At 45.5% G+C, this 71,738-nt stretch overlaps 1 protein-coding gene and 1 long non-coding RNA gene across 5 annotated transcripts; one reads left to right on the top strand and one right to left on the bottom strand.

Moving 5' to 3' along the window:
• Positions 1-16,764: 16,764 nt before the first annotated feature.
• On the bottom strand, positions 16,765-54,134 carry WT1 (WT1 transcription factor). 4 transcript variants are annotated; one of them, XM_075163252.1, is made up of 9 exons: positions 53,373-53,800; positions 48,887-49,009; positions 48,570-48,672; positions 41,959-42,036; positions 32,435-32,537; positions 30,909-31,059; positions 23,345-23,434; positions 21,552-21,644; positions 16,765-18,129 (listed from the first exon to the last, which is right to left on the bottom strand). In XM_075163252.1, exons 1-9 carry the CDS (start codon positions 53,761-53,763, stop codon positions 18,008-18,010), a joined length of 1,254 nt encoding a protein of 417 aa, XP_075019353.1. In that variant the 5' UTR covers positions 53,764-53,800; the 3' UTR covers positions 16,765-18,007. The 4 variants fall into 4 exon arrangements, with proteins under 4 accessions (XP_075019353.1, XP_075019354.1, XP_075019357.1 ...); XM_075163253.1 differs by having other exon boundaries at positions 21,561-21,644; XM_075163256.1 differs by lacking the exon at positions 41,959-42,036 and having other exon boundaries at positions 21,561-21,644; positions 53,373-54,134.
• Positions 54,135-54,384: 250 nt separating this feature from the next.
• LOC142088185 (uncharacterized) lies at positions 54,385-56,027 on the top strand. The gene is made up of 2 exons (XR_012675756.1): positions 54,385-54,466; positions 55,022-56,027. It is a non-coding gene; the product is annotated as an uncharacterized LOC142088185 (long non-coding RNA).
• Positions 56,028-71,738: the final 15,711 nt, after the last annotated feature.

Raw genomic sequence — 71,738 nt, 5'->3', positions numbered from 1 at the left:
ATTCTTATGCTGGCTGCCTCTTTTTCCATGTCCAAAAGTGCTCAGTTTGCAAATAGGATTCTCATCTTTTCTACTCAAACTCATTTGGATCTTAATATTTACAAGAGAGACTTTTCATGCTTTTCACATTATTGCAGACTAAAATTGTTCAGGTACATCTGTGAGAGCTCACCACCTTCATTTCAACCTCTCCAGTTCTAATTCAGGAATGCACTTCAGCAAATCCATCATTTCTAAGCAGTGTGTAGACTACACACATATTCAACAGTTTTCTGAATGGGAATGTTTTCTTATAGATCATACAGCTGGAACCTCCTAAATACTTGCTGTCATGCAGCACAAGAGAGAATTATATCCAATCTTCCCAGGGTTAACTGTTCTAGGAATAAAAAAAAATTAAAAAAACAAAAACAAAAACAAACCCAAAGGAAATACATAGTTTAGAAATAAAGTTGCTAGATACAACTGAAGGAACAGATTCCTTGAACAAGAAATTTTACATTGCCATTTTTGAAAATCAGACTGGACTTGAACAGTTGAGTAAAAAACAGTAGCTACCTGAATGTAGACATTACAAAACTGGGAGTTAAGAATGAATTTTAAAGAGACTGCCTCAAGGAGACAGTAAGATTTTGTTAAATTACATTTGGTGTTCTAACAGCCTGAGCAGTAGTGAGTGACACTGTTGTTAGGAAACGAGCACCGCTGGACACAGCGTACAGTCAAATTCCATCTGTGCTGTGTGTGAGGGAGAGATCTAGTGCCTGGCCCATAGAGAGGACAGTTATGATCAAGGAAGATACTGTTCACATTTCAGAAGCCTGCATATTTTTACAAAAATAACCATCATCATCATCATTTAATGCCAGCTCCACAGCATATGGAGTGATTCACCTCCAGCAAAGGTTTTTGGATCCATATTTCCATCCCTTGAAAGACTGCCAATACTCAAACTTCAGGAAAGTCAAATTATTGTGTGTCCAAGGAATATTGTACTGAGCACATTATTCACTTCTTAATTCAATAAAATCTCCTTTTTGTTGAAGCTACTCAACACTGCCACAGGATTTCCAGTCTACTAGTAGAGTTCAGAGCTGTTACCCCAGCAGTCTGTTCTGGCTTGCTACATGACGCAGAAAATATTTCTTGTAACTGATTAGCAATAGATTGTTTTTATAAGTGTGTTTCTGTACACATGCCCTCCTCCAATATCCTTTCCCTATTCCCAGGACAGAGACACCAACTCAGTAGTCACAGACTACTATATTACATCAGAGAGCCTCATTAAATCACTGTAGACACAATTATCTTTTGTATCCATCAAACCATGAAAGGTTACCTGAGTTACTAAAAAATTCCAGGCGTGTCTTCCTAATAAACAACAGTATAGTGATTAATTGCTAAAAGAATCTGGTGCTTTAGGAGTAGCTTTTATTTGGAAAGTTTAACATACTCATTCACCAGACAACTGAACTCTCCACTTCTCACTTTCTCAGGTCACCTGCAAGTACCAAAGATTTATGTGAGCAAGAAATATTGTTACTTTTTAACATGGCGATGTTTTTTTAAGCAACATATCTCAGATAGAGATTTAGCCCCATGATGCATACAAAGAAAGAGACTTTGCCTTGAGAGGATTTGGTATGAACTGGGTCACAAAGGCAATTAAAAGTCGTAAACCAGATGTATTATGTCTGTTCTATCCTTTTCGTTTGTGTCAACGGGTGAAATCGTAGCATGGTACGCCCTGGTTCATTTTGTCATTCTAAAGCTAGAAATGATGTAAACAAAAAAGCAGCTTTCTTATTTTTTTAGTACTGTGAAGAATAGTCATTTTATTCCACTTAAATCAATGATAAATTCGAAGCTGAAAATGCATGTGTATTTTTGAAGATTCTGATTCTATAAAGTGCGTTCCATAGTCTAGATTGGCTTTAATTGTGATTAATTTGTTTTCTTCTATATCCCATAGTATCTATACACAGGATGAAACATATGTAAATAAATCACACCATTAACACCATGTTTTCATTCACCTGTGGAATCCTTCATAAGAATTACTGCTTCATTTAAAGTACACACTTTAAATTTCACATGACTCTGCTGGGCTGAATATGCTTTCTGCTTCCATGGAAGATCAGTTTAAACCCAGTGAAATAAGTAAATCATGTATGTCATTGCTTAGTAAGGAGTTACTCAAGTTAATTATATTTCTGTTGTTTTTGGCAAATAACTAATACTACAATATTTACTTTAATAAGCTGAAGTAAGCTCTGAGCCTCTTTAAAATCACACCCTGTAGAGTGCAAAAACTGTAAACACTGCAGAATGAGGATTCCGCTTGAAAAGAGATTCATTACTTATTTGCTAAACTTCCTGCAAATGGGGGAGGATTTGCTATTCTCAGTAAGGTATCTTTACAGGTAACTGCTCGGAAAACTGTTGCAATAACTTGGTGGCACTGAGCAGCTGGTGCTGTGGCATCATTCCTAAATAAATGCTATCTTTGAGAGCCCACCCATTGGGGGAGAGCAAAAGTCTCTTTTGCCTCTTTGCTACCTAATAGGGTGGAGATCAGTACCTGACCTAACCTAGTAAGTTCATAAAACAAACTAGCTTACATGTCCCCTTCTCCACTCTAGTCCCAAAGAACCACTGTAGCTGCCCAGGAGATCTGGGCATAGAGGGGCTACCCCCATTCCTTCAGATTTCCTATATTCCCCGTGACACCAATCCCTGAGGCAAAACTAATCAAAACGGGTAGAGATTTCCATGACTGCACCTCAAAAAGTTCACCTTCATTAACCATCCAGTTCTTTCTTCAAATGCATTGTTTGGGTCATATTTGTACTCTCATCTTCACCTGTAGGACTTTCAGACTCATGCCTGATAGAGTTATCTGCATTTTGCGGGGGTGGGGGGGAAATGCCATATGTCGTCCCTAAATAACTTACTTTCCATAGCCAGACAGAAATGTGCCTGTAATTTGCTTTATACTGCCAATACTTTTTGTGAGAGGAAATTGTTGGGGCACTGGAAGTTATTTATTTTCCACTATATTTTATTAGGTTATTTCCTGTTTTTCTTCCTGTTCCTTTGCTCTGTCTAATTTGGCAGATTGATTTTCTTCTTGCCTTTTCCTTCCTCTTAGTTTGTTCTCCCAGTCCTACTCACCATCTACTTGTCCAAATCTTCTGGACATCAGTTGAATCTTAGAAAGAAGAGCTGGCCAAGGATTTCAACATTTAAAATGCAGATAAAGCTTTTCAGCTAATTTAAACCTTCAGGCTTGCCATAAGAGTTATGTCCAAATCTAGAAAACAATCATTTCCTATGTGATCTTTTTTTGCATATTTATTTTTCTTTTTATTTTATTTTCCCAAAACTTATGCTAGCCCCTGCTTTATCTTGTCCTGTTCCCCCTAAAGTCAGAGTTAAACTGGCCCAATACTTCTACTTTCTATTTTAGGTATTAGCATGTTCCCAAAGACCCAGGCACCTCAGTGGCAGAGGGAAAAATAACTGGGAAATAACACAACATTCCTGGTACTGCCTGATGAGCGTTGGGCAAAATGGGACATTTGTTTGGGGTTACGTGAGCTTACCTGGCCTAAGCCCCTTATGGCTGAACACATTTACCTTCCTTTTCAGTTAGTCTCAGTAAACTACAATTATGTTAAAAACATTTACTTACAGGTGAGTACAATATTCAACTTTGGCTTCCAGCTGTACTGCATATTTTATTGTTGTGTTAGGAAGTGAAAATTGCTCATTGCATGATGAAAATTAACCAGATTTCTCTGAAGGTGAATTTTCCAATCTACTAGCTCACAAATTTCTAGTGAAATGCACTATGCTTCAGGAAACGAGTCCCTCTAAAGTTATGTGCCCTGCTAGACTGAGATAAATTGAACAACATTAGATGCATCTATACCTTGGGAAAAGAGATCATTAAGTTCAACTCATAGAGAAATAGCCCCAAGGGACCTTGGGCTTAATCAGGCTAGCCAAAGGCCATAGCCAGCACAGCAAAAATTCCAAAATTTGACATATTTAAGCTATCAATTTGAATTGCCAAATAATCTTTAGACATATTGTTACAGAGCCCTGAAGTGGAATTGCTCAGCAATTAATTTTACTCATCAGCTGCATCAACACATGTTCAAGGAAGGCAGGAGTGTTGTGTTATTCCTGCAGAATTTTATGATTTCTCTCTTAAGAAAAAACAATTGGATTTGTATTTATTTTTAACAAAGGCATTACTTTTGTCATAACTCTCCAAAGTAAACAAAACTATGACAGCACACTATTGATTCAGTTCAATAGCACATAAAACAGTTGGAGAAAAGAGATTTACCAAAATGTTATCATTACAAAACCCAAATGAGGAAAACTCATTTATTTTAATTATATATTTAGTAGTAACTGTGCACAACCCATCAAAACTGGAGAGGGAAACTCCTAACATTGCTTTCCTAATCAGCTTCTAAAATGTTATCTAAGTTTCAGCATTTGTTAACTAAGCACAAATTTGATAGCATTGAGGGGAAGCAATAGACTCAAAAGAGATTACAGAGACAAGAATATGCTGATACTAAAGGCAGTGAAAAAATATTTTTTATGCCAAGAAAGAAAAAAACTTGGGGTATGACCTGGAAATTTGAACACTTGAAGAACAAGGGTTCAGCATTTTTTATTTTTCATTTTTGGCACACTCCGTTCACTCCAATTTACTGCTCATGTGTTTGGACACAGATTCAACTGTCTCCTGTATCCAAGGATAATGACCTACCACTCCAGTGATTTAGTAAACCTCAACTCTATGCAGCCACTCAATCAGTGATGGGCTAATCCCTTAATGGCCATTTGTGTCTTTCCAATGCATCCTAAAGAGTTCTGCAACACTCCGATTCTGCTGCACAGAATTATGTGCACTTCTTCCACCCTCGTTATCTTATCAGGTAGCTAATTCCCACAAATGATCATGCAGTTTCAAGTTTAAGATGAAATTGCAATTGAATCATAAATTTGTCACTCTCCAGACAGCTGCTAAGTCAGTAAAATCTTGATCAAGTGGGGATTAGTCACTGGATTGAACAATTAAGACCTGTGAGTGCATCTGGCCCCCTGTCAGAGACATGTTTATTGATTAAAAAAATAGTTTATGTAGAGGTTTAAAATGTTATTAATTCTTAAGTGGGGCATAATCCTTTATCTAGTATATTGTGACACGTAGCTAACTATCCTACTAACGTCTTGTTCTGCTCAATTGACTATTTAAACAGAATTAATCTTTTGAAATAATGATGACTGTGAGCCTTTATAAATTACCAGAGCAGAGTGCAGTGAGAGATGTCATTTACAAAAATTGTTTGCTTCTGCGGCTTTTTTTTAGTCTGTAAAGGGAAACAGCCTTTCAGATCATCACCTAGTTATGTTTTTATTAAAATGTTCATATACATGAAGCAATATATTTTCTACACAACAAAAATATATTTCCTGCAGAGAACTGACATATATGCACATCTCTGAGCCCTATTTTGAAAAAAATTAAGGCACAATGGGATTCTGGAATGCTATTTTGCACTGCTCGTTACATAATGGAAACAAATAAAGGAGATAAGCACTTCCCTCAAGTTAGTGACCCCTATCCAAAGTTTTCTTTAGTAGAGATTTTTCCCATTGTATCACGTATCCATGTTTTACCACGATCTATTTTTGTTAGTTTATTGTAGGAAATAGTAGATCTCTGAAATGTGAAATGTTACTATTCCACGGCTGTAAATTTTACACCTTTCGTATTTTGAACATTGAGATAGTTTCTTAACTACAGGTATAGATGGATTGAGATTCTGGCTACTTCTATAGTTCTTCAGTTATGGAGCTGTGTTGACAACCAGCTGTGAAGAACTCGGCACAGACTAAAAGCCTCATTTCAGGCATATTGGTAACAGCAGCAATTTTTGTTCATCTTTATTCTGACTGAGACTTCAACTAGTAAACTAAAACTAAGTGATTTAAGGTATAATTCACTAATCATACCATGAGCGTGTGTAGTCTTGTTACCCCACAGATTCAGTGCCCGCCAGGTCTGTAGCAGGTAACCATTGACCAAGCTTTTCCAGTGCCACCAGTATTATTTTTTCTGATTAATCTGGTGTAAGAAAAAAAAACAGCATTCCTATATCTGTAGATAAAAAATGTGATTTGCTTGCCTGATGTAAATCGCCATGTTGTACTTTCTTGTTATGAAAATGATTCACTGGAATTACACCAAAGGAGAAAATTGAACTTGCATTTTCTGCAGCCCAAATGCTCTCATTCCTTAGCGCTGAGTACAAGACTTCTTTTTTAAGCAGATCTGTACCCTTCAATCCCTTTGCTTTTCTCACAAGATACTGACACAAAACATTCCATTTGGGGTTTGAGAGAAATATTTTGTTCAACTTGACATAGCAGTTTTCAGCATTTTATTTCCACAAAAAAGACCCAAAAGATTAAATATAAATTCGGCCCAATGAAATCGAAATATGGGACAGATACCTAAGTTTGGCTGCTCATTTGAAAAATCAGTTCATATCCTTCATTAACTTAGCAATGTGCTTTATACTGCAATGTTTCAGAGTTCAAAGCCACATCAATATAACAACAATGCATTAGCTCCACACAAGAAACTAAGATAAATTAATCTTATGGAGGAAATTAGTACCTCCATATAGTACCGCAGTAACATAGCAGTGATATTTTTCCTTGTACAGTTACACTAAGCAGCACCAAATGCAGTATCCTATGCAATAAACAAGCATCATGTTCAGCTGTGTTAAGTGTTCACAGAGCTCAGCTGGAAATAAAGGTATATATAATTTCGACAGTGCATAATTACATTCTGTATCTTTAAAATACTCTTTATCCACAATTCGTTACCAACTCCGTGCCTGGTGCAGACTCCAACTAAAATGTAGAAATGAAATCAAGTATGGTTGAAAAAGTTCTCAAGAAACAGCTTAGTCAGGCAGGTACTTTTAGGAACTTTGGCTGGATTTAGCACTGGGATATGGTGGAAAACATCAAGTCTAAATCAGCCATCTTCTGTTTTTTGAGCAGAAAAGCTCAAGAGAGTCCCAGCCATTTCACAGACATAACATTTCTGCAGCCCACCTCGCACAAGGAGGCCTCAAACTCTGATTTCAATGGCTTGCTCATGCAAGCCAAAATTATGCCCTCAGAGATACCTTTTGCAGAATCCCTGAAGGGCTTAATTCACACCCCACTACAGGTTACAGCAGACAGGAGGGGAAGTTTTAGTCACTGTTTAGTCAAAGGTAACAACTGCCATGGGCAACAGTGTGCAAAGGTGGCCGAGTCCCTCGGGACTGTTCCTCCTTTGGGCTTTGCTTGGTGCAGCATCAGCGCTGATGGTTGGCTAGGTGGGTGTTTGGGGCTGGGCCATGTACACCTGCTGAAGCTGGAATGTTTTAATTTGTATTCACTATGGCAAATTCTCCCTCAGTATCACACCCTATGTTCTGTGTCAAATCACAGCTGAAGGGCCTCTTGCTCAAGGAACACAGCCCAAATTCTTCTGACAACCAGGTTGGATTAGGGTGATTCACTTCATGAATCAGACAGAACATGCCCTACACTAGCCGTTGCTTTTCCATGCTGCTCAGAAGCATAATTTTGTAAACACTCTAAAATCCTACTCTCACGGGTCACAGTCATTTCATTTTGCCCTTGCCTGTGGCTGATTAATGCAAATTAAATTTCATGCCAGTCAGCTCAAGCAATCTGCACAGTGTACAGAAATCCAGAGTTTCCACTAGAAGGCAAAATTGTTTTCACCAGTTACTAATGTTTTCAGAAAAGGTCAGAACTCTAAATGTGCTGATATCAAAGAGAGGAATTAAAAAATTCAATCACAATAATCTTTGATTAAAAAGTACAATTGAAAAATCCAGCTGGATTACTTACGATTTTTGTTTCTGAGTTTAGTATATGTATGAATAAAAACATTTAAAATGTAAAACAACAACCTTGCCTTTAAAGATGGATCTCTGCAAAAAAGAGCCAGGAATGTACTAAGCTATTTCCAGCAAATGGCCAAGTTAAACAACACACAATGACAAAATTTCCCCTGACTAAAAACAATGTTATACGTTTCATGACTATTCACTACATTGCTCCTAAAGTGAGTTCATGTTTTGGGCCAGTATTTCAGCTGGGTCTCAGGATTAGCTCACCCCTATCTTCTAACATTAAATACTCATTCCAGGCAGAGAGGGGAAGTTAAAAAACAATAACAACAACAACAAAACAAACAAACAAACAAAAACCCCTGTCCTAAATTTCTCTGTCACCTGAAATTTTATTCTACTTAAATCATATATGAATCTTATGGTGTTAAATGCAGAATCACGTATCAGAGGTACTGGAATCCAGCTGAACTACATGATATACAGAATATAATCCCAATACATAGACCTTCCTGTAGTCTTGATATCAATGTGACAGAACATCCTCTAACTGTATACTCATGTGGAATAACTGGGATACTAAATTTGGAATAATCAGTGGAGTTTGATCCTAATCCAGCAATTTTTGGTCCGGCAGGAGTCTTACTCGTATTAACTTCAGGAACATGGGGCTTTTCTAAGTAAGAGTCTAAGATTGCAGATTCAGAGGCTCATGCTATTAGAAGTGCATTACATTATATTACATTTATTAACAAGGGCGATTAATGTTTTAACTGGCTGGTCTCAAAATTCATAGTTGGGGAAATTGGGGAAATTCCCATTTCATTGGGAAATTCAGTCTTTAGTGTTTTTTGGTTCCCTATAGTACCCAGTTCCAATAAATACGCTGGTGCCATTAGAAATTACATTGTGTAAGTCTCTATTAAACAAAATGTTTCAAGATGTAAAGACTTAAAAAGAGCAGTCTATGTTTTGCTGAGGCTATCCCCCCAAAATTGGTTTGGGTCAATCCAATTTTTTTATGAGATTTTGGATATCTAGACTGTACAAATCTTTTTGTAATCTAATTACATGAGACCCCACCTGCAGTACTGCGTCCAGCTCTGGAGTCCTCAGCACAAGACAGACATGGACCGGTTGGAGCGGGTCCAGACGAGGGTCACGAAGATGATCAGGGGGATGGAACGGCTCTCCTATGAAGAAAGGCGAGAGAGTTGGGGTTGTTCAGCCTGGAGGAGAGAAGGCTCCAGGGACACCTTATTGTGGCCTTTCAGTACTTAAGGGGGGCTTATAAGAAAGATGGGGACAGACTTTTTAGCAGGGCCTGTAGTGATAGGACAAGGGGGAATGGTTTTAAACTAAAAGAGGGCAGATTTAGACTAGATATAAGGAAGAAATTTTTCACAATGAGGGTGGTGAAACACTGGCACAGGTTGCCCAGAGAGGTGGTAGATGTCCCATCCCTGGAAACATTCAAGGTCAGGTTGGACGGGGCTCTGAGCAACCTGATCTAGTTGAAGATGTCCCTGCTCACTGCAGGGGGGTTGGACTACATGACCTTCAAAGGTCCCTTCCAACTGAAACTATTCTATGGTTCTATGATTCTAAAATAACACATCAAAGGCAAAAAGGTGAACTCTAGAGGCTCTTCACAATAAAAAAATCACTTTCTTTTTTTCTTTGGTATTCTTTAATGAAGAATTTTATTTCTCTCTGAAATGCTCAAGAAAATATTTGTTCTCTAGGCAAATGTCACCTATCTATCTATGAGGTTTTAAATGTTGTGGCTCTAAAGTAAGTATCACTGAATAGCTAAATAACATTACTAAGGTATCAGCTGCTTCATGTTTGTCATTGTGGATATGGAACATTCTCCTGTTAGCTGACTGTCTCTAATTTAGCCCAAGCTCATAATAAAATGTTTGGCTGGATGATCAGTGACTGATGTGAAGAAAGCCTGGAGACTTCAGTCCAGCTTCTAGTGGCTGCATTCTCCACATGCACAGCCACAAAGCATGAAAGCCAAACACTGGGAGGGCAGGAAGAGCAACTGTTACCTCCCCACAGGGTGCAAGATCTGAAGTGCAGTGGTAAAGGCCTGAAGTGAAAAATACACAGCTACTGCCTAGTCTCTCTGTGTTGTGTAGCTAAAAGCAAGGCTCTATCACTTGGGGCAGGAATATTTCCCCATCAGTGCACTCATTCATTTTTTGCCTTTAATAGTTAATGATTTGTTAAGGAGACAATGAAAATGTCTTCAGTGTTTGATCCAGCTTTAGAAAATTTCTAAATTGGGAGATTCCGAAAGACTTAACTATTAGACCTGTGTGTGGTAGATGAGAACTAAAGAGTTAAAAAAACTAATCGTGGGCAGTCATCAAGCAGCAGAGAGTAGCAAACATACTGGACACAAACAGGTGATAAAAGCCGATAAGAGAGATGACAAAATTAAGAAAATAAAGAACACTGTTATAAAGATTTATAGATCAGCTAAAGCAGAGCAAAATAAATGATAACAAACACTGATAAAAAAGAAATGGGGCATCAGCCATATAAACACGCAGGAAACTTCAATGCTTCTGTATAGTACTATGACACTGCTTTGTTTACACCAGCATTGACCTTTTGCTCCCAAAGAAGTTTATTAACCATCTTGGTCTTTCTTTGTGTTGCTTTACTCATCAAGAGAAAGTTGTACAGGGTTGATTCTGATGAATGGCTTTTTCAGAAAGTCAAGTTATCCTTGACTAGATGCAGATGGCCTAGTAAAAAATGAATGCTGCCAGCAGACATTGTCTTTATCAGTAGTAAAAGTTCAGCAGGGACTAGACTTCCTCATCTCTGGCCAGAGAAACCCAGCCTTCTGTTTCAGCACCATATCACATATTGTCCTAATGAATTCTTGTAACACACTGCAGCCCAGATAAATATGCTTATATTAATGTTTTTTGGCAGTCTGGGGCATGGTACAGAATTGACACAAGTGTTTGGATTCTGCCTGCACCAGACACTAGGAATTTATACAGCTTAGAAATATTAGACTGTTGTTAGGCTTTGTCCTGTGTGATGACCTTCAGCATTGCAAACTGCAGCTCGTCCTCCCCAGACAGGCTTCACAAAGGGGAAGCCTTTAGCAAGCCACGCTGAAGTCCTGCAGCTCGGAGCGGGGTGAGGAAGCAGCTCAGTCGCTACAGGGTTTCATTCATTCCACAACAGTGCAAAAACTAATTTGAGATTTATATTTTAGACCGTGGACTTTCACCAGGGCAATATCCATTGCAGGCAATTCAAATCCTGCTGCCATATGACCTTTCCTTTCTTTGATCCTCTATTAATCCTTCCTTCTAATAGCAGAAACATGCATCGCCACAATTCTGAGGTAATGAGCAGCGAGTGATTGACAGCACACCTCTCTTCAGAGCATGAAGCACCATCCTAGGCAGCCTCAAGGATAGCAGGAGCTTGGCCTTTGAAGAAGGGCCCAGGCAACCAGATTTTTAAGTCTGTAATTCTTAATAGCTTCCCAGATCCACTTGGATAAATGCTGTAATTACAATAAAGCACAATACCTTACTCAGGCTACTGGAACTACATTTTGAGCTGTATGACATGATAGTCTTCAGCTCTGACTGCTGCTTTGTAAGTCCTGTAACTTTCTGTTGCAAGTTAGGAAATTCCTCCAGCTGCAGCGGGCGGCTCGGCAGCATTGCGTTCCCAGAAACGCAGCTGTCCTAAAAGCAAGCAAACCCTCTAGGCTGAGCCGTCTAGTGGCTGAGAGTGAAAAAGCTCTCCTGCTGTAAATACAGGTCTTTGTTGGGCTGGAGTGCTTGCCGTACAGTAGATAAAAACCTCTTTATTTGCCTTTACAATGTACCTTTACTGTGCAGCTAGACTGATAACTTAACCTAAAAACCTCAGCGATATGGTTAAAAATGTCAGAGACCTTCCTGAGAGGAAACATTAAGCAGAAGTGATTATTGTACGAGTAGAGCACGTGCACAAGGACGCGCCACTTCCCAAGAAACTCTGGGGCAGGATTTTTTCCGGGCAGTGAGGTTACTTTTTTTTTTGTAGTTATGTTTTTCAACATTTCATTCAAATGAATGGGAGTTCTGGGGCATGACTCAGATGAGAATAAGCCATAAAAAGAAACAGCCTGAGAGTAAATACAGTCGTATTTCTCTCCTGCACGTCCATGCTAAAGTGTCTCAGTGCCCTGTGTGTTTTTATAATCCCCTCGCACAAAAAGGGCTTTTCTGATGATGCTGGGGAAGGGCAACTAGTTTTATATTAGATTTATCTAGTCATTCAAGCCAAGATGATCAGCCAGGTCTTTCCATTACTGCTCAGCCTATTTTTGCAGATTAAGATTTTGGCTCTGCAAGAGTTCATCAGAACATAACTAGCCTGTTTCACATAAAAAACAGTGATGCTATTAAATTATATTTATACCTATGGGACAAGCATTTAATCATCAGGAATAGAAAAGCCCTGCCTGGGACTATACTTTCTCATTCAAGATTTTCAGTGCCTTTAAACACCTGTCTTTTAAAGCCTTATCTGTGGCTTGCAACCTCTTCAGGGCAGTCTTCCTGCTACTCAGTGTTCCTACAGGACCTAGCACAAGATCTGTCCATGTTTTATGTGTCTTCTAGAAGAATATCATCTTTCAGACCATCCTCACTGCTCAGAGCCCTTTGAGGTCTCAAAGATAACTCTTCTAGCAGCAGAAGCTGGCATTTGTGTTTAGATTGCAATCTATAAAGAAAACTGCACTGCACTTATTTGATGCTCTGGCTTACTTCCAGCGGCCATGCTGGTCTTGGTTCCTCATCACCACCATTTAAGAACCTTACTGTGCTGGTGGAACCACATCTGCTCATCAGCGCAGAGACGGCCAAACCGAGCACTTAAAACTAGGCTTCATCATGCTGTTATTTGAAGACACAGAAGTTCTGCCAGCTTTTTTTATGGGAATCGACACAGGCTGTGCTGACAACGTGAAAGTATGCAAAGCTTTGTACAAGCAGAGAAGAACATAACCTTTGTATATTTTGTCTTTGCCTCATTTGAATCATATTCTAGCCAACCCTGTTCTTTCCTATATTACAAGTAGTCTTGCATGAAAAATGAAAAAATAAGTTTTTTCTTTCTGTTTTTCTTTTGGTGTCTCTTTCTGTGCTTTGCATTGGTAACTTGCAAGAAGACAAGCTGCTTGGGTAGAAGTTCCTCAAAAACCTGCTTTTTAGCAAGTCTGCCAGGGCTTCTCACTAGTGAAACCAAGGGCAGCGCTTACGACCAGTGCATCTGAGAGCACACCCATTTCTGCCTGCCAGGCTCATCTTCCCTTCAAACTGTTCTGGCAGTTTCCCCTCATCCCTCACAGGACGCTGCCGACAACCTTGGTAAGTCTCCCCCGAACGCCAAGGGCCGCTCTGCTCCTCTGCTGAGCAACTGGGGCTCAGAGCACTCTCCGAGGCTATTGGCCCACCGTGCCTGTCCTCTGGGTTTATCTCAGCTCTACCCCCGGTTTTGTCACTGTATCCTTCAATCCCCTCTCTCCCCATAAAAGTGTCTAGCTGTCTCTTAAACTCACTTTACCATTTGCTTCTTTGACCTCACTTGGCAACTTATCCTTGTGTTTATTATTTGAGGTGGAATAGTTCTGGCTACATTCCTGGTTTTACTCTTAATTGTCTAATTTTTAGAATGGTGTCAGTGGGGTTGGGATTTGGGGTTGGGTTTTTTTTAACTCATCGCTTTTGTGACCAGGTCTTCTGTTTCATTAAGTCCCCTCGTGTCATCAGGACTTCCAATAACTAAAAGAATCCTAATGAATCTTTTATTGGATCTTCCCAAATATTGCAGCTGGGCTTTCTTGTCCATTAGTGCCATTCTGAACTGCATACACTGCCTTTAATCACTTTTTTGTTAATTGGAGGGGAGGGAGGGGGGAGGACGATTGTCCCCGAGCAAGGAAGCGCTCCCCAGCTGAACAGCTGAGTGCTTCTCCCCGCCCGTACTTGCCCCGGGGGGAAGGTACACAGGGCTCGAGCAGGACTGAGCAGCAGAACTTTCGCACGTCCTCCGGCAGCATGCCTCTGCTGCTGGCTGCCTCCGTGTACCCACCTCACGCTAGGGCCCGCCAGCTCTGAGGTGCGGGGCTGCAGGCACCTTCTCGGAGCCCCTCGATCCGCTCCAGAGCCTTGTCGGGCTTTTGGACAAGGTGCTGGGGGCAGCTTGCTTACCGTATTGGATTTGCTGTCGGGTCACAGTGATGAAGGGAAAAGACTGCACATGACAGGGTTTTCTCAGTGCCTGCCTGGGGAAAGGGAAGGAGGAAGAAACACTGGTTTAAGGCAGCTACCTGCATCTTCAGGAACTGTTCCCAGTTGCTGTGAGGTTGGTTGGTGGAGCAGTGAAACGAATCCTACTGACATCCTGAAACAGATAGGCCTCGTTGGAGTGGCTTCTAAAATGAACAACTCACCCAGCCCACCACGGAAAGAGGAGCAAAGAGCTACTTCTTTGCAAGCCCCCTTCCCTTACAGGAATCAGCACCTGTCTGAAGGATGGACTGCCTTCAGGGTGGTTGCCTAATGGCAGCAAGATAACGTCTTTGTACCTCCTCTTCGGTCAGTACAGTCCGTACCCTTAAAGAATACGACACGCACGAAAAATATGATCATGTGGTTACAATTTAGGCATGTTAGCTCTCGCGATTTCCTAAAGTAGAAGGGACACTTTGCTGGATTCACCTACCTTCAAAAAATTGGTGCAAGTGAACCCTTGAATCTCAGCTGACATGATCAGAGAGAGAAGAGATCACATTCCCTTTCCTACCCAATGCATCTTGTACATCATGAAGTGACAAGAAAAAGTAGAAGTGTTACCTATATAATTAACATTCTCCATTCTGGGGGGCTGTGGAAGCCACGGGACAGGAATAGTATGCCAATCACAGTAAGACATTAACCATCAGCCAAAATAACATCAGTCACTATTTTCAGTTTAAGAACAGAGGGCAGAGGCATAAAAGATCTGCTCGGTTAATCATGGCATTGAAAATTTTCCAGAGAGCTAAGGATACTTGTAAGATATAATAGAGTGCAGCCCCCTCATCTTTCATATGGAGGTCAAGCTCACAGAAACTCGGCCTGCTGAGCAGTTTCTGCTTGCCACAAAATGAGGAATTGCATGCTGCAAGAACCAGCGTCCGGGGGCGGCTTCTGAGAAATTCATGTAGTAAAGCACTTCAATAAAGGTGGCTTACCTTGCTGATGGAATCCTGAAAACAGGGAAATGAAAGGGAGAGACATAAAATGCCTCTCATGACAAAGACTGTAAAATAACTAGGAATAAAATTTTTTAAAATCTTGTAAACATTTACCATTGTCTTCACCGTACTCAGCGGGTTGGGGGACGTAGTGATCATCGAACACCAGAGTAGCAACAAGTACTTTCATTGAAAACGTGGCGACAGCAAAAACAAAAGGAGATGCTCTGTCGCTCATCAACCCACGCTTCATTTTTTGTAGCCATCTACCATTATTATCTGGCATGCAATTCACTAAGCAGCAAAACCACGGCTGTAGTTATTTACAGGTCACTGGAAGTCTGGCCTGTGCTGCAGTGGAGTTTTGGTTGTGTTTCACAAAAGATAGTTTTATTTATGTTTGACTAATGCAGGCACAACTGGAGGCTGATTTTTCTTTTTTTGGCTTTTAGTATAAACACTCGTGGCAGCTCTCTATTTTGGGTGCAGACTGAAAAACAGATTGTTTTGTAGTTGCAGAAGACTGCTGGGTAAATCAGAGGACATTGTTATTGCGACTGAACTTTTCTCTCAAGAAAGCAGGAGGAGCTGCTTTATTTTTTAATTCTGTGCAGTTTTATGTACACCATTCACTCCAAATATTTGATGTTTGCCACACTTGTTAGGATTTTCTCCAGAGAGATGCTGTCTTTTGGCAGCAAAAGATAAAGTTGACTGATACAAATGAGTCACAGTACCCCAACAGTAATTAACAGTGATGCAATACCCATGCGAAAAAGAGGACTTGAAGAATTAACTGTTGAGTTTTCTTGACGATGCAGCTGCACTTTAAGAGAGAAAGCTCAACCCATCATAGAACTCCATTGTGTACATTAGAGAAAAAAGCTTGGCAAGATACATTAAAGATTTTTGCTAAAGAGATACAAATATTTTGCAAGGTCAAAGGGCGCTGAGGCAGGCTGTACTTACTTCCAAAGAAAAGTAGGCAGTATGACAAAGAAACAGTAATATTTTTTTATCTTCATTTTCACACTTCATCATCTAAGAAAGACTGTCTTTTTCAACCTGCTGGACTGATTTAAGCCACCCCAACTCTAAGTTAACTTTTACTTAGAAGTCAGTCTATGACATCCTAATCTAAGAAGTTATCTGTGCTTATGGTTTCAGTGCAGTTCTACAGAAGGCCAGTACTGCTATTTATAAACTGGGTTTTACTGTTCTATAAAGTTCTCATACAAATCTTACAGGTCGAAAGAAAAGGAATAGTTTGGTAAGAAGACGAACGATTGAAGCAACTGTTTTATAGCACAATATGAAACTTGACACTGTTTTCTGCTGCCAGTATGATTCCCAAGTGAGATGGATAAATTGTGGTCAAGACCTGGACAGGTTAACTAGTGGTCATCAGTGCTGGTGGTACCTTTATATACAAAAAAAAAAAAAAAAAGGATACTATTGGACAGGGCATTTGAAATTTAATACCAGACATGAAACAAGACATCTGTTGGACTCTCATTTGTTTCTCTTTGAATGGGCTTTAATTGAAAGCTCAGTGAAAAATGCAGGTTACATTCTTAGTGTTATCAATAGTTTGTAACAGCAACAACATCAGAACAGTGATGCATCTAATATTTATACACTTTCTAATTTTAGATGTCTAAGAGCAATACATTATCAGATATATATATATACACACAATTTCAAGCAATTAAAAGTAAATAATAAATCCCTCCTCCCAAAACCCTGAAACAATATATTTCCTTACACTAATAATGTCTTTTTCACATATACTTGACAAAGAGTCTTTTTAAGTTACTTATCTTAAGAGTAATCTGTTAATGGAGATCCTGGACCAGCCCCATTAAAAGTTCAGTTTTAAGTTTATACAGCTTGCTAGCCACATAACCAGTGCGGCTTTACATTGTAAACAAATCCCAAATGTCTACAATGATTGGAATTAGTTTTGTGTAAAGGAGATCTATGCATCTCATGATAGAATAAATTTAAACCAATACATTAAAAAGAGAGAGAGAAAGGGAGAGAGTTATTTGACAAACAAAACAGTTTTGGGGGATCAATTATGTGATTATTTAAAAAACAAGTTAACTTAATGGTAAGATTCTTGTTTTCTGTACAGAGAGGCTCTGGTTCATCTAGCTTTAGCTGCTCTAGAAATACGTCCTTTAAAGAAAGGTTTGATTTGTGAAATTCAAAAGCAGAGCTTCCAACTTTAAAAGCTTGCCCTTTGGCAGTACAAGTAGTGGTTTACCAAAAGTATCTCAGGTGATTGTTCCATCTCATTTTGTGAGGATAGCTGTACTAGCATTTGGAAACCTCAGCGTATGCACAGAGGCAGTAAGCGTAAAGCTTACCTTCAACAGGGAGGAATCACCCAGCCCACTGCAGGACTTAAAAAGGTACAACAACTATGTACCTAGAAAAGTTTTAGCGAAAATAAAATCAGAAAACTGGAGACAGACGTGGAAGGTAAGCATAGTTTATGGTAATCTTGAAACTGTGGCAATTTTGCTTACTTTTTAACAAAATTACAAATAAAAACCTCTTGAGCTTATTGAATAGGAACTTGTGTAAGTCCAAATGGAAGACAAGGCTGAGCAGAATCCTACGGTTTAGTTAACTTGTGTCAAATGGGATACGAAGACAGCTGCAGTTTTCTGACAGAGGTGATCGAAGATGGCTGATAAAGTTTGCAGTAGCTCATAATGTCCCATCTGGTTTATTCACTTGTTTGAACTGTCTAAAGGGCCAACTGCAGTTTAGTCATGTTCCTCTGGTGCATGTTGTGGTGACGAACTAATTCATCAGACCTGGCAAATTTTTTTTGACAGCTGGGCCACCGGCAACTGAAAGGCTTTTCACCTGTTAACAAAACACCCTGTTATTAACTGGGTATACAGCTCGCCTGAGACACTGCTATTTGTTTTCTTTCTGCAGGGTTGTGAGGAGGTAGGCAGAGCCCCCGTCAGGAGGAAAGGCATCCCGGGCTGTCCTGAGAGGGTGTGGGAGTGCCCTCGATTCCTGCTCACATCAGCGTTCAGTGCTTTCTTACATCTCCCTCAGCTGATGTTTAACAACAGCATTTTCAGATGACGCAGAAGGTTTTGCAGTGGTTCATTCCTGAAGACAGGCCCTTACTGAACACCGTGTTGCCACGTCTATCCTACTCTCAGCTCTCGAACAAACTAGTTTAAAAGTCACTCTGGCATTCGCACAAGCTTCAGTCACACCGTGGACTGTGGTGCAGACATACTCTTAGTCACTGTGAAAATGGTCAGTGACTATTCAGAGCTTGACCTCAAGTCACGGAGAGTTTTTCCAGCCAGTTCAATGAGTTTTGGCTGAAGTTCTTTGAAACTGGTGCGTGTATGTGAATATGGTAGAAGCAACAGAGTTCAGCATGAAGTCTGCTGAGCAGACTGAAAGTTTCCCACTACTGTCTAAATAAAGTAGATTCACATCTATGGGAGATGTTAAAGGCTCAAGATATTCAGTATTTTTCTAACATTCCCATGAGCATAATATTCACTAAAAATGACCCCAGGCAAAGCACATTCAATTTTAACAAGAAATGCCATCACCTTTTTACAGTTTAATCTGGTCTCTTGATTTTCTACAATGTTTAAGTGGAATTTCAGGCTGTGTTTCTGATGCTGCAGGAATGCTGATGGAATGCTTTCATTAGCTCAGAGCAGTGCCCGGTGAGTCATGTTTCTTTTAGAATTGCATTTTCTTTTTTTTCCCCAAAAATGTGTTAAAGTAGTTTCAGCTCTGGGGCTGGGCTCTTCAGTGCTGTCTACACACCTTGTACTCTCCAACTCAAGACACAGTGGGGTGGTGCGAGCTCACCTAGACATCTTCTCCTCTTCTTTGCCTCACACTTTGTGCATTTCATAAACATCCAAATTCAGGCAAAAGGGGATCTGGGATTGGCATAAATGTGTATTTTTGTTTGTAAAATCCCGTGGGGAGGGGGGGTGTTTAAAATCTACTTTATCCACCTAACATACATGCTGGCAAAAGCATCAACTACATCACATGAGTGCATAAAACAGCATGGGACAAAATTGATCTGGTCAGAGCTACTGATAAAAATCACAGATTGTATAAAGTGGTCCTCTTTCATCTCAGCAGCATTAGCAAAAACATCCTGTGAATGGATGCGAGTTATCTATTACTGGCCAGTTTTTCACTGAATTACCACAGTAAAAGCAGCACAGTTTTGCTGTTTCACAAGCGATTCTGGTTGTCCTCTCGCAACAGGGGGCAGCAATCTCTATTAGTTCTGTGCTGGACACAGATTACTTTGTACAGCCTCATTGTACAGGTATCAGAAATCACATTTCCGTTGCTGAAATGTATATAGATGTGTGGAGTTTTCTTTTGATTCATTTTTTGGCTTTCTACAGCAAAGATTGCTGTCACAGTAAAATTGCTTGTGGAGACAAGAAACCTGAATTTATAGCTAAACAAACAGTTTGGCAGTTGACTTAAAATTAGGATGGATTTAGATGGAAGTTACCTGTGCTTTGCTTCATCAAGATTTCACATGGAGCAAGTTAACTTGAGCTAGGTGTTTTTTTTCAAAATTTAGGGGGTGCAAGAAAGAAAGAGGAATGAAGCTACAGGGCAAGATGGAGATGAAAAATCCCCACCTACCACTTGTGCTCATTCCCCTCAGGATATGTGTATTTTACAGTCAGAGGAGTATGACATATCCAAAACCGCCGACAGGAGCATCATCACAGCAGCATGCAGCTGGGCTGCAGAGCTCGCACAGAACCTGAGCCAGTGGCAGGCAACAAGCCCACGCAGAGGTCTGTGCTAGGAGGTTATCAGTGCTCAAGTGAGGCTGCTTTCAGCAATGAGTGCAGTGTGGGCTTGGATCACATGGAGCAAGGAAGAACTAGAACGGGGAGATGAGTTTCACTAGAAAAAAGAGAGCAAGTTCTTCACTGATTTAGCTGACCTGGGATAAAAAATTACTGGAGTCATGAAAGTCATGAATTAGCAGATCAGTTAGCAATGAAATGTGACGGGGAATATCGTTTATCCTGACTTGCTAGCATGTGACAACCACTTGCCATTTTGTCTCTACCAGAATGTTACCTCTTGCTGGTTAATATCTTTCTTCACGCAGATGCACACAGACCCAGGCCCTGCAGCTCAGCATGAGACTATGGGGAGAACCCAGGAACACAGCCGTGCCCTTCACCATTTGCAGATTGCAAGTGCAGATACGGCCGTTACTTGAAGCATTTATTTGGCCAGTGCCACAGAAAATGCCATTGTTCTCAGGTGAATCATTTCCTTTATTAAAATTTCTCTTTTATTTTTGAAAGTCTTAAATATGTGTTTTTATGGTCCAGAAGAGAAAAAAGAATCCTTAGCAGAGAGAAAAAGATTTTCAGGCTCCTTGTCCATCTGTACAGAGACTGAATTTAAAAGGTTAACACCAGTACAGAAAACACTGTGACATTTAATAACATGCCATAGTGCTCAGTAAACAATTACTTGGTAAAAATACTGCATACATAGGAAGGGAACAGAAAATGCCAGTTCACAGGAATAATTCTAAAACTTAAAACTAAAATATAGAGGTTGCTGCAGTTGCTCCTTAATGGTGTTTACATTTATGTGAGGGCAGAGTAGACCAAAATGGCCTCCTATTTTTTCCCCTGTATTTATATGAAATATTACGGTTTCTACAAAAAGGTCCTTGAATATTTGAGTAAGCTTTTACTTTAGTGTCTGTCAGTGTGAGTTTGCAAAAGGCACTCTTTTTATCTTCTGGAGAGATTACAGTACAAGCAGCAACAGCAAGAGCTTTGCCGTGCTATCCTGCATTAGGCTCAACTGACACTTAGGAGAAGCATGAGTAGGCATGAATACTTTAGATTACAGACCTTCGGCTGAGGCTAGAATTAAAATTTCTATCTTGTAGGGTTTTTTCAGTAAAGGCAGTAGATCAACTTGACATTTGTGGGCTGAGACCATGATGTTCATTTCACAATAGCTGACAAAATGTATTTTGCCAAGCTGAAATTTCTTTAAACATGAAGGAAGAAAGCGTAGTTTCCAAAATCACCTAAATCCCTTTTTGAAAAGTGACTATGACACTTGGGGAATGTAGTCACACTGAAAAATCAGCACACTCTGAAATTCTTTCTGTTGTTTTGAAATTTAACTCCTGGTTAAGAGACTTTCTGATCATGTAATTTACAACAACATTGATTTAAACTTAAAAAATAATGAAATATAAATGTGAAGAAAAGTTTACGCACTTGTTTTACCTGTATGAGTCCTGGTATGAGTCTTCAGATGATCAGATCTGGAGAACTTTCTCTGACAGGTTTTACACTGGAAGGGCTTCACACCTGAAAAGACAAAAAAAAAATCTATTCTTATATCCCAACACCTTTTGGAAGGGTGAATGAAACCAGCTATTTCTGAATTTTCAAAAGCCTGGATTTTTTTGTACTAGTTACTGTAACTGCTCCTCCCAGCTTCATGCCTACACATTACAGAAAGTCATTAATAAGGCTGCCGTCCCTTTGTAATCTCCTCTTCCGATGTCTGGGACTGAAGCATCCAAACAGCACCACCATAAAGAAACACCCACTTATACTGTTGGACTAAGGAGGATCTGCAAACGTTGTTAATTCTGATCCTGTGGCTTGGCACTATTGGTATCATGTATGAGCAAATATGACATAAGAAGAATAAAGGTGCAGAGGCATATTTCTATACGCTCCTAATAGGCTTAACTTACTTCACACTTCTACTACTTACTTTGCACACTACACATAAGTCTCGGGGACTGCTTAACACAGATATGTTCTAGCATGCAATTGCTAAAAATGCATCATCCCAATAGAGTACTTTCACCACCAGCTTCCAGAGATACTTCCTACATCTCTCAATAACACCGTTTAAGTGGGATAGAACATCTTTAGCAAGAAATGTAGTAGGCAGAAATCCACCACAGAACAGGGAGTAAAGCAATTGTCAGGACACTCCCCGAGATATAGGAGACCCAAATGCAATTTCTTGCTGTGACTCAGTCGGAGGAATACTCTGAAGCCCTTTCTCATGTTCCATGCAGAGCGCCCTCATGGTTCCACTCCCAGCTAGGAGGCTGGAGTCATCACCATCTCCTCTTCTGTGACTTTGAGAAGGGCAGCTGTCTCCCCTGTCTGTCTGATCTAGACCTCCAAGCACTCCTGAAATGCTGAAATGGGCTGTCTTGACGCTTCTAGAAAATGGTCTATGCGCAAAAACTTGCTGAATTTGGACTGAACTCACAAGTAGTTTTGGCTGTCTCGGAACATTTCACGCAGTAAATGATTCACTGAGAAAGACACACAAGCCTAGCTAGGACCCAGACCCATTCATGACTGCTGCTGCCCTCTCTGCTGTATGTGAACTGCTATACACCTTCCGGGCTATTTGTGCAATCCAACCAGCCAGATCGTCGACGTTTCTCTCCTTGCTGCTCCTAGAATCCTTCTTTAGTTGGCAGAATTCAAGAAAGGCTCAAATCTAAGCTTAAGTGGTTTGCTGAATTAGGGTCTTAAGCATTATACCTGGTGTGGCTTTTGCTTCTCCATTTCTGCTTTCCACATATAAATGCACAATAATTCCACCAGCCTTTCAGGTTATGCACAGGCAGCATTCACCTATAAGCGTTGCCACACAAACATCAGAATACCAACCGTAGCGTTTATCAGGTTACTCATTAGCAACTTTTTCTTGCAGAACCGTTTGTTTTTTAAAAATAATATATTCCCTATATTGGGGATGCAGTATAGAGCAAACAGTTTCATTAAGAAAGCTGTTTCAAAAGGATAGTGGCAGGATTAAAGGGTCACCTGTACAACCATAGTAGCGCTGAAATGCTAACAAAAAAACTCAGGTGCAGTCCTCTCCTAAAGCTAACCTCAAGAATTTGGCACTACAGGTATCGTGTATGAGCAAACACAACATCAGAAAAATAGAGGTTTAGAAGTATACTTTTTGGATCGCAATTCACATATAAAGATGAACTCTAATGAGTAGCAATGTGTTGCCAACAAACCTGTGTGTCGTCTTTGGTGCCGTTTGAGTTGGTCTGAACGAGAAAATCTTCGTTCACAGTCCTTAAAATCACACTGATAAGGTTTTTCACCTGCAAAGGACAAACAGTTTATCAGAAAACATGGCTAAATAAGGGAACATGTCAACTAGAATCAGAAGATGAAAGGTGTTACACTAAAAGACTTCTCTCCTGTCTAAAGCAGTCCAGTGGTACACCAGGACTCATTTGCTATAAAACCATACAACTGTGTTGGAATCAGTGGGGAACGACTGGCATAATTCTACTGCATTGACACTGATATTGAATCTGCTCATTCTAAAAAAATAGCCCATTAGGTTAAAGCTACAAAAAATTTCAGGTTGCATGAGGTTTTTTTCATTGTTTTCTGCTGGAAAAGAACAGAAATCTCTTGATTTACATTTCTCTGAAAAGCGTATTAAGCCCTTTCTACCTGTTTCAGTAATACATAATTTGTACAAGGGAACAACTTGCAGTTTGCTCTAAATTGGATTTAAAGCAAAAACTAAACAAATGACATCCATGTAGGTGGCAATTTTAACCACACTAAATAAATTAAAAGAAACTGAGCAAAATTCAACCAAAATTCAAGAAAAATACATATTTTTCCCCAAAACATAAATGATGTTTCTTCCATAAAGCACCATTAAACAGAATTTCTCGTGTAGCTGCACACCTCCCGCAGGCAAACCTATGAATTATTGCAAAGCCTCAGGTAAATACAAACTCTTCCTCCACCTCCCATACAGCTCAGCAGAGATCCTCAGGATGGGTTTTCTCTGGGATGAAAAGTGAGATTCTGACTTTTTTAAAAAATGAAATCCCTACAAGCTAGTGTCTCAAATGAACATGGTTTTCAATGCAAAAGACTTCACCGGCCACATAAACATGCAAAAAGAAATGCAGCAATCGAGGAGCTTGAGGAAAGAGGGAAACACTGCTGGCATGTAGCATACCACAGAGTTGGTGAAATTTGGCCAGCACAAAAAAAAAAAATCCGTATGCTGTTACAGGAGGAGCTGTATGATCTTTCAGATCTGATTCGCATCTGTTCTAAGGCCCCTTTGCACAACACTGGAATCCTGCAAAAGCCTCAGATATAATTACATTTATACCTACATAAGGTCTGGTTACAGTGCCTGCACAGCCCTGCACAGAGGCCTCAGCACAAGAAGTAATGAAACATCTCTCACTGCAAAGCTGGGAGGATCCTGGGTTTTATCTGGAAGATACACACGAGACCAGCTGGGACCTGCTTTGTCTACGGTGGAAAGCTGGGATGTGAAACAAAGGTCCGGTAGGAAGGACCTAAAGAAAAACACCAGCCGAAGTGGGCAGTGGGTTTAATTTCTCTGAGTATATTTTTAAACACATATCACTTTCATAAATCTTCATTGCAAATGTCTGCATTTCTGATTTTATTATGATGAGGAGATGTATTCTGGTTGCACTGCTGTTCTGAGATACCAATGCAAACTAGTTTAGTTTAAAGCAGAAGCCTTCCGATCTAGTGACACAGTATAAGCAGCATATTAAGGAGAGCATTCCAGATTCATACTGGCGTAGCTAAAGATCAAAATTTTACAAAAGCAACTAAATCTGCAAGAACAAGCTAACTTCCTGCGACAGTCACCCAAAGGAGTTTACTGATTCTCAAACCTAGGTGTGGACAATTTCCACGTCTGCTGTGCTTAATTTATTAGCATAAGGGATTAAAGTTGCCACAGGTGTTTGAAATAGTTCCATACACTTTGACCGCAAGGACTCCCTAGGGGGTGCCTGCTTTTCAGAAACCACTTACTTGCAAGGAATTCAGCCCTTTGGCAGATTTAAGAGGGGGAATGTCAGCAGAGCAGAATGCAGTGACAGGATGATTGTCTGCTAATTGCAATATAAACGCAGAAGATGATGGTTAAGGAGTTATTTGAATAAAACAGTATAGCAGGTCTGATGGGCATGCACATGAAACTATTTCTTTAAATACTTTGAAATATAATCTTGATTAAATTAAGGACAAATTTAACCAATGCATGTATTAAAGTAATCAATCCAAGACGCTTACACAGAGATACGATGACACTGCGTGGAAAAAAAAAGCAAACAAACAAACAAGGGCACAATATTTAGACAGAAATCCTTATTTCCCTTTCCTTCTACATCTTCCACGTCACCTAGTGCCAAGCAAAATGCCTGCCAAAGCCAACTGTCACATACCTGTCAACTCCCGTGAGTTTCATCAGCACAGGACGGCAGAAATGTCCCAGATTAGAAAAAGTCTGTTAGTACCTCATTAAATCACTATACCGAGAGGGGTTAGAGCAGTGTCTAGTTTCCCCAGGCCTATTAAAGCCTCTCCAGTAAAAGGCTAAAATCTCTTAATGTATGAAAAATATCCCATAATGCTGTCGCCTCCCTATGTGACCACATACAATTTCAAAACAAAAGAGGAGATGAAGATGAAGCTTCACCAGTCCTTCACCAGACTTCCATGATTATTTACATTTCATTACTGAAAGAGGGCACACAAAAGAAAGGCTAAACTTAGTGCATAATGAAATAGTCAAGATGAGAGGATAGAGGGAATAGCAGTTCTTTAATATTTAGGAAAATATTTAGAAAAAATAAAGCTCAACAATTGCAGAACAAGTATGAATCAGCCTTTGCACGTATTGCAGTAAATGCTTCTAATAAAATAAACCTATTTGCTCAAAAATAGTTAACTTAAACTAGAGAAAGCATGCACATTTTCTCTGGAGCAAATTCACTTGCCCAGACGCTTGGGAAAACAGAAATTTCTACTGCTGTAGCAGTTGCACAAAATATTCATAATCATTGCATTTAATTAAGGAGTGCTCCAAGAGCAAAAGCCCACCACTTACATGAAAACATGAGGAGAAGAGGCTAATTTTGAAACCAGAGACTGCAAGTCTGAATGAGAATCTGAAGGCTTGTCTATACTCCCTTCACCAATTTAAACCCATTTTCTTGTATACCCACTTAATCAAACGAGCACAACCCCATAATCACAACTTTACCTCGCTAATATAACATTTTTCTATTCAATATAATTTGCTTTAGCAAACTTAGATAAAAGGTATGTTTCTTTAATTAGTAGGGAGCCTTTATAGGTGACATTCTCTGTTATCTTCACACCGTAGTTCAGGTGTGAGATGTCATTACTGTTTTGAAACTAATCTTATATTTTAAATACGTAAGTATTCTTATTTTATGCCATAGAAATGAAAGCCTAAAAGCAGTCCATGCTGGGTGAGGCCAAAGGTCCACCCAGCCCAGCAGTCTCCCACCATGGCTCACCAAAGATGCCTGCAGGAGAGCAGAAAATAGCAAGGATGCAGCAATACTTTCCCTGGACACTCTCCTAGTATCCCGCGGTTCATGAGTTAGCAACTTTCTAAGCCAAAGGTGGCTTTCTATTTAACACTCGTTAATGGAGTTTCTTTCCATTAATTTGCCCAGTTGTTTCTTGAATCCACGTAAGCTTTCAGCTTCCACAGTATTCTGCAGAATGGTATTCCATGGCTTAACTATGAAGGTCAGTATTTCAAAGCAACATTAATGAAAGAGTGCCACCCTACAAGTTACCATACCCCACTCCTAAGAGGAGAGCCTGTGCGGTTCCCAGCTCAGCCACAATTACGCCCATTTATCACTTTATCATCTCTGTATATAGAGGACACAGCTCTGTCTTTCAAAGGTGTTGTAATGATGAACTGCACTAACGACTGTAAAGCATTTAGCAGCACAGTGGCACATGCCATAGTAAAAGGATATTTGCTTCTGTCGAAGCAAAGAAATCATTGGTAGACGATTAGCATAAAAATAATTATTAGACTGCATTACTTACACCCCCCCAGAGCCTCAGAAATTCACCACTGAGACCTGAGTCCCCCTACCACATAAAGGACAACCTTCCTGATTTACAGATTCTCATACTTCATTGTAGAAGCTCATACCTGCAGTTGAGCATATTTAGGCTGAAGAATATCCCTGGCAAAGAGGCAGAGGATATTTTCTCTGCAAAGATGCTCAGCTTTCCGTTAGGATAGTTTTTCCAATGTGTGGCACTGAACCCAAAGGGTCTCTGGCAAGAATGCTGATGTTTCCACCATAACTGAAATTTATGGAGGTCTAGACATCAATTTGTTTCTGCAGAGAAGTCTCTGAATTCTGCCACAGGATGACAACTCACATTATTTGCTGTACTGTTGACAAGTTATATGTATTTTTGCATTTTCTTTCAGAGGCCTATCTACTGCAGCAAAATACACCAAGATAAGAAAAAAGCTTTTTTGGCTGTACATGTTTCAATAAAGGCATTGTTAACAATGGATAAGCAGTCTTAGAGGGTACAAAATGTCAACATATTTTCAGCTAGGGCTATGTTGAAACATTGGTAAAAACTGATTACAGAATCCAGGGCCCTGCCTGATTTTGCAATACTGCAACCAGTGAAGAATGGAAGATCTGATGAGCCAGTCCTCTGTAAGTATCTATTATAGAAAGAAAAAAGATAATCAAGAGCCAACATTATTCTGCAAAGATACTATCTGCTGGTTTAATATATGTTAACAGCTTGTTCTCAAATCATGTGTTCATAATTTTAAAAATTGACCCACCACTACACTAAGGAAGGTGGAAGAGCTTCAAATCCATGAGTGAATCCAGAATCACCTTACAGGAGGACTAGTAAAATTTTATGTTGGCTGTAGAGAGGTATACCAAAGACAACCAAATTATCCTCCACTTCAGCTGACATCTGACAGCTCTCCTGACTTTAGACTGGCTCATCAGGATTCCTCCCCATCAAAACATTGAAGCCAAAGAAGAGACACATCCCTTTGTTTAGTAAGAAGATTAGGTGTTATGTTTGCCAACTACTTTCTGTCCAATATGCTAATTCCACCAAGTCCAATTTCTGTACCTAATAGAGAACTCTAGAATAGGGTTTTGGAGTTCATTGGGTTACAAACAAAAAGATGATCAGAGAGCCTAAGAGATAGCCGCATAATTATCAACATAAACCAACAGCCTCACTCAAGCCATACTGGCCCCTTAAGACATCCCCTAACATACAAAAACAAGCAGGTGGAGAAAAGAAAGAAGGTGCAGAGAAGTGTGCGCTGTAGCTACCACAACTGTTCTCAACAAGACACACACATTCTTCATAGTGATGATTGATCTGCCCTTGGAGAAAACTGGTTTCCAAATTTTGCTTTTGACAATCAGCTTTTCCACATGCAGGAGACACAAATCAGGGTTAGACAGACAAAGACATGAAGTTACAAAGGAGACTGGAAATGGCTTTGCATCACAACAGTCAGTTCAACTGCCCAGGACTCCTGAAGAGCATGGGACTGAAAAAAAACATTATGGACACCAAGTCCAGACCCTCCACCACACCAAGCAGCCAAGAAAATATGTTAACTCAGAAGTCTTCGTAGACTATCCACTCCAGATGCTCCCATATAGTATAGTTCCCCAAGCACTCCCAAAAACTAGGACTAACAGACCACAGGAGGAAACAAGAAATTAAAAACATCATATTCTAAGCCTCTACAGCAGCTGGGAATTTGGTAAGTAAAATTTCCAGACGATAATCATAGGAAATGGCTAGTACCCATACACCAGGCCGAGGACAAAACCCTGCCAGCCTGATAAAGAGGAGAACTCCCTTCTGATCCTAAATCTGAATGCATCAGCCAGGCAAGTTACCCAAGCAATTCTCACACCAGCAGTGCACTATCCCTTGCTTCCTCTCTTTAGCTGCAACCAACCTCAAAAGCTTACACGGTGTTATCAATGGCAATGCTTGTATCAGCAAATACAAGCTTTGGGAATCAAGTTGGCCTCTTATGGAAAGCAACTTGCAAAGGTTTGAGAAATAAGTAAGTTTTGTTGTCAACACACCAAAATATAGTGGCAGAAAGATCTGGGCCCACCTGTACAGAAGAGATGTTTGAAGGGAAAAAAACGTTTTTCCTCTACCCTGTTCCACTATAGAGTAAACCAAAGGAGGTGCATGTATGACCTCAAAGACAATGGGAAAAGTCTCTCTCGGGATGTTAGACGGCCATAGTCCTATCCCCTATGTCTTTTGGGGCTTTTGTGACCCTACATGCTTAGATTATATGTGGTGTAATTCTGAAAATCTTCTCCAGTTAAGGAAAAAAAAAAAGATGTAAGCTGAAGTCCTTGTCATGCATCCAGAAATAATATTGCGAAAGCCAAGCAACTAAATAGAATAAAATACAGGACCAGAACAAACAAATTATGACTGTTAAAATACAGAGTAAATCAATTTAGGAATGAAAGAAACAGTGATTATGAGAAAAAATCAGAGCTGTTTAGGCATACTTGAGAAAAATACTGCAGTTAATGGACCCCAAAAGATCTCTAAATTTTCTTGTTTCCAATTTATTTACAGAAAATAGAATAGCATTTCTGTAGACCTTCATCTCTAAAGACTAAATTCCAGTTACAATCTAAATTACCTTGAATGTGTAATCTGAGCAACACTAAAGACGTCTATCTGAATATTTTGCGACATGCCCATTCAGAAATTAAAAACGCTTTGTGACGTTCATTTCCCACCTATAAGTATTTCACGCAATTAACTAATATCATCACACGGTCTCCAAAAGGAAAAGTTTGCAACTATTTTTTATGAAATGTTAGACAATCTGCTAGGTCAGTATGGACTGCCTTCCTGTTGCCTGTTTCATCCCGTTGACCTGCTGTCATATTAATGGCTGACTGAACATCCATATTTACAGATTTTATCCACAGATTAGCACAGAAAGAACTGTCTAAATAAAAATATGATGGGCAATAAAAAAAAATTCATAAGGAGCATATCTAAAGGTATATCATAATTTTACATTTCCAACGGTATAAATCTCCCAATAGGGGGAATAATTCTGTTTACTCTTTAGCAAGCTGCAGCAGGGCATTTGATTTCCACATTTTGAGATGTAACTTAGATTGCCTGAACTCAGAGAGAATCCAGATCTTAGCCTACAGATGACTGGCTTCAGGCTCAATTCTTCATGGAAAGATCCCACAGCAAGGAAGCTCATTTGCCAACCCCTGCCTCCACCCCCAACCAGAAAAGGCTTACACAGGAGGACAAGAGGATGCTATATGTCCAGGTTCCTCTTGCAGAGGAAACTTCTTAACAGTTAACAACAGTTAAGATTTGGAACAAGCTTTGATGCTCCCAAATGAAGGAAAAAAAAAAAGACGATTCACAGCGCTGAATGATGCCCTATAACAGCAAGAGAGGGAGGGAGGTGATCTAGTTGCTGTCAGCGCTGCTCTGTGTTTTTCTTCACTAGATTCAGAGTCTTCTGCATCCAAAAGAAGGATTGCCCAGATGACAGAGCACATACATCCCTCATCTGACAGATTCTCGCTGCCCCTGACCTGGCAGATCATTTTTTGCACCTTATGCTATTTTAAAATCACCCTACCCACTTTGCTGTCCAGTGCTGTAACGTGATTTATACCAATCCATGCTGACACTTACCAGTGTGCTTTCTGCTGTGCATCTGTAAATGGGACAACTTAAAGTATCGCTTGTTACAGCCAGGGTACGCACACATGAAGGGACGCTTTTCATTCGTCTCACTTGCTGATCGGACAATGGTTGGAGCTACTCCTGGCACCCGTCGGACATCCTGCAATGACAGAGACTTGCTAATGCAACATGTATGTTCTCAATGTTCTCAAGCTTTTACTTAACATATTCAAAGACAAACAATTAGAGGCACTTCTCCAGGACAAAGAGATACTTAAATATATCATACCGCAAATAGGCAATTTTATTTTATTCTACATTAACCAAGTACAACCTTAGTATACCTTAATCTGTTCTTTGCAGAGTATTAAAATTATTTGAAGGTGAAATACAGTGAACTCTACTTATTAAATTCTCTCACCAATATTTATATGCAAGATTAAATGGGCCACATTCTGACCTCATGTATAATCACACAATCCTGGAAAAACACTCATTGGCATATGAAATAGTTTTAGGCTTATACCAGTGCAAGAGATAAGAGCACGAGCCAGAGTAGCGTTCTCCTCTTTATTTTAAATACTTATATGAAGTTCAAGGACAGGGAAATTAATGTATTGGGTTAATACAAATTGGTAAAAAAACAAAACAAGAAAGACTGTCTAGGTGGAGCTGGTGAATAGTTCAGCCTTAATGCATTTTGGCCACTGTCACAATGTTCCATCAAAGATGATGATCTCCTTCTGGGATAAGGAACTTCCTTAAATAATGTCAACTGCTTACTTTTATTCCCTCAACAAAAGCTGGCTCACGAGCCTATTTCTGAGAGCTTGCCACTGAATAATGACTTGTTAAACTATACAGAAAAGGAAAAGGAGAAAAGATGCTGCCTAAAAACATTGATGTATGTTGACAACACAGAGCAACACAGAAGAGACAAATATTATGTAATGACTCTGCCACCAGTTTTAAGAAGGTATATCTTTTACAGTGGTATTTATTGATGATATGACTGTTTCAGAAAGGGAAGAAATTAACTCCCATGAATGGTAAGTACCTCCAAATATTCACTGATTACTTAGTCATTAGGAAACAATTTTATCTTAAGGAAATATGTTTGAATTAGCAAGGTTTCAGAAATCTGTAAAAGCAAAATATCATCTAACACTTTCTTATATATAGTTATCAGGCGTAGTTCATTGTAACCATGGAAGCTTCACACGGCCAAAGTGACTGGAGCTAGAAGTTGGAAACTGGATCGTATATTTTGGACCATCCTGAGAAGCTGGTAAGGAATATTGTCTCGCAGATATATTTTAGAAGAAGAAATAAACAATTTTAAATGACTGTGTCAGAAAGAAATCTTATACTTCAACGGCTTCAGCGAAGTCAGGACACTTAGGTAAAGCACTTCTTGATAACACAGGGAAACCGCAAATCAAGGATGGATTTATAAATACCAGTGAAGTAGTAAATGAACATTATAAACAGGCAGCAGTTTTACTTCCCTATGAAGAATGCCCTACTATACTCACTTGTATGCCTCTAAAAACTCCATGGGTGTGTATTCTGTATTGGGCCCCACAGCTGTATAACATGGGAGCGCTGTGGTTCTCATTTTCATATCCTGCTGTATGGCTGTAAATAAAGAGGGGAATAATGGAAAAATGAAATATTTTTCAGTACTCAGCTCCATGTGAGAGGTTTCATTTCTTAAGTTGGTGACAACATATGCAGAGTTCGCTTTTATAGCGAGGATATCCAAGTTCAAATGAAATCCACCAAAGGAAGCCTTGCTCCGCCTTCGTATGGATCTGCTCCTGCTGGCACAATGCATTGACTCCATACATACATCTATTAGTATCCATTAAGACAGTCCAGGAAAAAAAAAATTGTCATGATTTGAACTCTGATGTATTTCCACAAAGATTTTAGGTAAGAGGAAAAAATCCACATAGCGGCATAACTGTGTCATGTGCACATGTACACGTTATTTATCAGTTAAATGTGGGGCTGGCTATTGCTAATATCTTTTGGAATGAGCAAAATGCCTCAAGTTTCACATTAAGTGCAGTGGATTTTTGTCAGCACCTCATGACTCAGAAATTACCAGATACTACCAAGAAAGTGATGACATTTATAAGAATAGCAGTCATGTACTCATAAACAGAGATTACAAATCAGTGTCCAAACTATTTATCCCACATATCAGCTTGCAGGATGCGTTACAAATTAACCCTTTATAAAAATAAAATAAAAAAAACAAAACCAGCCTATCCCTACTAGGCATAAATTTTCAAGATTCCTTGAAATCATCACAATAATTTTAAAAATTCGTAACCTTTGTTGTGTTTTAGGGGTGTCACAACCATATGTTTATCTAATTATATTCTTCAAAATCCTATGTTCTCCTGTCCAGAATGTCAGGAACAGTGCTCTGTTTCCTATTTGCAACCTTCTTAATATCAACATTATGCAAATAAATTTTAGTTTTTATTTTTAAATGAGTATGTTACATTAGTGTGTACCTTGCCACATGTATTAATATACATTGGCAACAGTAAGTGTTCATGTTTTACACTGCACTAGAAATTAGAAAGCCCAGAACAAAGCCCAAGGGCACACGGCTAGGGACAAAGATGGATACATAGGATGTTATCCCAGTCTTTGCCAAATGCTTGCAATAGCAATTTGAAGGCGTCCCTGAGGCCCAGACTCTCATTTCACTGGTCCTTCCTTTCTCTTCACTCAAAGTTCATGTGCAGAGTAGAATTACAAGGAAGTTTTAAACCTCTTAAGTGATTTGCAGAACAGCCAGTGGAACTGGAATGCGGGAGATGTCTAAACGGTTTGTAAACCTCGCTAAACAGGAGGGGAGCAGTGTTTGTGAACAGCTCTCACTGCAGAGTGTGGGTCGCATTCCTCATTATTCGTCCCCATAGCAGCTTGCAGGCTGCCACCTGGCAGATGTGTTCCTTTAGATCAAGTCCTTCGCTGCTTAAAATACTAGTTTCAAATCCTGGCTCCACCTGGCTATTCAAGTCAAAAGCTGCACCTTTTGGGAAGGTATGCTCTGTTTATTTCAATTTTAAGTGGCAAACAGATGACCATAATGAAGTAAGTTATAGGGTGATGGCAAGAAAGTGTCTCTGATCTGTAGTATTATCTGTAATAAAGGAAGATACCAATATCTGATTTAAATGGATTACACTCTTCTCTAGATATGTACCATGTTCAGCTAAGTAGGGTCTCCTCTCTGCTCAGGGCCCAGATGTGGCCTTTTGTTCCCTAACACAAGTAACAAATGACCATTTGCTCAATTCAGGTTCCCCAGCAGCATCGAATTTTCCTCTCTATTGAAAGGCAGCAAGTCCATAGATGTTAAAAAAAAAAAAAGTTGAAAAGCACCCAACCCATGGTGATACCCATGTTAATCACAAATTAAACAGTGCATTTTAAGACAGAAATTAAATGAGAACTACCATTTATAAGGAGGAAGTTCTGCAGTAGAAGTTATTCCTGATCTGTTATGTAGCAGCAAATCAAGACATTAGTCACCCTGAGTAACCGTGTAACTCTCATTCACGCCTGTGCTAGCAACCTTACACATTACAATAAACAAGAGACACAAGTTAGATAAGAAGAATTCCCAGGACAGAAACTTTAGAAGGAGGAACAGGAATACGCAGCAAAAGCTTATACCATAAAATACAGCTTAACTTTCCCTCCAAATTCACATGGTTTTCATCTTTCAGTGATAACCATTTTTGTAAAGACCAGTCAGTTCTGAAATAATTCCTCCCAGGAATAAGCAGCAGAACAAAGACCCTGTCTGTGCCCTAAGGAATGGCTCTGTGAATGGGAGGCATCCTCCAAACGATCTCCATCTCAATTTTTATTGCACATTTGGGAAGCCTTCCTCAACATTCAGCCTTTTTCATATTTCTTCCCATTATTTCTGGTTATACTTCACTAAAACTGTACATACAACTGCAAAGCCTTGAAGATTAAAACCTGTTTTCCGAGCCTCTTGACCTATAATATACTAAGTCATGAACAGCCATCTACTTAACCAGACCCCTAGGAGAGACGCTTTAATAATCAGGAACCCTAGTTCCCATTTTAGATTGGGCACATTTCCAACAACATTGGCTGGTACTCGGCGTGGTCATATGGATGATGACAGCAAATGGATTATGTGAGATTTCTTGGTTAAAATACTATTTATTCACTATGAAGCACGATGGAATTATCTGACCTTCAGGGAGACAGAAATTAACAGGTGAATGTTCTTTCCAGTCAGCGGAGAAACTGGAACACTGAAGGAGGAGTTTTCACAAACCGTCCCTACACCACTGCTCTCTTGAACTTCAGCCTTCACTCTGCATCGATGGTAACCTCATTGTGAAACACAGTTTGTTTTTCTTCCAGCCCCTTTACTCAATGCATCCATGATATATGCCACAAAATGTATACCACAGTTTGCACACTATATACTAAAATAAAAGCACTGATAGAAGAACCGATATAAATCTCCTAAACATATTACTGCAACTCAAACACCTGCTTTACTGCGTACAAGAGGTAATGATCTGATGCAATCCCACATACATGAGCAATACAAGTAACTCATGAATTTACACCTGCAGTACATTAAGTAAATGGAAATCTTAAGAGAATAGGAGATTCCTTAACCTTCATCTTTTCTAGTCAGGCACTCTATGTTTAACCAGGCAAAGAGACAATGCCTCATAGGGTTCGGCCACCAAATCTGTAAGAATAATAATAAAAAATTGTCCCACTAGATTCTCAGGACTAGATAACAGCCTAGATTTCCACCAAAGCACTGCAATGCATACACTGTACACCCACATCCACTAACAATATATGCATTATAAATTAAAAAGAAGACGCATTAGAGATTATACTGCGCTGTTCAGATGAACAGTGATAGTGATAGGGCAGGTAAACACTGATACTTCAGGAGAGACGGGCTTCTGGGACCAGGGCCCGCACGTTCACTCCCAGCAGGATGGGCTGCTCAGGCAACACCACAGCAGCCTGGAGAACTGCCAGCGGAGCCGCTCGCTGCCCAGCTGCAAGTGCACTCAGAGCACGGCCGAAAGCACGGCCAAAGCTCCTACGCTGTGTCTTTCCCTGCTCCAAGGGCTGAGCAGCCCCCAGGAGCAATTCAGCTAAGGCCAGGGGGATAATCAGGGGGCCAACAGTTGAATTAACCAAAGAAGGGAAAAAATAAAAATCCCTGGTAAGGCCCAGAGTTATAGGAGAGACACCAGACCGATCCCTCCACAAGTCCTAAAGGAGTCAAAACTACGCAAGGCCAGATGCAGCCAAACTGGCCTGCCAGGATCCAACAGAAATTTTTGTTCGAGCAAGGACTGAAGGATTTGGCCTCCCAGTCTAGTTCTGCCTTTACTGGTAAATATACAACTCCCTTTAACTTCAATGGGAACAGCACAGAGGCAGAACTGGACTATAAATATTTAGAATTTGAGTTAGTTGGTGAAAAAAGGAGCCAGTGTATTTTGTTCTCTGGTTCTAGGCAGCCAGAAACAGACCTCGAAACACAGCCATAAAATGTAACTCTAGATAACTGGGAAACAAAGACTGATACTTATGCAACATAAAACGCTAAGCAAGCGCTATGTGTTGTAGAGTATTTAGAAGCGCTTGCATTTACCATTAGCCCAGCAAATCCTTAACACTCGGAGAGTAGCTCTTTTAAAATGATTAATCTCAAAGTTGTACAGATTGTACAAAGATTAATAAAAATGAAGGGTTTACAGATGAGAATGTGTGATGAAAAACAGAGCAGCTTTAGAGAGTTGTATCAATCTAAGTGGTTATAAAAAAACTCATAAAAGATGACATTCTAATCTGAATATTTTAAAAAATAATCAAGCTGCAATTTCTCTCTCACACCATTTTTACTTTGTTAAACTGAAATTGTCTGTCTAATGTATAAAGCAGTTACAACTTAATCTGAAGAGTTAAGCTTTTTATTATTATTTCATAAACCAAAAAAGGCAAGCTTTAGGGCATACTGAGGAGAGTTAGAAAATTTCAGATGAAACGTGAATACACATTGATTCATGAGATTCAGACTTGGAAGAATAAAAAAAGCCAGAAAGCAAGATTACATAAAACAGGCACCACATTAAGCCTCAATTTAATTGTGTTTCAATGCAGGAACAGGAATTTTAGGGTTTAGAAACAGAGCCAAAAATGAGGCAAAGTGAGGGTGTGGGCTAGTCACGTTGATAACAGAACATAAAGGAAGAGAAGTAGAGTTAATTCCCTCTGCTAAAATATTTACCATCCTAGCACCCTGGGAAAAATATGTATGGAGACAGCAAAAAGATTCTGATTAGTTATATAGAAGATCATGTTTCTGCCTGTTTTTTGTCTAATACTATTATGGAGGGTGGAATATAAAGCTGCATTTTTAGCTGCACTTTCCAAGGCAAAGGAATATTAAAAAATGTGATTTCACAGATTACAGCCCTTCTGCCATCTTCAGTGAGAAAACCAGCTGGTTGATGAAAGGAAGGCACTGGATTTTCAGGGGACCCTAGTCTCTCTGACCTCAATAGTCTTCGTTTGGTTTGGGTTTTTTTACGATTGACCTGAGTGGAATCAGGGCTTCACCCAACACTTCCCTTCAAAATGAGACCCTCAGCTATCAGTGGGAAAGGGGAAATTCAGTATCAGAGACAAGAGGTCATTGTCCATTTCCAACTCATGTTGACGGCAGAACTGAACCCAAGAAAGAAGTTTTGCACCTCCAAATTTTACTAATAATACCATCATAGCTAAACAGAAAAACTTTTACAATTCACTCCTAGACAAAATAAGTTTTCAATGTCTTGTTTTAGATGCAATTTTAGTAGTGTTCTATAGAGATCATACCTAATTTTCCTTCCAGTGAGCCTGAGCAAACAGCAATATATACAAATGTCCATGAAACATGCTGACTATTTAACACCTGAGCAAAACCAAAAAGAAAAGAAAAAAAAAAACAAACAAATTTTGTCTGGTTATATACTCAATTTCAGATGACTGTTGGAAATACGAATCAAAACTTTTTACTCAAGCAGCTGAAGAGACAACTATGCAATATTTCTGTTAAGTCTTGCTGTTGGGTGTGTAGCTACACTTCTTGCCTACCATGCCATATCATTTCCTGCTTGGTATAAATCATTTCCATGTCACTTTTATACAGAACTCATCAAAATATCAAGGAGGTTTTTATAGTCATGAGGTCTACCTCTACAACATCACTATGAAGGGAAGCAGTATTTTCCACATTGGACAAATGAGAAAGCAACACAAAAATATTAAGGACAGAAACTGAAAGGAAAGGTGTCCACTAATGTGGGACATCCATTTTGAGATCTCTGGCACCTGAGTTCTCAGGGTAATAAGCAAAGGACCCACTGACCTTCCTGCAACAGTATCAATCTGATCTCCGCTGCTCCAAACAAAATACCGCAAAACAGGAACAAACCATCAGCAGTCTGAAGAGATAAAATCCAGTCCCACAGTGATGTTCACTGCCTTAACCATGAAGTTTTCCTTTCAGATCCTTGAAGCTGCCAGTTGGTGTGACAACTCTCTCAGACAACAAGCCAGCCCTCCTTCTTGTCTACCCAAAGTTCAGAAGGTGACAGAGAAGTCCCTGGACAAACAGGCAACACATAATCAATGCTCACAAGGTGCCAAGTGTGGACTGTTCTTCCCTCAAATGAGTTCCAAGCACAACTTGAACTCAACCTTTGGCATTCAGAACCTAAGTGAAAATCTACAGATTCAAGTCACTTGGACTATATGATAGCAGTAGGGGGTTGTCGTCTTCTTCCAGAGACAACTCCTTGCAGAGAGAAGCTCATTTGGGGCCATCAGACCTCCTTTTGGTTTGCCAGCAAGTAAGTAGAAATGTCTAGAAGTCAACTTTTGGGACCTACTCCATGTCCTGGAGTAGTCTGGCTGCAGCCTTTTCTATCTGCTTCCCCATTTACACCTCTCTCCCCTTCCCCTGCCAGTCTATCACGTTGTTGTACTCTGCCAGAAGACAACATCTCTGTTCACCTTATGTGTCTCTCTCCACCACTTAGCAATGGCTGGCCAGGCACTCTATTCCATACCTTTTACTGCCCACCTCTGCTTGACGCTCAGGCCGTAGCTTCTGCAGTTCCCTAATGCTTACACCTACTGAAAGCTAAAGACTAAAACCCACCACGACGAAGAAACTTCTTGCCCTCCATTCCAATATCTGACATTAAAATATCCAGGGAGGAAAACGCATTCAGGAAAAAAAGTCTTCTAAAGCCTTAAAGCCATAGCCTGAAGCAGGCTCTGAGCAGATAAAATCATTCGATAGTTTAGATGCCAGGCCCTTGCTTCTGATCACACACGAACAGGACTGTTCATAAGCTTGCAACTCAACGGGAATGATTTTCACAATGACTGAAAAGAACACAGCTTTGGTCACCTGACAGTATTCCTTGCCAAATTTCAAACTCTTAATCTGAAGCAAGGAGATTCTAGAGCTGATCAGTCAAATATTGACAAGAATATAAACAGCTAAAACCAGAATGCGCTCAGATAAACCGCTAGACAACTTAAGCATAGAAGCTGCTAACTAACTCTACCTGAAATGCACGGCAATAGCTTCATTTCAGTATATTAAACTTATGCTGAACATGAACCCAGAAAGCAAGCTACTGAACTGGTCTACTGTCAAGTATAAAGTGTATGGCCCCTAAGTTTTATATAACTGTAGAGTCCCCTAACTATTTGCAGAACTTACTGGAAATGTTTTCTTCCTTCTTATAATGTGCAAAAACCTTATCGAAGCCAGGAAGTGCTGGGGAGAACTTAAGGCAAGGAGCTAAACTGTCATCAGTGGACAGAATCTAGAAGCTCCATATTTCAACAGAAAGATTGATTCCAAAATTCTTAAATTACAAGATTGAGAAAAGCATCTGAAATACTAAACGCCTGGGAATCACTTATGAACAGTTCATATATTTTAAAGATGTAAATCTTGGGAAGAATACCTTATGTTCATGGCAACTGAGATTGGAGGTACTGTGTATTGTAACTCTCAGCCAGAAAAGACAGATAACTATTTTGGCTCATATTACCAGTGATGAGGCTATGTCTAGCACTGATTTTCCACAGATTCTACAATCTTGGCCTATACCAAAACTTTCAGCTTTGTTTTACCATAGATCATTCATCTTGATTTCTTTCCCCCGCCCCTTTCATGCATCCTAGGTCACATACTTTACACTGCTAACAGTCTGACTCCTGGACAAGTAAGAAGCCATTTATTTTGTTCAGTACTCCTTTAATACTTCTATTGTGTCTTTTTTTTTTCACTGAGTTCCCCAAAGAATAACCTCTTCCTTGCTTTAATAACTTGGACCTCAGTCAAGGTTGATGTGTTTCTCCATTTTGCAGGATATTTTCTTCAGAAGAGACAAAACAGTGTCTAATATTGCAATGACTGATCTTTAAAGGGTACAGTTTAAAAGAGGAAATCAAGAACACTTATGGAAAAAAAAAGTAGGAAATAACCTTTAAAAAGAGAGGATTGGCAGCGAAGACACTGAACTGTACACAACTGTAGGATTTGGGGATCTTCTCTAACCACAAAAGAGCTCCTTGACAGACCTCTTCAGGCTCAATTCACTCGTTCATTCCAATGCAGATAGTTTACTATGCTATTATCTTGTCCCTCTAACCTTCAAACACCATTTGTGAATGAGCTAGAAGCAGACCCATAATATTTTTTTCCTTTATCAGGCTATAGCACTGAACACAAAGTCCATATTGAACCAGGTTTTCACATTTATGGACAACTACATGAAAGCATAGATCTATGTGGGCTTTTCCAGATTTCTCCTGTTGTTCACTTGAGACTGTTCGCACACGCTTAGACACTGAGAACATCTCAAAGCACGTCGGTGATACCTACCTTCGGTAGGGGAGTTTTCACAGCCAACCACCTACTCGGAGCAGAGCAGGCACTCTTTGGCTTTATCTCGGCTAAGATCAAAAGGTGGCTCTTTTGCTCAGGGTAGTGATTGCAGACGAAACAAGGTGAAGTTACGGTAGCGCACCGACCCAGCGGGTCTCGGTCCTCCCTCACGCTCCCCGGGCGCGTCAGAGGACCGCCAGCCCGGAGCAGGACTACCGGAGGCAGCGGGCACAGGCCACCGAGCAGCCCGGCCCCGGCCCCGAGAGCTTCGCGCCGCCTTGCTGCTTCTCCCTGTGCTCCCCCGCACCCCGCCCTCGCCCCAGGGCCCGGCCCCGGAGAGCGGGAGGCCGGGTGCCGGCTGGGGAGGCCCGGCGGGGGAGATGCCCGCCCAGGCGGGGTCCGGGAGCGCTGCCCCCCCCAGCGGCCGCCACCCCGGCGGGGCCCCGCGGCGCCTCGGGGCCTTCCTGCCCGCCCCGCGGCAGGAAGCCCCGCGGGGGAGGCGGGCCGGAGCCTCTTCCCGGCAGGTGGGAGGGCGACAATGGCCGGGAGGAAGGAAGCCGGGAGGCGGCAGGGCCGGGACACAGGACGCAGGGCCTGGCGAAGGGAGGGAAAGGGAAGAGGGACGGTAGGAAGGGGCGACAGCTCGAGGAGGAGAGCGCGGAGGGGCCGCAGCTGCCCCGGGGGACCGGCCCCGGGGGCCGCACCGCGCCCAGCCCTGCCCGGGGACCCCCCGGCCGGCCCCTCCGCGGCTCTGGCGCGGAGCCCCGCGGGGCAGAGCAGGCGGCTGCAGCCTGCTGCCGGAGAGCTTCGCCTTGTAAATACCTGTGCTTAACTTCATGGGCGTGAACCAGCCAGCACCCTAACACTTGGCTTAATTATCACAAGTATTTCTAGAAGCACGGTACGCTACAGCCAGGTGATGAGCCGCTCGCGGAACTGGTCAGTAATTTTTCGTGCTAGTGACTGGATTCAAGTCGTAAAATAGAAGATAAAGTTAGCTCAGTAATACAACTACACTAGGGCAAAAGATTAGAAAAGAATAAAGCACCTTACCCCTTCAGTGTGGATCCCAAGTTCATTTGATTCCATGTCATGCATTCAAGCTGTGAGGTCATTTGGTATAAATTGTCGCTGTTGTGAAAATATGTAGAATTAGAACTAAAATTACTGTGATCAAATTAAAACCGATACGTCAAGATAGCAACATTTTCTTTGTTACTGTTTTTAAATATGTAACAGCAGAAAGTGAATTTCCTGTATTTAATCCCTTTTATCGATGTATTACGAATTTTAAAAAAAGAAAAGGAAATAATGGAAAAGAATGGCTGTGGATTAAAAGTCTCTTTGAATCTGCAAGCCTGTCAATGTATAAATAGCTGAAAGTGGAGACATTCAACTTTTTCCTTACAGAAAAGTTATATCCGATATTGACCCATTGAAATGGATGAAACGAAATGTAGGCAGCCTGGCGGGCTAACGAAGCAGATTATTTGTTTTAAAAAGGCAAATCTGTTAACCGTTTTAACCAGGAGAGTGAGAGACCACGTGGCTAATGGAGCGAAGCAGCTATCGTGACTCGTGATGGATGTTACTACATAGAGGGGCCTGACAGGCAGGAGAATAATGAAGTGGCTGCGCCGTGCCGAAGCCCCGCGCTGGAACATGCCCTTTCCCCGCCGGTACCTGCACGGGCGGCTGCTGCGCACCGCGGTTTCCCCACCGCCGCGCTCCGCTCCGAAGTGGCAAACTCGGGGAGCGCGGCCGCGGTAAGGGACAGCGGGATGCGGCGGCGCGCAGGGGCGGCCCCGGGCCGCTGCCGCCGCGGAGCCCCGCGGAGCGGCTCGCCCAGCCGTGCCCCCCCCCCCCCCCCCCGCTGGCGAAGGGATCCCCGCGATGCCGAAGAGGGGCCGTCGCCTGTGGCGTGCCGCCCCGCGGGGCGGGCTGCGGGGGCTCCCCCGCGCCGGGCTCTCCCCAACGCGCAGCTCCCCGCCGCCGCGCAGCCTCGCCCCGGCGAGCCGCAGGGGGGGACGAGGCGGGAGCCCCCGGGCCTTTCAGCCGGGCGCTGTGATTGATGCCGGGGAACAGCCGCTCACAATAAACGCAAGTCTCCCTGCTGATTAATTACACCTAAACTCGCTGGACTTATGCAGTGAATTTATATCGTTCTGTTATTAGAAGAGGGTATTTTTTTTTCTTATTTTTTTTTCTTCGTGGCAGGTAGAAGCGACCTAAAAAAAGTCAGATTCCAGTGGGAAGCTTTTGCATATAAAAACAAATTAAGTGACTTCAATCTCGAAGTATGCGTAATATCATTTGTCAGTATCACTGGACACTATTATTCATTAGTGTGTCTGAAGTGCTATTATGCTACTACAATGTCCTGCATATCAGCTCAGGAATTGTTAAACTCTCCTGCAGTTTCCCCATTTGCAACAGCAGTCCGTGCTGGTCTGTGCCAACTACGTTTTGCAATTCCACGAATTCTTCCTGTAATGCTGCTGTAATTAATTCCTCCAGGACCCTGATTTTTATTAGAAGTGCCCGCCCGATGCATTTACAGCAGGAGATTTCCCTTTAACTTTCTTTCGCTTGACAGTTCATTTATAAGAGCCTCCCCCACAATATCCACTTTTTCCCCTCCTTTGCTTTTTCATAAAGCAATACACTTATTCATCTTGTCACTAGCTCGCAGCCACTGTATTGCATGCCGCCTTTGGGTGACAGTGTCCAAAACAAACCGCTCGGAAACCAGCGCAATGTCCAGCGGCGAGGCGAACCCGCAGCTCACCGTCTTCCCCTCCCCGTCCGAAGCTCCCTCCCGCCCTCCCCGATGTACAGCCGCGCTTCGCTCCTGGCTTTGCAGCTCCGACAACAGCTTAACGGCGGAGCCCGAGCTGGCTTCACCCTTCGAAGGGAGCCCGGAGTGGCTTTCGGGCAGGCTGGGCGTCCTGTAAAGCCCTCGGAGAAAGAGGGCGAGCGAAACTCCGCTCTTCCTGCTAAATCCCGCTCTGCCGCAGTCGGTCCCTCTGGCTCGGGGTGGCCCCAGGAGAGACCCGCAGTCCTCGCCCCCGCCTTGCCCTCCCGCTGCTCTTGCGGTGGGGCAGGAGCCGGGGGAATGAGTGCCGGGAGAAGAGGCGCCCGGGCTCGAACCCCACGCCAGCCCGGCTCGGCACCCCACGCCAGCCGTGGCCGCCCCCCGGCGCGGCAGCCGAGCGGGGGCGCGTTTCAGCCGCGCGACTTGGGGAGAAGGAGACGTTTGACTTGAGACTCTGAGAGTGGATTCCCGCGGGATGCGCTGCGGTCTCTCGGCTCGCCCCGGGTGGGCTATGCCCCGGCACCGGGGTGCCCACGGAGGGGCACCCCCACACCCCTCACACGGGCTGCAGAGGGGGTCAGTGTGATCTCTGCTGCCGGCAGTGGCCAAGGGGAGAATTTTCTTCTCTGTGGAGACCCTGCGAGGTTTACATCTCGAAAAACCCGGGACTGCCCACGCTTTGTCTAAATCGTGCGGAAGCGGCCCTGGGGCGGGAGGCAGGTGGGCACGGCCGGGCTGCGCGCCCCGGCAGGCCCGGAGGCGGGAATGGCCGCGCCGGCCGCCGTTTGCCCGGGGATCATCGGGCATCGACACAGGATTAAACGTCTCGCATCTGACATGTGACAGAGAACAGGACATCCCTAACTCCATGTACGCCTCGCCATGGTTTATTATTGACACTACCACGAGATGATCTCATGGAATTAACAGCTCCTCTCAAAATCTCGGCTTCGGATGAGGTTTGAATGATGAGAAGGAAAGCGGGGTCTCCGGGGATACGCCTGCACTGATTCCAATCTGAATCCTTGGCCCTCCAAACTGCCACAAAGAAGACACTAAAAATAACTTATTTCATTACAGAGATGCTTTTAAAGAGAAACGAGAGGAAGGGGGGGAACATTTCTACAACGGGGATTAATGTAAGTTGGAGTGGAATAAAAGGAAGTCAACGCTGAGCAAAAAGGGAACTTAAAAGGAAACCAGTAGTAGATCATATAGAGTTTGTTTTGGCCTGCATTGCAGTATTACCGAGTTCTTGACCTCTGCACAGAAAGAGCTATAATCTGAACCGAGACTCCTCCACTTTTAAAGTCTTTGTAAGTGTGACTCACAGTAAATTTTCAACATCGAGCATGTTTACTACATTAAACAGCGCGAGGTAGAAAAGTTCACATCACCATTTTAATGGTCCCACAAATGCTAGTCATCTAACGCACGCTTGCAGCCTGCGCGGGTTTGTCATCCATGTCCAGCTATCAACAACAGGCGCAGTATTCCTTGGCAGAGGAGCGGACTGCGCTATAAACAGAGAGCAAGTAGTTGCCGAGGCGAGAGATTTCAGAGATACTTCTGCTTCCAGTATAAGAATTACGATCTTTAACCATTTCATCCAAGCTGTCGCCTTCCCGACCGCTTTGCCTTGGTGCGGAAGACAAGGGAACGCTCTTCAGCCCGAGGCCTGGCACCATCAGGCCGGGACCTCTCCTGGCCGAAGGACCCTGCCGCTCCCGCCTGTTCGCCACCCGGCGCGGCGCGGCTCCCCGCGGGCCGGGCTGGAGGGCCGCGGACGCGCTCCGCGGAGGGCGGGGAAGACGATAGCGGCTTCATGACGGTCTCTTGCACCCAGCTGAGACGACGAGGAGGGAGAAGAGAGAGCATCAGGTGGAGGTGGTTCACTCCTGCATCTCCTCGCGGCTGCTTTCTTGCTCCACCTCTGCTGGCGGGAGGATTACCCTTTGGGTCTCGCTCCGGCAGCAGAGATCCCAGACGGGGATGACGGGGGAATGGAGCCCGGCGGCACCCAGCGAGCGGGTGCAAGGCCGAGCGGACCCGAAGCCTCGGCCGGAGTGGGTGGGCGAGGGACCACAAACGACGCCCGTGGGCTACTCGAGGGAGGCGCAGAGGAGAGGCGGTGCGGGGCAGGCACCGGCCGTCCCATCCCGCCGGGAAAAGAGGCAACACCTCCCGCTCCCCGACTCGGTTCCTCCCGCCACGTTGCTCCCTCTCCGCTGCTACAGGCGAACCGGAGCGCCTGCTGTCCTCAGTCAGTGCGAGGAGCGACAGACGCGACGAACCCCGTCACGCCGGGGATAAGCACCATCCCCTGCGTACTTGCTGCGCGCTCCGCGCAGCGGTCACCAGGTGCGCACGGAGGCGCGCAGCGGGGATGGGCATGGACGCGGGGAGCCTCACCGCCCCATCCTTGCCAGCCCCGGCGCTCAGATGCGGCAACCGAGCCATCAGTTGTCAAAGCAGAGCTGGCAAACCTGACCTGAACTGCGAAAAGCAAAAAAATCTTCGCAAAGGAGGTACAGAATAAATACGGTCTTAAAAAAAAATAGTAAAGATTCCACCAGATCAATATGAATATTGACTCAGTGCGGTCGGTTTTCAGGCCGTTGGAAATGTGGCTAATGAGTCACGCCCGTTTTTGCACGGTAACTAGTCACCCACTTTCTTGACAACACTTTCTAGGAAGAACACTTGCGTAGTAGGAAAATCGTTTTTTCCAGGTGCTTTTGACCATGTGCAGGAGGGGACAAGGGGAGGCCGCACCGAACTCACCCACCTGTTCGAGCTTAGGTGCTGGAGCAGGCTTTGTACAACAGGAGCTGCCCTCCAACAACAAGTTCTGCCCTGACTTACACCCCCACACATCAGTATTGGCTCGCGTGAGGTTTAAGGGCTTAAATCCTTATCCTACCGAAGTAAGCAGTAAACCTCCCGGGGAGCAGAGTAGGATCATGGCTAAGGTCGGGAAGAAATCGGCCCCGTAGCGCAGCGCTGCCCACTCGCGCCGGCGTCCGGGTCCCGACGCGCTGGGCGGGAGGCGGCCGCGTTAGGGCGATGCCAAGCTGTGCTCACCCCCGCCCCGATGCTTCCTCGGTAGAGGCACATGGAGGAGAGAGCTCTCGGCACAAGCAGCGGTTTCCTATCGGAATCACACCTCCCAGGACTGGGCTCGCTCCACTAAACGTACAAACGAATACAAACGCCGCAGGAGGGAGTGCCCGCGGTGCCGCCGCCGGGAGCCCCGACGCGGGAGCGGGGCACCGGGCAGCGGGGGCGAGCCTTGAGGCCCGGCGGGGCTGGGGAGAGCGGCGGCTGCCCGCGGCGGCTCGGAGCTGCCCTCCCAAAGCCTCCCTACAAATCATATTTATAGATTTCCCTGCGAGGCGAGCAATCTCTGTCACTTCAGCGCAGGAGTTCGCCCCGCCAATTATTCTGCAAGCTAATCTCTCTGGATAGGCTTCTTTCCTTCCTTCATTACCTCATTCCCTCCTTCCCTTGACGTCAACTCACGTTCATTAGCGAAGTGGCTTCTGGAAGTGACAGAATTTTGTTGTCCCACGTCCAGTGTTGATTAATCAGAGATGATATAACCGGCCTACAAGAGGAGCCGCTCGCGGCTTCCTTCGCGGAGGCATATTGTTTTGTGTGCGAGAGTTACTTAGCAACTCCAAGATACGGGACTGGCTCCAAGTTCACAAAAAGTTGAAGAATAAATTTTGGGGAACTTCTTTGCTCATTAAACACGTTGTAAAACTGCAAGAGACACGCCCAGCTCCCATGCCAGGCCGAAGAAAACGGGAAGCCGCGCTTGCAACGGACCCTTCTATTGGCAACCAGGTGCTCGCAGCAAAGCTCCAGATGCACCTTTCTCCCAGCAAGGAAATCCGATAGGTTTATCGCCCCGTTTACAACAAATGACCTCCCTGCAGACCAGTCCCCGTCGCTCCTGGGAGCCATCGGAAGGGCTCTTGGTCTGCAAGAGGAAGCCCCTGCACGGAGCTGAGTTGTAATTCCCTGCCCGATCCCTCTACCACGCTCTGCCCATCGCTGCTGCTCACCAGCGAGCGCTCCCGCACCTTCCCGGCTGTGGAGACTCCCAACCGGGAGCGGGGAGGAGGCGCAGGGGCAGGGCCGCGCCGGCCGGTGCGCCTTGCGGGCCGGATCCTGTGGCTCTGCAGCCTGAGCCGAGGCGGAGGGGATGCGTGCGGGGCGGGGGACCGCGCTTGCCTCGGGCAGAGGGGGGATGCTCTGGAGCAGGGTCAGGGCTGGGCTCCGCCGGCGGAGCCCTGCCGCCTGGGCTCTGCGGAGCTGCCCCGGGCACTTCCCCCCGGCGCGGATGTCCGCACCTGGGCAAATCCCTTCGCACCAGCGGGCTCCGTGCGGGACAGGCGTGCTCCAAGGAGGCCTGGCAGCCCAGCTCCCGCGTCCCAGAGGCGGCCGGCACCTGCCGCCGGAGAGCGGCTCCCCCGAGCCGGCAGCACAGTGCCCGAGCCCCGCGGGGGATGCTCGGCCAGCGCCGAGCCGCGCCACCACCCCCCGCAAAGCCCGGCCCGGGAGGGCGAGGTGGCCCGGGAGAGCTCTGAGACACGGCGGGGCCGGGGCGGAGGGCGCGGCGACTTGTTTTGTTTTGGGGGCGGGGTGTGTGTGTGTGCTGGTTTTTTTGTTTGTTTTGTTTTTTTAACGTGTGAATCTTTTTTTCTTTTGAGAAAGGAAAAAATAAATCTGTTTCCTTGCATAAAATAGAAAGCTGTTTGAGCGGCATGCGGGGCAGAGACCACGGCCGCGCAACAACCCGCGCAGAAGGAGGCAAGGCAAAGCTCCCTGCCGGCGGAGGTACCTGTTGTAGGGGGTCCGGAGGAGCAGGGCCTGACTGCCCGTGCAGCTGTCGGTGGGCGTGTGACAGCCGTACACCGGGGGCGGCACCGAGTACTGCTGGTCCCCTGCGGAGAAAGCGGCGAAGAGTTAACCCCTGCGGCGAGCGGCCGTTCCCCCCCGCCCTGCGCTGCAGAGGGGGCTGCAGGGCCCCGTCCTCCAGCGTTTGGGCAGCTCTAGCTCTGTGCCGGGCGCGACTCCGGAACCACCCCGGATCGCCAGCCTTTGAGACGGGCCCCCGCGGCCGGGAGCGCGGACCGCACCCGCGGAGGCTGACATTACCTAGCGAGGGCTGCTGGCTGATGGGGTCCTCGTGTTTGAAGGAATGGTTTGTAAACTGAGCGGCGTGGTGAGACGGCGTGTGGCCATAGCTCGGGGTCCCGTCAAAGGCCACGGTGCTGTAACCTGCCGAAGAGACCACAGCGGGGTTAGGAGGAGCCTTGAGCCCCCTCGCCCACCGGCTTCCCGCGAAGCCTCTCCGAGCAGGCGTCGAGCGAGAGGAGCCCACGCCCGGCCGAGCGCCGCAGGCTCCCGCCGCCACGCACCCACGGCACCGCCGCGGGCTGCCGAAATACTGCGCATTTATGGCACCGTGTTGATCTTCCCCCGGTGCTGCTGCCCACGGTGGGGAAAAAGACACAGAAAGGCTTCGTTCCCTCTTCCACCGCCGCCCCCTCCCCAGCACACGCACTTCGCAAGGCTGTGGGCGCAGGATGGTGCGGGTGGGACCCCCGTGGGACCCCCCCGCCCCGGGGAGAGGCGAGCCGGGCAGCCGCACCGAGGGGCGGAAAGTCGGAAGTCTCGTTCGTGTTTAAAGAGAACAGATCGGCTTCGGTAATAAAAAGGATGTTTTCATTAATTGTTGCTCATATTAAAGAGGAAGATTCCCATCTGCTCAGTGTACTCCTCTGCCGTTTCCAATTTAGAAGGTACCCTTTAATCTCTCTCTCTCTTTTTTTTTTCCCTAAGAGCAGCTTTCTGCAATAAAGAGGCGGAATGTTACATGCAAAAATAAAACTCCTCCTTTCAGCGAAAATTGCTCTCCAAAATAATAAACAGCCTATTTTGTTTCCTACACCGAGCAGATTCAGATGGAAAGAGACCACCTCTGCTGACCCCGGGCCGACACGAAATCGTAAATCAGGTGCTTGGACACCAACTTTCATTAATGACTTGGAGCTGGCTAAACAACTTCAGCTAAAAAAGTAATTACAAAGCAATATTATCTCAGAGGCTTCTCGGCTCATCAGCATTTACCCCGAGAACCAAGCTCCTCCGAGAGTCACTCTTCCAAAAACCAAACCAAAACAAAACAAAAGGTCCGACGCGGGCTGGGAAAAGAAACCAAACCGACGAGGAGCACTGCCTCTCTCACACCCCTCTCCCTTAACCCGCTTATTCCAGCACGGGCATCCTCGTCTGGCAGTGGATGTGACCGGAGGATGATTTTGTTAGTCGAGGGGGAGCACTCGGGCCTGTTTTTAGGCACCCCTCTCAGCTCCCTTCGGTGCCGAGTGCTCGGCGCTGTGCAGGTCTCTGCTTCACCACCGCCGATCGATAATCACAGGGGGTTTCAGAGAGAGTAAAATGGAGAGGCAACAAAGGGATCCGGTTGTTGCCTCTCCATTTTATTGTCACTGCAGACAGCCTGGATCCAGCGACATTACAGGGCTTAATTAACCTGCGGGGTTGCGCGGGAGAAATGAAGGGAGCAACGGGAAGGAAAAAAAATCCAGAAGACTTTGAAACCTTCACCTTCGCGATGATTTTAAGCCGGCCCTGAGACTGCGGGGCTGGGATAGACGTGGGACTGACGCGTCCCCGGCCAAATCTCTCTCACATCCCCCTCGCCCTAGCAGCAGAGCTCCTTTCGCGGCGATGCGAGCAGCGTTGACAGGCCGGTACCTCACGGGCTCCCATCCCACAGCTGTTTCTCGCTCCTTATCTCTTCCCTTAGCCCTCAGGGTAGAGGCTCAACCTTCAACTCCCTTTTCCCCATTTCCCTCTGCCTCTTTTTTAACTTTCAGAAAACACTGACACTTTCTACGTTACTTTTGGCCTGGCGCAGACTTTCGGTGACCTTCAAAACTCAGCTCGGAGCAGAACGAGGTTTTGGCCGCATTTTCCGGTGTTGCCTGACCCAAAGCTTCAGGAATGTGATAAGAAAGTTGAGTTCTGAACCGAGCTGCCGATAGTAAGGTCTCTTTAATTAGGGCGTTATCAGAGCCAGGCCTGATTAAAATGTGCTGAAAATAATTGAAAGTTGTACATCTGCTGGAGTACGGGGCCCGCTGGAGACATCCAGTTGTTGGAGGAGCCCAGCTGGATGAAAGAGACAGGCGAACGAGAAGAGGAAAATTGGGCAGAGGTTTCAAAGCCTTAGTTCCCTCACCCCCACCCCATCCCAGACTTGGCAGCAATGTCATCGCAGAGCCAAGGTAGCGTCTTTCCCACGGTCGGAGGAACCGACTAAAAAAAATAGGAGTTCAACCTTGAGGAGAGCCAAAGCAAGAACATTTTATCCAGCCACGAAAAAAAAAAAAAAAAAAGAAAAAAAGAAAGCAAACGCCCTTTGTCGAATTCCTCCTTGCCGAAGGAGCTCGCTGCGTGTCGCCGAACATAGTTGTGGCTAAGCCCCAGTGCTGCCCGTGCGGGGAGGCAGCCCCGCGCTGAAGGGACGCGGCCCCGCGGCGAGGCCGCGAGGCCTGCGGAGCAGGGGAGGGAGCCGGGACACGGCCCGTGCTCCCCGCAACGGCGCCTTTCTCCAGGCTCTTGCAGGGCCTCGATCCACCCCACTGGGGCCAGGGGGGGTGCGGAGAGGTAATGGGGTCCCGGATCTCCGGGCACGCACAGGTGTGTGTGTGCGGGGCTGGTGGTGCCGCAGACCGAGCACCACCCGCAGAGCGCCGGGCTCCGTGTTTTGGTGCGTTAAAGGTTCCGTTTCGCTCCGCTGCGGTTAAACTCGGACGAAGGATGGCACGGGGACGCAGCTATTTTGTCCCTCGTCCGCCCGCGCACCCACCCAGGGCCGAGTTTATTTCCGTCACCCTCCTTTCCACCTTCTCGTCGCTATTTCGGCCCAGCGATTACAAATCCTCTCCGATGTCTAAAATCCTTTCAGATGTCTTAAGAAAATCCCCGGCAGAGCTCCCTGGCCCGGCGTGCTCTGTGCTGGAGCGATCACAGGCCGCTCCCCGCCGGGTCCCGCCGCTCGGAGCCTGGGGCCTCCGCGGGGCGCGCAGCGGCCCCGGGGCCTCGCCGCCAGCCCGGCCCGGCGCGGCCGAGCCTCTCCCCGAGCTCCAGGGATGCTGCCTATCTTTGCCAGCCGGGTTCGGCGGCACGGCCCTGGCGCCCCGCTCCGCCGTTTCCCAAGTTAGAGCCCGGCGCTGGGCGGACAGCGCGGGCAGAGGTCGGGGGACGAAGGCAGCGGAGCGGTGGCACCGGGACTGCGACCCGGCACTGCCCGGGGGAGACCCGTGCGCGGCCCCGCTGCTGAACAACCACTTCCCCTCCGCCGCCATCGCCTCTCCTCACTGCAAACGTCGCCCCGGGCCGCCTCGCCGGCCTCGGGCCACCCCTCGGCGGCTAGCACAGAACGCGCCCGCCCGGACTCGGCCTCCGCTCTGCCCCCCCGCCCTGCCTCCCTTCGCCAGCCGCCAGAGAGCCGGGGACAGCCCGAATCGCCCGGGTCCTCCCGGGGCCGTCGCCCCCAGCCCCCCTCTGTGGGTACGGAGCTGCGCCCACGGCGCACAGGAAGCCCGAGCCGCGGACGACCCCGCGCCGAAAGCGGCGAGACCCCGGCGAGTCGTCCCGCTCCCACCGGGGCGCGCACCCTCCGCCGCTCCCGCTCTCCCGTCCCCGAGTCTCGGGGCCGCGGCGGCCTGACCCCCCCTCGGCCAGAGTCCCCCGGCGCCCCGCCCGGGGCCGGGGAGTGCGGGGCAGGCGCTCGACAGCCCGCACCTCCGGGGCCAGCTGAAGGAGGGGGAACGAGACCCGAAAGGTCTCGGGCAAGCTCTCCGCACGCTCGCTCCCTCTCCCTTCTTCCTCGCGTTTGCACCGGCAGATGTTTACACTGCAGCCGCTGGAAGAAAAACGATTAGACGATGATCCCGGTGCCACAGGCAGGGGATGACCCATCGCCCGGCCGTGCAGTCCACGGGAATTTCTCAGGGCGGTGCAAACAGCAGCCTGTCCAGGCCACGGAGATGCTGAAAAGAAACTACGAGGAGCCCCTGTTTGTGTGCCGCGGCCTGGGGGCATTCAGCGCTCCCGAGGTTAATTCGACAAGAGGCTTGAAAACACTAACGTGCGGACAGCGGTTTTCGGATTCAGGACGAAGTTTGGAGGTACACCCACCCACCCCAAGATTTGTACAGGGAATTGTCTCGGGACACCGGCCCTATCTCCATTCCAGGACTTGCGCCGTCCCCGGCCCGAACAAACCTTTGCGAGGCGAGAGGCTGCTCCAACCCGGGGAGGGGGCGGGGGGGCTCCAGCCCGCCCGGCAAAGCTGCCCGCTGCAGCCCGCTGCCCCACTGGAGAGGTGGGGGCAAGCAACTCGTGGCTCCTAAAACTCCCCGGAGCGACGTGGCTGCCGCACAGGGAGGGAAAGGAGGCACAGGAGGGCTGGCTCGCCTAACCCTGCCCGGCTGCTGCGGAGAGAAAGGCTGGGCTTGGTGTTTACATCAAGCGCGGCCCGGCAAGGCTAAGCGGGGCCTGCGGGGGCCGCCCCCCCGAGGCCGAGGCGCCCGGCAGACGCTGCCCTTACCCTGGTTGCGGATCGCTTGCTGGCTCTCCAAGCAGTTGGGCAGGTAGGGCCCGTTGGGGAACATCCTAGCCTGGCCGGAGGGCGGCTGGCTGGGCGGCGGGGCGCCGAAGGGCCCGTAGCGGCAAGCGCCGGCCGTGCCCGTGAACTGGCCGGAGAAGTGGACGGTGAAGGCGCTCAGGTATTGCTCCTCGTGCGGGTCCGACCCGTTCCAGCTCGGCTCCTGCTTGATGAAGGAGTGCGGCCCCAGCGAGCCGTAGGAGGCCCCCGGGGGGAAGTCCAGGACGGGAGCCCACTGCGCCGCGCTGCTCACCGGCATGGTGCAGTTGCTGTTGCCCGGCAGGGAGGGCACGGAGGGCAGCAGCGCGTTGAGGTCTCGGACATCGGAGCCCATCTGCTCGCAGACCTTCTGCCTGCCGCCGGGCAGCCAGTCTCCCCCCGGGCCGCACTTGTTCCAGGACACCTGGCCCCTGCCCGCCAAGCCGGAGGCCGGCTCCGGCTGCAGGCACCAGGCCGGCGAGCTCAGCCCTTTGGGGGAAGTTTGCTCCGCGACGCAGCTCCCCGGGTCCAGCCCTGCGGGAGCCGGCAACAGCGACAGGGAAAGGTTGTTCTCCAGGATCGCCTCCGGGGTTGCACCCGCTCCGCAGCGCAGGGCAGGGCGGGGTGTGCGTGTGTCTGTGTGTCCGCGTGTGTGTGTGTCTGTCTGTGCGTGTGTCCGTCTGTCCGTGCTAGGGGGGCACAGCCGCCTCGCACGCCTCACCTCGGATGCCTGCTCACCCTCAACTTTGCAAAGCTCAAATAGAGGCGCTTGCAGGGGAGGAGGAGTCAGCCACGCCGATCCTCCATTCACACAACCTCCGCCGAGGGGCTGCCCACAGCCCGCTGTGCTGAACCCAGCCGGACCAGACACGCGGGGGGGAGGGGGGAGACAAGGAGAGCCAGGGATGGAGGGGGAGAGGTTACTGTGGGAGAATATATCTCCCCTACACATGACTCCCACCCTTCTTCTGGTGCAAGCGCCACTAAATCTCACCCTAACGTCCCTTCGCTTTAGGAGAGACTTGCGAGACTGTTAGAGGGATCCAGGTGGCCAGTAAGTACGTGCTGGATGACTTCCCCCGCCAACTCCGTGCATGTCCGTGGGGACTCCCGAGGGCGGCGGGGTCGCAGGCCCTGGGGACGGCGCGGAGAAGCACCCGCCTCTGCAGGAGCCAGGGGAAGTGACCCCGCCCGGGGCGGGCGGACCCCGTCCCTGCGAGAGGAAAGTGTCTTTCCAGGTGCTTCTCCCGCTGTGGGAGGAATCCGCGTCCCCCTGAGCTCCTGCGGGGTCCGGGCTGCCTGCCCGATCCCCCCCCCGCCCCGCGCACACCGGCGCTCCCCGTCCCTATGCCTCAGGGGGCACCGGGCCGCGGCACGTCGCGCAGAGCCGGCCGTGCCCGGGCACTGAGGGCTCCGCCGGCGAGGGGAGGGGGCCCTTTGCAAGGGGACCGGGGCCGGCGTGGGTCCGGTCCCAGCCCCGTCCCTCCGATCTGCCCGTGTGTGAGAGAGCTTGGGCAGGCGGGGGAGGATCGCAGCGCTGTAAGTAACCTGCTTTTGGGAGATTCACCTGGCACTGCTCCTGGGAAGCCCCACACTCTCTCTTCCCTCCCCAGCCGCCTGGACTCAGCCCCGCAGCATGCATCCTGGGAGCGGCGGCGGGAGAGCCCCCGATGGCATCTTATACGTTATCCCTGGACGGTCCTTCCAGGCGACACGGCGGGTTTCGGGTCGGCCCTAGCAGCGAGGGATGCCATGATTTCCGCGGTGCGGTACCGGCAGGGAGCCCCGGGGCGGGCGGCAGAGCCCCGTGGGACGTGGCGATACCCGCCGCGGCCAAGCTCCTGCCGGGACCTGGGTCAGAGGCGAGCCCGCAGCCTCCCCCGCGGGAGACGCTCTCACCGAACGCGAGAAGAGTGATCCTGCCGTCTTCCTTCAAAACTGCTAATTAATAATCACCCGGGGGAGGGGGGGGGAGTGTGCTTCTACGAGCACGCGTGGGACAGCTCCTGGGAGCTGCGCCCCGATGCAGCGTACTCGCGAAGGCAGAGTACGCGGGGGAAGCACCGCATCTTCACCGGCCCCTGTTAAAACCACGGCACCGAAACCGCCGCCGGGGCCATCGCTCGGCGCACACCCAGCAGCGCACAGCCGCATCCTCCCCGGCCGCCTCACCCTCCCTTTGCGGCTAAAGTAATAAAAGAAACGCCGTGAACATTTACCTGCCGCTGGGAAGACCGAGCCCGTTGTCTTCCCGGTGACAATTTACACTTCGGTGTTTCCTTCCCCCCCGGCATGAAAGGTTACCGCAAGCATCGCCAATCTTGAAACGATGTTTTAAAATTCAAAGGGTAAACGCTACAACAAAAGAAATTAAAAGAGCTCGTTGTTAGAGTAGCCAAGTATAATTTCATTTTCTCTTTAAACTCTTTAACCAAAAGCGTCGGGTTTCGTTATTAGTGAAACGAGTTTAATTTTCACAAACTATCTTCAGAGGATTCCCTTTTAAAACTTCTCTTTTGATGCGTAAATCTATTTATTACGGAAATCTACGTGTAACGTAAGAGCGAAAGATTTGTTGATTGTCTTTGCTGATATTAAAGAACGCCTAAGTTTACAGGATCTGCCGCTTCTGATGAGTACACTCAAAGCTAAACCACTCTCGGGCGGCATTTCGGAACGCAGCCCGTGCCCGTGAGGGGGGAGCGCGCTGCCCTTGCTGACACCGCCGGCCCCCGGCGCTCGCCCCCGCGTTGCTCCCGCTCCCTGACCGCATTGGGGGTCCCTGCACACCGCAGTCACCCTGTACCCACAGGGCCCTGAGGGGCCGCCGGGAGGTGCAGAATCGGGAGCGGGGCTGCTGCTGGATTTGCTCGTTTCTGTGGTGGACCGACACCTGAGGTTGGTCCCTTTCATCTCCGGCTCTAAAATCGACAACGTATGCACAGAAATAGAAGTCTTCGGCCAGCCTAAGCGGAGTATTTAATTTCCCGTGAAAACTAGACCTTTCCTGGGGCAAACAGAAAAAGACTTTCCCGCAGCGGACTATTTTTCGAACTAGTGCGGCTGTTTCTTTTCTTGAAAGAACCTTGCTTGATAAATCTTCTTGAAAGGGAAAGATGTTTTCTTGATCGCTTAGGTCTGCGTTATTCCACCTGGGAGGAAGAACTGCCGAAGTCCTTCCAAACCTTCGCCTCTCTCGCCCTTCCCAGCGGTGAAAGAAGAAGACCCCTTGGCCATCAGCGCATCCTCCCTCCCCGCGGCTGCCGGCAGCGCCTGCAGCGAGGCAGGGGAAAGCAGTGCTCGGCCGGGGGGGCTCCGGGGCCGCCAGCTCAGCCCCGCGCAGCGCCGTGCACCGGCACCTGCGCCCTCCCGGGCCGCCTCAGCCGTGCGGGGCACGGAGCGGGCCCGGCGCAAACCGGGAGGGCGCGTCCCGGGGATGTCCCGGGAGAAACCCTCAGCGGTGCAGCCCGAGGAGGAGGGGGGGAAGCTCAGGCCCTGGGAACGGGCTGGGGACTTTTGGGAAACGGCCAGCGCCACTTTCCGCAGCCGTTCCCTCCCAGCCAGCACCAGGGAGAGAGAAAAATCTCCTGCTCCACTGCAAAGCGGGGGCACATTTCTAGCCCAAGCCGGGAGCGCTGGCAGCAGGTCCCCTCGGGAGCGCCCCGGTATCCCGAGAGGAGCTTCTCCTCTGGGCAGGGGACATTTGCTCGCCCCTTCCCCGGAGATCCCGACCCCGATTCCAGGCGCACTCCGGCGTAGATCACCCCACGCCCCGCAAACCGGGCGCCCGCGTCCGGGCCTCGGTGCCCAGCTGAAAGCAATGGCCGGAGAGACGGCAGTTCAGGAACAGCATCTCCTTTGCCGGTGTCCAGACCCAGGAGGTCCGGAACTTTTTGCCCTTTCCCCTCGTACAAACATGGCCCGATCCAAATCTCTGCCAGGCAGCAATCAGGCTTTACTGTTTTGCCCGCTATTCCATAGCTATGGCAATTCCTGATAATGCTCAGTCTTTGACTGTGCTCGAAGACATACTCTACAAGATTAAACAACAGATATTTCCTGGACGAGGATTATTCTACTGAGAGTCCCACTCGATCCCGGGCAAAACGGGCTCGGGAACCTGCTCCAACCTGAGCAGCGCTGAAGCACCTCCCCAGCCGGCGTTTTCCCGTTCCGCTTTCTCCCCTGCCATGCTAACCAATTAAGGGACGGGTAACTTACTGCACTTTACTAAACTCATAAATGATTCCCTCGCGGCTCGGAGGTGGGGGAGACTGACTTGAACAGAGATAAATCCCCAGCCCTTCCAATCCTGCTCACGCCGCTCACAGCACGCAGGGGGATCTGTCTCCTTTCATTCAGGGAGCTGATCGGAGTTTGAGTATTTAAGTGCCAAGAGCAGCAGAAACAAGGCTGCGAAGCATCTCCCAGGAGCGCAGGGCGCAGAGGGGCAGGAACTCATCACGGCGGGCCCAATCCTGCATTGCTCGCTGCCTCCCCCCGCCTCGCCGAGCACTGCGGGCACCACGGGAGCGGGGAGCCCCCGGCAAGGCGGGACCGGCCTTCCCTGCCTGGGCTGACGGGGACACTGGCAGCTTTCGAGCTGGCGAGAGGACATTTTGTTTATCCTCTGAGGGGAAAAAAGCCTTTTTTGATGGCACAAGGAGGGAAGGGTGCTTGCCCTCTCCCCGGCTCTCCGCTGAGCGGAGCAGGGCGCAGGCGGGGCGGGCGCGAAGGTCGCTCCGAGGCCGGGGACCCCGGCCCCAAGCCGACTCTCCGGCCAGCGGGGGTTCGGAAATAGCCGCGGCGGGACTGCGCGGCGGGCAGCTCCTCGGCGCCGGCGGAGCTGTGCACCTCCCTTCGTCCCGGCGCCATCCCCGGCTCCGCCGGCCCCACCACTCGGGGGAGCGCGGCCCGCGACCCCGCCAGCTGAACGCTCCCCGCGCCCCCCGCGGGCGGTGCGCGCCGCTGCAGGCCCCGCCGGCCCGGCACCGCGGAGGGCAGCGGCGGCAGTGGCGGCGGCGGCGGCGGGGCGAGCTCCCGGCAACCGAGCCGCCTCCCCAGCGCCTCGACCGCCGTGCGGCGACGGAGCACCGAGGGCCGGGCCCGGCCGGTCGGCCGGCGGGGCTCAGGCCATTATTTTACCGTAAATCTTTGAAACGCTGGAACTAATTACGGAGAGGATATGTCTCAATTTGTTCCGCATTAGTGCCGCGCCGGGACGCAGGCACCGAGCACGGGAAATTGATGAGCCCAACCCAGCCCAGCCCAGCCCCGCCGGGAGCGCGGCCCGAGCCGCGGCGCGGCCCTGACCCCGCGTTCAACCCGGCGAGCGGCCCGGGGGGCGGCGGCGCTCCGCCTCCCGCACCTGCGGGGCCCCGCCGCGCCGCCCCGGCCGCCCGCACCCCCCCGCGCCCGGACGGTGCCCGCTTCAGTGCTGGAGGGGTGCGAGGTGGGGCTCAAGCGAGGTACGAGGTACTACGGGGGCTCTGCTAAATTTATTAGCGTACTGCTAAGACGAGGCTCGGTATAAATCACGGAGCTGTATAGGGCCATAAAGTATCCCTATGTGTCCCGCCCTCGCCGGGGTTCTAGTGAATAGGAGTTCATAGAAAGCCGGGTATCAGTAACATCTTTCAGATCTGGCACATGTGACATTTTGAAAGTCTTGGATAGACAACGGGATATACTTAGGGGGCAGCTAAAACTATAACATAGGACTGTTACAGGTATTTGGTACTTACAAAAGAAGTTGGGGAAAAAAAGCTCTTAGGTAATATGCTCAGTTCTTGGCATTATCTCTAATGGTTTTGAAAGTAATAAAATTATGTTGGGAGGGGAAAATAAAAAGAAAATTCTAAAACTTAGTACATTATAAATGGATGTATGGTAACTGAGATCTAAGGAATTAATTTCTCCCTGCTTGTAGAATGCAGATCCCACTATAAAGGCATACTGAACTCTAAATGTGATAATAGGGAAACAAATCAGTAACGATACCTCTCACGGACACAAATCCGAAGCATTCTTTGAGCCACCTGGAACACCATCTTTGAATATGGGTACACATTGGAAATATAAACCAAACATTTATACATTCAAAAGTGTTAGGAAAACTCCAGCTGAAGTGGACCTGCTGTCCCCAGCCACACACTGCAGTATTTCTGGTACCTCATGGGTAAGGAAAGGCAGTTTGTAGCTGAGGCCACCAGCAGCCTCTGGTCTCACTAACGGTTGGGTATTACAGGACAGGGACAGAAGATAAATTGTCCTTTACCCGTTTCTCCAGTAGACTGGCCATGAACATGTTTTCCTAAACACTAACCATCCATGCCTTTATCTTTCCACTTAATTCTTGAACAAACACACTTTAACAATGCAAGCAAAGTCAAATCTCACTTTGTTCTCGCAAAGCCCTTTTGCAGCCCTGTTCAAAGACACTCTCTTACCAGCCCTCCTCAGTGGGAAACTAGTGGGGCTCCAGTAAGGCTGGTCTGTCTTACCTCAGCTGAGGATCTAAAACCCTTTTCATGGGATTCTGTTCTCATCCTACACGCTTCAGAGGAATTCACGCATGTAAGCAGCTGACTAAGGGTGCTTTAGCGCAAGAGTGGTCCCACTGAAATCAGTGCTTAAGGACTTCAGTCCACTGGGGTCTAACGCCTTGTACCACGCAGTGGGGAAAGCCAAGCTTATCCTCTTTGCCTACGGATGTTCAGTGAGTGCAGAAGACAAGCAGTGAAGACAAGGTGCCTAGTCCCTAAAGCAGACAAGGAACAAAAGGTCCGGGGTTCTGTTCAATACCTTCTACACGCTCCAGAGAAATGGAAGAGGTGACAGTACTTTTGCCAGAACACTGGAGGAGTCCAGCAGTATTTGTGCAGTGCTTGGAGACCTTGGGTAAGCAAAGAAACGCAGATGGTTGTTGTGTTATGCAGCAGAGCTCCATGTGATCTGCCAGTGATGTGACCTGTGAGGGGGTGGCAGGGCTGGAGCTGGAGAGCTATTGCAACACGGAGAGTCCCTGCTCCCAGCCCCATTAGCACAGCATACGTCAACAGCTCCTTCACAGCCTGGGGAGAGATTCCACTGCCCTCAGCCCCCCAGCACAGCCCTTTAGCTTCGTTAGTAACTGAGCATACCCAGCCCTTCATCTAACTGCAGCTACATAAAGGTACGTGTCTCTTTTCTCTCTCTGGACTATATGTACTGATACATGTAGATTGCAGCAATACACAAAAGGCAAACAAGCTCATTTTTCTCATCTAGTTGGCTGGAAGCAACAGGCAGCAAAAATGTAGCTCCAACCAAAACAAGAGTTTTCCCAGTTCTTTATTCTGAGGCTTCCCACTCAATATATTTTTTTCTTCAAAACCAAAGCTTTACAGTCTGTCCCTTGTGTATGTATCACATGCTGCTGCATGGGATATCTGGTCTGCCCATGAGGGTGAACGGTCATCTGAAAACTCCATGGCTTCAGGGCCTCAGCCCAAGAGAGATCTGCTGCAGGCCCTGGTGCCCTCCACAGAATCGAGTACAACCTAACGGGGCTGTGCAGGTGCCTGCACGGTTCTCATCAGCATGTCACTGCAGGACTCGGCTGTTTTCACGTTTGTGACTGTCACTGTTCAGCAGCAGGCTCTGCTGACCCTACTGCCACCAAGACAGCTTTGCCAGACAAGTCATGCTGAGAGTGAGCTATGCAGGGACAGTTGGAGATGAAGCTTGCAGGGAGAGGTAGGGGAAGAAAGGAGAGCAGGGAGGGAGCCCATGTGTTGAACTTGCCTTAGAAGTCAAGTCTTCATGAGACACAGGAGATTCCTTTCCCTTCAGATTTTATATATGTTTGATTCCTCTACATTTGTCTGAGTACTGCTATGACACAGGAATTAAAAGCACTGAGAGTTTGCTGTAGCCGTTGAGTTATGGACTCAGACTGATCAAATCTACTGCTTGTTTTTCCTTCCTATTACATGAAAGCAGGGTTCAATAAAGTTCAGATTGGAACTAAGACCTACTTTTGTGATGTCTTGACAAACCTTTCTTGAAATACTTAACATGTTAGTTGAAAAGAAAGAAGCACAAAGAAACCCTGTCAACTTGTTATTTATGTTTTTTAAAATGAAACAATGAAAGGAACAACTAAGTAAGTGTGATTCCTTTCTCTAGATTGCACTATCATAGATTAATAGCTCTATGAACAGAATTGCAAGTAGCACCATCATGCTAATCAAGATATTAAAAACGTTTATGAGCAGTTGCTTAGAAAAAACAAGATAAAGCCTATGGAAATCTGATACTGGTCAATGGTGCATTTATTCAAAACATAATACTCACTTCAAGTCTCCATAAATCCTTTGCAAATGAAACTTCCATTGTGATCACTGTTCCAGATCTAAATGATTTATTTTTTTTTTCTTTGGTAGACATTAGATATATCTCAGAATGTACAAGTTATGTACCTATTGATACAGAGATAACCATGCCCCCATGAGATAATAAATATTAAATTCAAATAAGATAATTCAAAGAAGGAGTGTCTTTTTAAGAAGATTTGTTATTTATTTATTAGTGGATTAACTTACATGAAAAAACTCACATTTCTGTGTGATTTGTTTCAAAATTCAGGGCTTCCACAGTTCCAACCAGTTAGCTCTTGGGAGCAGAGCAAACGTTGGATTACGTGCAGTTTCAAAACTGGGTTCTTAGCAACATTTATTTCATTGCTTCACCCTGAGCAGAAGCAGCCTTTGCAATTTCTATGTACATTTGAGGAAATGGATTCTACTGCTTTGAGCAGCTGCTAGAAAACAAGGAATATACTGAAAGGCCAAGCAGAAGAGACACAGCAGGAAAACAGTCTGTTAGCCCATTTTCCTAACTCCATGATCTGAGCTTCCCAATGTGTAGAAGCCTTGTGGTCTTCACTACTTCTGGGTTTCTGGGTTTTTGCACACTTCTCTCCTAATTGTTCAAATCCAAATGGATTCTCAGTTATCAATTTATTCTCAGAACCTCTGGGCAGAAGTAAAAATAAGTTCAGCAAATTGGTTGGATATCAGCTAAAGACACACTTAATTTTTAATCAGATAAACTTCTCTCAGAGGAACTACTGGAGTCAGCTTTAGCCAGACACCAGATCTATAATGAAATAATTCTACGTATGGGTAACATGAACACCTTGTAATAGCTACATATGCTTTATCATGGAACGAAAGTTCTTGAATAAGTTGAATAAGTTCTTGAATAATTTTCCTTATTTTACTAATCTCTGTTTAAGCATAAAAAAACTCTCCAGCCAAATAAGGATTACAGAGTATTTCACACTTGCAATATGCTCCACTCCAACACCATCTATTGATAATATCCATCCAGATACTGTAAAGGTTTGGCCCCAGATTTATGGGGGCCAACACAAAGGCATATGCAATTGCCACCTTATGCATCTTCAGAGATCGTGTCCCTTCAGATAGCTGAAAGCAACCTTGCAGTCTCCTGCACTTAGCATCAAAGAAACAGGATCAATCCCATAACCACAGTAAACACATTTGCATGCAAAAGCTCAGAGGAGGTAGGTTTTCTTCAAGAGCTGTAGTATTGTTTAGTAATCCCAACCAAAAGAGAAGCCATGGGCTGGCCAGCACACAAAGGATGCTCTGGGCTGCCCAGCAAACGCAAGGAATCCAAAGAACCTCAAACACAGTTAAAAGATGGGAAGTACTATCCACTCCTGGATGCCAAGTTACCAGGTGACTACAGTGCTATGCTTTGTGGAGCACTGCGAGGCTCTGAATAGTCTTGTACAACTTTTCCCAAATCACAGAAGTCCCCGGGGAAACTTCAGTAATCAAACAAGATCTCGCGGTCAGGAAGCTTTTCTTCATCCAGCCAATTTTATTTCCCCTTCATCATTCCATCTATTACTCATTACATCCTCCTGCCAAACTCGACATAATTCTTCTTTCTCTCTCTCTCATGCTTACATGTTTCAGTTACATATAGACCATTATGTTCTTTCACCCCAGCTTTTTCTACCCCTTATTCAGGCTGCACGTATTTAGTCCTTTTCATTTTTCCTACTGTCCTCCTCTGAGCTCCCTCCAACAGCATCCCTCCAGAATAGAAGCACTCCGAGGTGAACTGAATATTCTGCAAACAATTACGTTTGGCAGACTCTAAATGTAAGGACACACAAACCAATGACTAAATCACCTTGAACAACAGAGTGAGAGTTCAAAGCCATAAAATTGTCAAATCAGGATAGGGAACTTTGGATGACACTGCAAGATCAACTTCACAGGACGCCCTCAAATAATAATGTCTTCAAAAAATTCCCTGGTCTGCTTTATGGTCCTTGTCTCAAGGAATGTGTCATTAAGTACATGCAGTGATTTTTACGTACAAAATATTTTATAAGCATTCTGCCACTGTAACATTAGGAAGATACTGGTAAGTGCATATTATCCGTACAATCTTATAATATATTCTTGAGACACAACTTGATTATTGCTGCAAGATACTAAAGTTCATGTAAAGGCAACTTTTTACCCCATTAAATCACTTATTGTTGAGCAACTCATGCTTAAAACATCAGAACATCAGCGCGTTACACAGTTACAATAGTTTGCTTCTATCATCATATCCTGCTTCAAAGAAACAGCTTCCACAGCCTTTCACTGCTAGAAACTTGTGGTTCTTATCTATAAACAAGGCAAGGTCATTCCACAAACCAGAGTATATTACAAATTACACTTCGTCTACATAATTTACAATTTTATAAGCTCATGTTGAAAGACTTCAAGTTTAGTCATCTGACGATGGTGAACATGGTAATTTATCTCTTCAAAACCTAGAAGCACTATATATTTGAAATTGGGTTTACATCCAGTTAGGAAAGACAGTTACCTAGATATCCATTTTTGCTAAACTTTATCAGCTTTATGACTAGACATTGATAATGGTGTATGTTTGTGTAAGGTGCCAAAACTGACACAGAGCTACATTATCACTCCCTGAACTCAGAGTTTGGTTTTCCTTTTATAGCAGAAGAGACAAGTGAAGTCACTGGAACTTCAGAGCACACATCAGCCCTGAGGAAAGAGGCGAGAGACAGGTACTGGTGCTGCGACATGCAATGCAGCATGTTAAATGAGCTGCATGCAACACACAGATAAGCAGTAACTTCTTTTTTAATCTGTGGAAGGTTTCAGGTTTAGAGTGAGCCCTGATGCTTTCTGCACCTTGTCCAAAGTGCGTGCTGGGACTGCTCTAACAGCACAGTCCATTTAGGGTCACTGAAACTTTTACCATGCCTGGGAGAAGGGCAATGGCCACAGAATTAAGACAGCTACTATGTGACCTGTGGGAGCTCTCAATGCCTAAGCAAGAAACATCTGGGCATCTTTCAAAATGGAAAGGGCAACTGGCAGATTTAAAGGATCATGAATACATAATGGGAAGGAGACATCTCAGTGAAGCACCTGCATCTACCTGCTAAGCCTGCACCTCTGTGGAGCAGAAATGGCTCATAATGTGCACGTCCCAAGCCAAGCCCAAATATTTGTACTAGAACTACAGTCTTACGGGATGGTTTCTGTCTTTCCGTAAAGCTACTCTTTCCCTCCCCGCCTGACTCCCGTGCTTGTTCTCCTCCCCCTGAATTTGTTCTTGTTATAAAAAAGAAGGATGCACTCCATTTCGGTCTTTCCTAGGTAACTGAAAGGAGCTACAAAACACAGAGCATTTGCAGATAATTGTCATGCCAAAGACAAAGGCACTCCGATTACCTGACATGCATTTACCAGGGGAAAGGGAGTGACGGGAGTCTTAGCCCTCCTCCCCTCTCCCCTGCCTTTAACACTGGCTGCGGTGGCATATGGCTCTGCCTCACCTCATGCAGTCCTGGACTCTCGGCTGTTCTCTGACTTTTCCCACCGTGAACTGGGGTCACGTTCTTTCTTGATTATGGCCAGAAAAAATAGGTGGCACAAGGTATGCAAGGTATCAGGCCCTATGACCACTGACAAATCTCCAAGTACTTACGTGGATTATGTTGGAAGCATATTCCTAGAGATATTGTTCATGTTTATAAAGTCTTTTGGGGTGAACATTGCTCAATGGAAAAGCAGCATAGAAATTTAACAAAAGCCACGCTGCAAAATGTAAAAAAGTAATTCTCCCACAGGAACTGAAAGGCATTTCATACATGTCCAATGAGACATTAAAAATAATTATGTGGAAGAGTAATAGCTCCCTTGGTTGTTTTAATATATTTTTGTCTACAAACAAGAAACGTTCTCTAAACTGCTGCCTTGGCTTGGCTTGAAAGGTCTCTCAAACAAAAGCCCTTCAAGTGACCCTTAGATTATTAAAGCTCAGTAACAATGAATGTGGATCTCAGTTCAAACAAAGACTGTAAAAATAAAAAGACAGCAGTTTTGGTCTTGGAAGTGAGTATGCCTCAATAAACTGGAAACACATAGAATGTATTTTTGATCAAAAGTCATACCTTCTCTGAACAAAACCAAAAACGTTTGTCTAAAGTTTTCAACATTGTTTTTCTCTCAAACAGTAATTGCAAATAGCCTCACTTCTGGTACAAATGGAAAGGTTGGATGCTGTGTCTGAATTTAAACTTCACAGAGTTCATTCAGAGAGCACTTCAGATCACCAAGGTTTTTTTTGATTTTATTCTTAATGATTTTTCCTCAAAAACTTGCTAAATGTCATTAGTATCATCGGAAACATTTGTGGTGAACAAAAAATGCCAGCAATGCCAAATTACAAAGCTTAAACACTCTGATCTGTGTCTCCCATGAGAAAGATACAAAGGTTGAGATGTTCAATGACAGACATTAATGTCAGATGCCAAAGCAGGAAAAGCAAACATTCGAGTGGGGAGAGATATATAGGCCCCATAGAATATCTTGTTTTGAAAGTCATATGTCATTTAAATGGCCTTTATAACTGAAGTAGTTAATTAAGAATATATTTTTGTGTAGTTTGCAAACAGAACATAGGCTGCTGCCAGTTGATAGAGTCAGTTTTGCACTTGTGAGCTGGAGGCACAACTTTTTGGTATCTGCTTCACTTCTGTGAGTGCCAACGGCTATGCACAGCACTCCCTCTAGGCATAGGCCAAAAAGGATGTCACCAAAGCAAGTGGACCGTACAAAACGTCAAAATGATCACAGTTCCACCTCCTTTGTGTCTGCCAGACTTGCTCTTGCAGCCAGTGAAAGAACTGGAGAAGTAGGACTGTAGCTATAGCTGGGAGAAGGGGATGACCTTCCTGAAGGACAGTGGTCCTCTGACCTTTCCACCTAGCTCACCAGGCAGCTCACCAGCCCCTCGCCAGTTGCTCTGGCTTTCTGAGTGTGCCCTAGTCTTACTTTTCCCTCCTACTCTCCTTCCTTTAGAAGAAGCAGCCTAGCTCTCCCATCTCTGCAGCACACTCATCAAATTTGTATCATGAGCTCCACTGGCTATTATCAACACAGTGGCATCAAGCAGACACAAGTGTTTAGCCATTTCTTAGCTGGGTAGACCATGTCATACTAAAACTCTCTCTGATGTTTTCATTACGGAAGTTCACCACCACTGGTAGAGCTGAACAGATGGATAAAAATGCAACACATCTTCCCTCTATACATTAACAAAGGAAGACAATGGATGTGTAGAAATGATTCCTCTCATTTGCCATGGCCGACCAACCTTGTCTCTCCTTTGTGAAATTTCTGAACAGAAAGCTCAAACGGGCTTGATATTTGTAATAGAGAAAGTACAGACAAAACTGTGCATCTGCTTTAAACAGCTTGGAAGCCGTAACATCACTTCTCGACACGGGGATGCTTAATGACTGGAACTGGATTAGTATCCTTGCTGACCAAAGCTTTCTATTCAACCTATTTCTATTCAGAGCAGTAAATTAGCTACCTTTGTGTTGTGCCTGATTCCTGCCCAGGGGGTTAGGGAGATGTTTGTTCTGCATAACCATGGCAACAAAGTTGGCAATTAGCATCAAGTTTGGCTATTCCTGTGAACAGGAATTACCCTGTGAACTCCATTTACCAGACACCAAGCAGCCAGCAGTGTGACAATTATGCATTTAACACATGATGCATTTAATACTGTCAAGACTGGATTTGAATACAGTAATAATAACAGACACTATAACCTACCAATCTACCTCTTTCTCACTCTCTCCCACATTTCAAGACATTTGTATTTTGTCTTGGATTTAGTGAGCATCTCCTGCCTGAACAATCATCTCTTTGCTCTCGCATTGCAAAGACTAATGCACTAAAGCTCACCCGTAGCATGGAGTGATCACACAGGTCCCTGAAAGTATAACTTCTCTTAGTACATATTACACAATGCATTAAATGAAATACAGGACAAAAATTAGTAAGTATATGCAGGAGGAAAATGTTTCTGAATGAAATCTGGAAATGAAGACGGATGAAAAGAAGACATATAATTTACTGAATAGACTAATAGTTGAGAATGTCGTTACTGATGTTCTTCAAAGCACTGATTTACTTTTTATGCAAATTCACAATCCTTAAACGCAGGAATCTCCTCTCTGTTCTGTGTTTATACAGTGCTTAGAACAGTATGGCACTGGTCTGCCACCAGGGTTCCTAAGTGCTTCAGCAGTACAAATAAAGAACAGCAGCAGATGAAAACTAATTATTAGAAAATCTCAATCCTTAACAGCTTAGCTTAACATCTGGTACTAAGAAACTAGGGCCCGGGTTTCAGCAGAATTCTCAGAGTGACTGATCACTTTTGCCAGTTGCATAATTTTTATAGTTCGTACAACTCTTCTTACTCTAAAGTTAGACAGATGATGATAGCTTTGATGGTCTCCTGTAGTTATCTTTTTATTATTGTTCTTTCTATATAACGGTATAGTAATAGTAATTAGTTCCTTGGTCAGAAAGGAAACCCTACTCATGTTGTGTCTCTGCAAACACCAAGATCACATAATGACCTGCAGTGCATTACAAAATGCTGATCATAATTGTAGAATGAGTTAGGAAAAGGAAGATGAATTTGAGAGAAACTGGGTCATATCTTTTTTCCACGAGGATGGACAATCAATTAATGTTGATGGCTGCTCATGAAGAGGAAACTAAACACCTTTATTGTTTAAATATGACATGGCAATACATGCCAAAAGACTCCATCCTGGTATTCATTTCTATCTGTCAACAAAAAAGCCCAAACAGAAGCATGATGTCTGTTCAAGGAAATGGCAAACTAGGACTTGTCATTTCAAAAGGCCACGGTTTATTAATACTTAAGGTGTACTTAGCCATTTCTTTATCATTTTTGATCTTCTGTATTAAGTAAAGCTACCTAACCTGAACACCTGAAACCATGCTAAGGTGAGGAGAAAAACACTTTTGGACTAATACCATAACCTTTTAAGATGTCAGCAAAGTCTCACAAAGACAGCAACATTTGGGCAATGCATCAAATGTAGAGGGAAAGAAGAGGGATAGCAAAGCAATAGCATCATGACAGCAAAAATTCTGTGAAGCCAATATAAACTAGGCAGGACTAGCTGTGCCATGCTTTGCTTGTAAAATACGTAAAGAAATAAATCCACTGCTTTTTTTAAAAGCAAAATATGCATAAACTGACAGAAAAGTACTAACATGCTTAAAGTATCATTTCATATGCATATGTAGTTTAATCCAAGCTGTTAGCAAGTCTTGGAAAACAAAGCAAAAATATTTTATCTTGGTTCAAGCAAAGCATTTGAAGGCAGGTCCCCTTAGGAAAAAGGCTTATGTGATTGCACTGCCAGTCCATCTGTCTCTCGAATAACTTCTCAATCTCAGATCTGTTTCAGCCAAATTCTGTAGAGACATGACATTCCTAGTAACAACCTTCAAGAAACTGGCAGCTCAGTAGAAACAAAGGGACCTAAACTAGTGCCCCCCCACTAAAGAAGCACTGCCGTATGAGCTCAGCAGTTATTTGCACAGTTGGGCTCCTCCCAGGCCAGTTACTCATTAGAACTAACTACAGTATGTCCTACCATTGCCGAGCTGTTATCTGGGGAGAAGTAAGGGAAGTGAAGGTAGTGGGAGGGGAGGGAATCACAGGGGACATGTAGGGAGCAGCGGTTGAGGGGTGGGCAAAGAGCTCTGAGGCAAGGATTCAAATCCAGGCAGCCAGGATTCATTAGTTCCACTGTCATAGAACAACTTGTTTCTCAGTTTTTCAGTTCAGCCAAGAAACTAGTAAAAGGAGTTATTTGCACAGCTCAGTTGATACTGGTCTTGAAAAACCTTTATTTGCTGGCATTTCAGATCCTGCTTCCAACCATGGAGGCTTGTGCAGGGAGAAGATTTGATCCTCAGCAAGCTGAACTGAACTTTTACATGGATAAGGGAAGGAAAAGATGCATAATGACATTGCTCTAGAGGTGCAACAAACAACAAACATCAGGTTGCTTTAAATATTTCAGAGAAGAGCTTGTATCCTTCCAAAGGGGGATATTTTCTGCTTCTTTTCACCTGCACCATTGTCCCCTATAAACCAACTTTTTATTCTGCTTGGGAATAGTAGAACGTGTGAGTAAGGACAGAGTTTACTAAATGTTGAATTAGTTGGGATTGATTTAACCATGTAGGCCTTTACTTGTACTTAGGGAAACGTGCTGAACTTTGAAGAAGTTGTTTGATGCCATTTTTTCTAAGCAGGATGTAAACTGATTCTCTTTCATTTCCTATAAAGGACCCCATAAAAAGTTGTCCTGTGACATACACAAAAGGAGGCCAGAGAAAAAAAAGCCCAGCTGACAAAACCCACTCCAGACAGATGTATTTGTATGCTATATATCAATTCCTTGCTCCTTGTCAAAAACTGACTAGATGATATAAAAATGCCCAGGTCACTCTAGAATACATAGTCTTACAAGAAAAATTTCAGTCTTCTCATTCTCAGTTTTAAGTTTTTCCCATGTGACAAGACCTGTGACACCAGCTCCATTGTTATGGTACCCTCCATTCCTGAATGTCATTAAGCATGCAGTGACATCCAAAATCAGCTTCAGTTTTGCTCTAGGTAGAGCAGAGAGCCAGCTGTTAACAGGGGGCTCGACAAGGGCAGAAGCAGAATTATCACCAAAGGAGTGAGTTCTAGTGTCTATCAGATCAGTACCTGTCACTTAAAAATCTGGTTGTTATTTCTAACAAAACCAACCCTAAAGGAGTGGTACAAACCCTTGGAAAGCCTTTTCTGGTTCCAATTTTGTTTAAGTGCAGAGATCTACCTCTTCCATGGTTTGCTCCCAATACCAGTAGCAGCTGAGGTTTCCAAGGGCGAAGTTCAATATCCATGGGAAGGAGAAGTTTGGACTGTTCTTTGGTGTCTTGCTAGCTACAGCACTTGGGGCTAAACCTTCTTGAAGTTCCCATCCCAGTGGCTGTGTCTAAACTGTCTGGAGGTACCTGCTACGGCTTGTCCTGAAGACCTGGCCCTGAGTTACCCATGTGGCTTCCGCTGGGCCTCTGTGGGTTTCTTCTTCATCGTAATTGAGATGAGGGAGCAGAAGAGAACAAAAAAGACTGGTATGTGCCCAGGTCTCACTCTGAGAATAAGTGGCCAAAGCACACTGTGGAGAGGAAAAGGGTTTTGATGATTCAGTTCAGATGTAACATGTGGCACCTTCGTAGAAAGAAAAGCAGCAGGATTTGCCCAGAGAGCAGTTTTAGTAGGTGGTTTCATCATTTGGGTTGCAGCATTCTGCAGAGGCAAGAGGAAAGATAAGATGCTGGAGCCAGAAAGGATGATGCAAACTCACTGGTGGAGCAGACCTGTGTATCTCAGCGTACAGCCAAAAGTCTTTGCTGAAGAGACAGCAGAGTTGTTTCAGGAGCATGGAGGGAGGCAAAGAGGTTTGGGAGGAAGTTAAAGATGGTTGTGGGAGATGGCTTCACTCACTTTCCTGCCATCATCTCCTGTCCAGGGAATGTCAGACGTATCTCTTCTCTGTTCTCTAGGTGCCACCTAATGGGTTGTGTAAGGAAAAAAAGATAAAAAAATAAGGTGGACATGGTGGTGAGGAGTGAGCTTTCACACCAGAGAATCCACAGCTGCTTTTTTGGTAGTCAAAGCTGAATGCAATTCTTTCCCATCGCTGGCCTTTCATCTGGACAGACACATTCACAGAGCTATAACTTGTACCTGCAAGAGCTGTATGCCCAAGAAAGCCCAGAACATTTTCTGTTGGCTCCATTCATCTGGCATTTGTGTTCTCAGATTTCCTATTATCCAGAGAAGGACTCTGACAGAGCTAAACAACTCCACAGC

The sequence above is a fragment of the Calonectris borealis genome, chromosome 14 (genome assembly GCF_964195595.1).
Source record: "Calonectris borealis chromosome 14, bCalBor7.hap1.2, whole genome shotgun sequence".
Lineage (NCBI taxonomy): Eukaryota > Metazoa > Chordata > Aves > Procellariiformes > Procellariidae > Calonectris > Calonectris borealis.
The sequence above is the reverse complement of the archived record's forward strand: the minus strand, read 5'-3'. Positions and strand labels throughout refer to the sequence as shown.

Coding starts and splice junctions, on each gene's coding strand:
- WT1 (XM_075163252.1), bottom strand. CDS start 53,763: ATGGGCTCCGATGTCCGAGACCTCAACGCGCTGCTGCCCTCCGTGCCC. Junction 49,010..53,372: donor GCAAGCGATCCGCAACCAGG/GTAAGGGCAGCG, acceptor TCTCTTCGGCAG/GTTACAGCACCGTGGCCTTT. Junction 32,538..41,958: donor TTGGGATCCACACTGAAGGG/GTAAGGTGCTTT, acceptor CTTTATTTACAG/CCATACAGCAGGATATGAAA.